The sequence below is a fragment of the Equus quagga genome, chromosome 20 (assembly GCF_021613505.1).
Source record: "Equus quagga isolate Etosha38 chromosome 20, UCLA_HA_Equagga_1.0, whole genome shotgun sequence".
NCBI lineage: Eukaryota > Metazoa > Chordata > Mammalia > Perissodactyla > Equidae > Equus > Equus quagga.
The window spans coordinates 17980964-18052459 of record NC_060286.1 but is presented as its reverse complement, the minus strand read 5'-3'; the positions used below and the strand labels follow the sequence as shown (position 1 = coordinate 18052459).

General features: G+C 43.1%; 3 protein-coding genes across 3 annotated transcripts; 1 reads left to right on the top strand and 2 right to left on the bottom strand.

Annotated features, from left to right (window-relative positions):
- Nucleotides 1-13186: 13186 nt before the first annotated feature.
- On the bottom strand, nt 13187-19198 carry LOC124230813 (acyl-coenzyme A thioesterase 1-like). The gene is made up of 3 exons (XM_046647194.1): nt 18613-19198; nt 16055-16257; nt 13187-14210 (listed from the first exon to the last, which is right to left on the bottom strand). The coding sequence occupies exons 1-3, from the start codon at nt 19196-19198 to the stop codon at nt 13620-13622; spliced, it is 1380 nt and encodes a 459-aa protein (XP_046503150.1). The 3' UTR covers nt 13187-13619.
- A 712-nt stretch (nt 19199-19910) lies between these two features.
- HEATR4 (HEAT repeat containing 4) lies at nt 19911-49578 on the top strand. The gene is made up of 15 exons (XM_046647758.1): nt 19911-20011; nt 28903-29856; nt 31026-31213; nt 32246-32386; nt 35927-36130; nt 37086-37229; nt 40307-40486; nt 41393-41553; nt 42194-42298; nt 44915-45033; nt 45736-45916; nt 46451-46520; nt 47372-47561; nt 48490-48568; nt 49360-49578. Exons 1-15 carry the CDS (start codon nt 19956-19958, stop codon nt 49576-49578), a joined length of 2991 nt encoding a protein of 996 aa, XP_046503714.1. The 5' UTR covers nt 19911-19955.
- Nucleotides 49579-50632: 1054 nt separating this feature from the next.
- RIOX1 (ribosomal oxygenase 1) lies at nt 50633-53098 on the bottom strand. Its single transcript, XM_046647193.1, has one exon. It carries the CDS (start codon nt 53051-53053, stop codon nt 51107-51109), a length of 1947 nt encoding a protein of 648 aa, XP_046503149.1. The 5' UTR covers nt 53054-53098; the 3' UTR covers nt 50633-51106.
- Between the last annotated feature and the right edge of the window lie 18398 nt (nt 53099-71496).

Sequence of the window (71496 nt, the reverse complement as noted above, 5' to 3'; positions counted from 1 at the left end):
TGCATCCAATACAGGAGCACCAAAGTTCATAAAGCAAATATTAACAAACCTAAAAGGAGATATCAAAAATAACACAATAATAGTAGAGGACCTCAACACCCCATTCACATCAATGGACAGATCATCCAGACAGAAAATCAACAAAGAAACAGTGGAGCTAAACGAAAAGCGAAAACAGTTGGACATAATAGACATATATAGAACACTCCATCCAAAAACAGCAGAATACACATTCTTCTCAAGTGTGCATGGAACCTTCTCAAGGATAAACCATATGTTGGGAAACAAGGCAAGCCTCTACAAATTTAAAAAAATTGAAATAATAACAAGCATCTTCTCTGATCATAATGCTATAAAGCTAGAAATTAATACAAGATCAAAGCGGAGAAAGGCACAAGGATGTGGAGAGTAAACAATATGCTATTGAACAAGCAATGAATCATTGAAGAAATTAAAGAAGAAATCAAAAAATACCTGGAGACAAGTGAAAATGATAACATGCCATGTCAACTCATATGGGATGCAGCAAAAGCTGTATTAAGAGGAAAATTCATCGCAATACAGGCACATCTTAACAAACAAGAAAAATCCCAAATCAGCAGTCTTAAACTACACCTAACTGAATTAGAGAAAGAAGAACAAACAAAGCCCAAAGTCAGCAGAAGGAGAGAAATAATAAAAATCAGAGCAGAAATAAATGCTATTGAAACAAAAAAAGCAGTAGAAAGGATCAATGAAACAAAGAGCTGATTCTTTGAGAAGATAAATAAAATTGACAAACCACCAGCCAGACTTACAAAGGAAAAAAGAAAGAAAGCTCAAATAAACAAAATCAGAAATGAAAGAGGAGAAACAACAACAGACTCCACAGAAATACAACGGATTATAAGAGAATACTAGGAAAAACTATATGCCAGCAAAATGGATATCCTAGAGGAAATGGATAAATTCTTGGACTCCTACAATCTCCCAAAGCTTAGTCAAGAAGAAGCAGACAATTTTAACAGACCACAAGGAAAGAGATTGAAACAGCCATCAAAAGCATCCCAAAGAATAAAACCCCAGGACCAGATGGATTTCCTGGGGAATTCTACCAAACTTTCAGAGAGGATTTAATACCTATCCTTTTCAAGCTATTCCAAAAAACTAGGGAGGATGGAACACTTCCTAACACATTCTACGAGGCCAACATCACGCTGATACCAAAGCCTGAAAATGACAGCATGAAAAAGGAGAACTACAGGCCAATATCGCTGATGAACATAGATGCAAAAATTCTCAACAAAATTTTGGCAACCTGAATTCAGCAATTCATTCAAAGGATCATACATCATCATCAAGTGGGATTCATACCAGGGACACAGGGATGGTTCAACATCCGCAAATCAATCAACATGATACACCACATCAACAAACTGAGGCATAAAAACCACATGATCATCTCAATAGATGCAGAGAAGGCATTTGACAAGATCCAACAGCCATTTATGATAAAAACTCTGAACAAAATGGGGATAGAAGGGAACTACTTCAATGTAATAAAGGGCATATATGACAAACCCATAGCCAACATCATACTCAATGGGCAAAAACTGAGCCCCATCTCCCTGAAAACAAGAATGAGACAAGGATGCCCTCTATCACCACTCTTATTTAACATAGTACTGGAGATTTCAGCCAGAGCAATTAGGCAAGAAAAAGGAATAAAAGGAATCCAAATAGGGAGGGAAGAAGTGAAACTCTCCCTGTTTGCAGATGACATGATCTTATATATAGAAAACCCCAAAGAATCCATTGGAAAACTTTTAGAGGTAATCAACAACTACAGCAAAGTTGCAGGGTATAAAATCAATTTACATAAATCAGTAGCATTTCTATACTCTAAGAATGAACTAACAGAAAAAGAACTAAAGAATACAATACCATTCACAATGGCAACAAAAAGAATAAAATACCTCAGGGTGAATTTAACTAAGGAAGTGAAAGACTTATACAATGAAAATTACAAGGCTTTTCTGAAAGAAATGGATGACGACACGAGAGATGGAAAGACATTCCATGTACATGGATTGGAAGAATAAACACAGTTAAAATGTCCATTCTACCTAAAGCAATCTACAGATTCAATGCCATCCCAATCAGAATCCCAATGACCTTCTTTACAGAAAAAGAACAAGGAATCCTAAAATTCATATGGGGCAACAAAAGACCCCAAATTGCTACAGCAATCCTGAGAAAAAAGAACACAGCTGGAGGCATCACAATCCCTGACTTCAAAACATACTACAAAGCTACTGTAATCAAAACAGCATGGTACTGGTACAAAAACAAGTGCACAGATCAACGGAACAGAATTGAAAGCCCAGAAATAAAACCACACATCTATGGACAGCTAATCTTTGACAAAGGAGCTGAGGGCATACAATGGAGGAAAGAAAGTCTCTTCAACAAATGGTGCTGGGAAAACTGGAAAGCCACATGTAAAAGAATGAAAATTGACTATTCTTTCTCACCATTCACCAAAATAAACTCAAAATGGATCAAAGACCTAAAGGTAAGACCTGAAACCATGAGGCTTCTGGAAGAAAACGTAGGCAGTACACTCTTTGACATCAGTATTAAAAGGATCTTTTCGCACACCATGTCTTCTCAGACAAGGGAAACAATAGAAAGAATAAACAAATGGGACTTCATCAGATTAAGGAGCTTCTTCAAGGCAAATGAAAACAGGATTTAAACAAAAAACAACCCACTAACTGGGAAAAATATTTGCAAGTAATACATCCAACAAAGGCTTAATATCCATAATATATAAAGTACTCACACAACTCAACAACAAAAAAATCAAACAACCCAATTAAAAAATGGGCAGGAGGCATGAACAGACATTTCTCCAAAGAAGATATACAGATGGCAAATAGGCACATGAAAAGATGTTCATCATCACTGTGCATCAGGGAAATGCAAATCAAAACTACACTAAGATACCACCTTACACCCATTAGAACGACAAAAATAACTAAGACAAATAGTAACAAATGTTGGAGAGGTTGTGGAGAAAAAGGAACCCTCATACACTGCTGGTGGGAATGCAAACTGGTGCAGCCACTATGGAAAACAGTATGGAGATTCCTCAAAAAACTAAAAATAGAACTACCATATGATCCAGCCATCCCACTACTGGGTATTTATCCAAAGAACTTGAAGTCAGCAATCCCAAAAGTCCTGTGCACCCCAATGTTTATTGCAGCACTGTTTACAATAGCCAAGACGTGGAAGCAACCTAAGTGTCCAGCAACAGACGAATGGATAAAGAAGATGTGGTACATATATACAATGGAATACTACTCAGCTGCAAAACAGAACAAAATCATTCCATTTGCAATAACATGGATGGACCTTGAGAGAATTATGTTAAGTGAAATAAGCCAGCGAGAGAAAGATAATCTGTGTATGACTCCACTCATATGAGGAATTTAAAATTATGGACCAAGAACAGTTTACTGGATACCAGGGGAAAGGTGGGGTGGGGGGTGGGCACAAAGGGTGAAGTGGTGCACCTACAACATGACTGACAAACATTAATGTACAAATGAAATTTCACAAGATTGTAACCTATCAATAACTCAATTAAAAAAAAAGAAAAAAATTAAAAATAGAACTGCCATATGATCAGCTATCCCACTACTGGGTATCTATCCAAAGAGCTTGAAGTCAGCAATTCCAAAAGTCCCATGCACCCCAATGTTCATTGCAGCATTATTTACAGTGGCCAAGATGTGGAAGCAACCTACATGCCCATCAACAGATGATTGGATAAAGAAGGTGTGGTATATATATATATACAATGGAATACTACTCAGCCATAAAAAAGAACAAAATCGTCCCACTTGCAGCAACATGGATGGATCTTGAGGGAATTATGTTAAGCAAAATAAGCCAGATAGAGAAGGACAATCTCTGTATGACTCCACTCATATGAAGAATTTAAACATGTGGACAAAGAGAACAGATTAGTGGCTACCAGGGGAAAGGTGGGGTGGGGGCTGGGCAGAAAGGGTGAAGGGGTGCACCTACAACACGACTGACAGACAATAATGTACAACAGAAATTTCACAAGATCGTAACCTATTGTTAACTGAATAAAAATTTTTTTAAAAAAGTATATTTAGTTTTGGAAGAAACTGCTAAACTGTATTCCAAAATGGCTGTAGCATTGTGCATTGCTAGCAGCAATAAATAGTGTTCTCGTTCCACATCTATGCCAGCATTTGGTGTTGTCAGTGTTCTGAATTTTGGCCATTCTAGTAGATGTGTATTGGTATCTCATTGTTGTTTTCATCTACATTCCCCTGAAGAGAGGATGCACAGCATCTTTTCATGTGCTTAATTGACATCAGTATATCTTCTTTGCTGAGGTGTCTGTTAAGGTCTTTGGCCCATTTTTTAGTCAAGTTGCTTTTTTTTTTTTTTTTTTAGTGTTTTAAGTGTTCTTTGTAATATATGGTTAACAGTCCTTTATCGGTTGCGTGTTCTGCAAACATTTTCTCTCATTCCGTGGCTTGTCTTCTCATTCTCTTGATAGTGTCTTATGCAGAGCAGAAGGTTTTCATTTGAAGGAAGTCCAGCTCCTCAATTATTTCGTGGATCATGCCTTTGCTGCTGTATGTAAAAAGTCACTGCTATACCCAAGATCGTCTAGGTTTTCTCCTATGTTATCTTCTAAGAGTTTTATAGTTTTGCATTTCAGATTTAGTTCTATGATCCCTTTAGAGTTATTTTTGTGAGGAGTGTAAGATCTGTGTCTAAGTTAACTTTTGGCAAATGGCTGTGCTGTTTGTTGAAAATTCTCTCATTTCTCCATTATATTGCCATTCTCCTTTGTCAAAGATCAGTTGACTATATTTATGGGGATCTATTTCTGGGCTCTCTATTCTGTTCCATTGATCTACTTGTCTATTCTTTTGCCAAACCACACTGTCTTGATTACTGTAGCTTCACAGTAAGTTGAAATCGGGTGGTGTCAGTCCTCCAACTCTGTTCTTCTCCTTCAATGCTGTATTGCCTACTCAAGGTCTTTTGCATCTCCATATAAACTTCAGAATCACTTTGTCAAGATCTACAAAAGAACTTGCTGGGATTTTTGTTGCGATTGTATTGAATCCACAGATCATATTGGGAAGAACTGACATTTTGCCAATGTTGAGTCTTCCTATCCATGAACATGGAATATCTCTCCATCTTTTTAGTTCTTTGATTTCATTCATCAGTTTTGTTGTTTTCCTCATATAGATATTGTATATATTTTGTTAGATTTATATCTAAGTATTTCACCTTTTGGATACTAATGTAAATGGTATTATGTTTTCAATTTCAAATTCCATTTGTTCATTGTTCCTTCCACTTATTACTTCTGGGAGTTTTTTGTCAATTCTTTTGGATTTTCTATGTAAATGATCACATCATCGGCAAACCGAGTTTGATTTACTCCTTCCCAATCTGTATATCTTGTCTTGTCTTATTGCATTAGGCAGGACTTTCAGTATGATGCTGAAAAGGAATAGTGAGAGGGGATATTCTTGCTTTGTTGGTGATCTTAGTTTGAAAGCTTCTAGTTTCACATCATGAAGTATGATGTTAGCTGTAGGGTTTTTCTAGATATTCTTTATCAATTTGAGTAAGTTTCCCTCTGTGTCTAGTTTGCTGAGAATTTTGATCATGAATGGGTGTTGGATTTTGTCCAATGCTTTTTCTGCACCTGTTGATCATGTGATTTTCTTTCTTCAGCCTGTTGATGTGATGGATTACATTAATTGATTTTTGAATTTTGAGTCAGCCTTGCATCGCTGGGCTAAATCCCACTTGGTTGTGGTGTATAATTCTTTATATATATTTTTGGAATCAGCTGCTTTTTGTTTCATTTTGGGTTTTAGAAGAAGTCAATGTAGTTTACATTCAGATATATATTTATCATCTCCTACATAGATTGTGTAATGACTATGGATTCTTTCTCTTTTAACTTTATAAAAGGTTCTCTATAAGAAGAGACTGCTTTAGGATTGAACTATAATTTTGTTTAGTCTTTATACAAATGTAGGTATTTATCAACTTTATATCATATTAATTTTCAGTCCCCAAAGCCACTTAAGAATATCAGAAGATATAAAAACATTTATATTTCAAGATCATTAGTATTATTATTAATAGTCATTAAATATTAATCACATCATTCAGCTTTACTCAGAAAGTTATAGGGTATCAATTTTTGTAGGTCTACCTAATTTCATCAATTTTTCTAAATCTTCATAAGAAGCAACCTTAGAAGGCTCTACTGATCTAAATTATGACACATCTTAACTGTAAACCAATTGTTCTGTTCTTTGAGTGATCTGCCACAGTAAACATTTTACCTTTGTTACGGAGAACTGTTAACTGGTGTAGTAAGTAGAAATTTATCTCCTGAGTGGAAGATGATGCTCAAAGGAAGAATTATTGACTTAAAAGTGTTTAATTTTATGTTTCTTGGGTTGAACTAGATAAATTACATTCTGAAATTGGTTGAGGTTATATCTTCTTTTTTAAAATTTTTTGTGATGAGGAAGATGGGAAATGAGCTAACATCTGTTGCCAATCTTCCTCTTTTTTTTCCTTTAGGAAGATTGTCCCTGAGCTAACATCTGTGCCAATCATCCTCTATTTTACATGTGGGACGCCATCACAGCATGGCTCGATGAGCAGTGTGTGGGTCTATGCCCAGGATCCAAACCTGCCAACCTCGGGGTGCTGATGTGGAATGCTGAACTTAACCACTGTACCACCAGGCTGGCCCCAAAGTTATATCTTCTTAACTTTTGTACTGACATAGTAATAAATTCATTCATGCCTTTATTCCTGTCTAGGAATACGCTTATCGTCAACAGCATCTTCTTTAATTAGAAAGAGAACAAGAATCATTCAAACATGTTAGAGTTGTAGAGTTTGAGCATTTTTAGCTCCACATTCACCTGGTAAGAGTGTTACTTAGGCACAATCTACAGTCTCAGTGAGTTTTGGGGTTGCTTTTTGAAGCAAAAAAAGAGTAAAAGAAAGGGAAAGCAGAGGGAAAACATAACCAGGATATTGCATTAAGATCAGGAGATTTTGTTTTCATGTTTGTACTCATCCGCAAACAATAAAATACGGAAACTTCTCCATTCAAACCAGTAGAGCTTTGAGATGAGATATTATAATTCATAGCGATGGCTATGTCTTCCGTATATCACTGAAGCGAGAGTCCTAATGGAAGAAGCCTCCCCTTGGAGCCATCTCTTCCCGTTTCTCAATTACTGTGAGGCTGACCCATCAAGGGAAGATGTTCATAGGAGTTTTTTATGTCAGAATAGTTTTGAAGCTGAAAGAATTTTCTATTTTGGGAGATTGTCTTCTTCACTTTATGCTTTTTCCCCTTAGTACTTCTCTTAGACAAGGGTTCCTGCCCTGGAGTGGGGTTTATTACGTGGAAGAACTTCTGAGAGCATAAGATTTTCTCATCTGTGGGGCCACAGAGAATCAAATCCTGGCTCAGGAACTGAAGTTTATTGGTGGAAAGCCTTCTTCCTAACCCAGACAACATATAAAACTTATGGTCGCTTTGTCTGGTCAGATGGTGGACTGGCTAGGGGATGGGGTGGCATTCTAGCATACGGAAATGTGACCACGTTTTGGCTCACATGGTATTTCTCCACCTGAAGATCTGACTCGTTGCCATTTTCTTTGGAGGAAAAGAAACATCCTTCAAATCAAAATTATGTGCATCCTTACAACTCTGGCCATCTTGCAACTCCTCAGTCCACTTTACCGTGGAGGACACTTCCTTGATTTGTGTGAAGTTGTAACTCCCTTAATACTTTCTAGTTAGATTTTAATGGAATTAATAACTCAATTCAGTTTTCAGCAAAGAAGCTGACTCATCAATCAGAGATTCTAGAAGCATTTATACTGTAGCAGGGAAAAAGAGCAGTCTCTCCCTGATTGCTCTGAGCTTTGGAGCCCATGCTAATTCATACTCAACTGACTGGCTGATTCTCTCTGATAAACCTGAATAAATTCCATCATTAATGCCTGCGTTCTCGATGTTTTACCTTATAATGGGCTCTGTCAGTCTTCATAAGCAAAAGATGACGTCATTTCTAAAACTAAGAGTTGGGTTAGTTCTCAGAGAGAAAAATCTCACTTTACAGTGACAAAAATTGTCTTACGGGGGATTGTAGGATTTGGCACTGAGACAGACTACTCCGTCAAAGCACGTCCAAGTCACAAGGCCCACTGATTGTCAAAGATATTAGTTAAAGAAGAAAGACACGCAGTGTGTTTAAGATTTAAGAAAACCATCAGCATACTTCTTTCCACAGTGGTAGTAGGAAGAGGAGTCTTTAATCATTCTTCTCAACACTATCAAGATACAGAGATTTCATGAAGTCAAATACAATGTTTTTTGTTAAGAAAGGCAGAAGAAGCTTTACTGGCTTACATAAATCACAGATATTACTGATTTACGCCATCAGCCGAACAATGTTTCAAACCATTTGAAACAACTGTAAGACAAAAGGTCTTTTATGTCTCTGAAAAGTAAAATACGTACTGTTATAGCAGCAGGAAAAAAATTTCTTGTCTTTGTAAAAGTACAGTGTTCGTTGGTTAGTGACCAATGGCTTCCTATACAGAGATGCTGGGAAATAAATTAACTTTGTGACTTGATTTTCTTTTAAAGTATAATCTAGCTGAACTATAATCCTCTTTTTCTTTATAATATTTACTTTCAGGGGTTTTGTTCTTTTTTCTTTCTTTCTGCTTTTTCTCCTCCAAATCCCCCCAGTAGATAGTTGTATATTTTTTAGTTGTGGGTCCTTCTAGTTGCGGCATGTGGGACGCTGCCTCACCGTGCCATGTCCGCGCCCTGGATCCGAAGTGGAGAAACCCTTAGCCGTGGAAGCAGAGAGCTCGAACTTAACCACTCCGCCACGGCGCCGGCCCCTATAATCTGCTTTTAAACTGTGTAGAAGTGACTCATCATGCTCAAAGAGGAACTTAGATTTCCAGCCTTAATGTTTCTTGAGTTAACAGGGAAACGGTCTGAGATCTACACAGAAATCAATTTGTAAAGATAATCAATTATGAGTACTATTGTCAGGTATTTTGCAGAATGTCCTTCAGTTTGTGCTTGTTTGATGTTTTTCTCATGATCAGACAGGGGTTGTTGAGAGGAAGACTACAGAGGCCAAGTGCCACTGTCCACACATCAGATCAAGGGTACAGCAGTGCCCCCTTACGTGCAGGGAATACATTCCAAAACCCCCCTGAATGGGGATGCCTGAAACCGTGAATACTACCAAACCCCACATATACTATGTCTTTTCCTGTACATACATCCCTATGATGAAGTGTAATTTATAAATTAGGCACAGTAAGAGATTAACAACTACTAACGAAACAGAACAATTATGACAACTGTCAACTTAGAAAAAAGAGACAACTGCAAAACAAAATGAGAGCATTTATTTGGGGTCTTAGAATTGCAATCGGGGGCCAGCCCAGTGGCGCAGTGGTTAAGTTCGCACATTCTGCTTCTCGGCAGCCCGGGGTTCACCAGTTCGGATCCTGGGTGCAGACATGGGATCGCTAGGCAAGCCATGCTGTGGTAGGCATCCCATGTATAAAGTAGAGGGAGGTGGGCATGGATGTTAGCTCAGGGCCAGTCTTCCTCAGCAAAAAGAGGAGGATTGGCAGTAGTTAGCTCAGGGCTAATCTTCCTCAAAAAAAAAAAAAAAGAAAAAGAAAAGAATTGCCACCAGGCAATACAGGTTCCAGCAGCCACAAAGTGTCCCCCTCAGGGGCCGGCTCTGTGGTCGAGTGGTTAAGTTCGCACACTCCACTGCGGTGGCCCAGGGTTCGGATCCTGGGCACAGACATGGCACCACTCGTCAGGCCACGTTGAGGCAGCATCCCACATCCCACAACTAGAAGGACATGCAACTAGGATATACAACTGTGTACAGGGTGGGGTTTGGGGAGATAAAGCAGAAAAAAAAGAAAAGATTGGCAACAGTTGTTAGCCCAGGTGACAATCTTTACAAAAAACAAAAAAGTGTCGCCCTCAGGAATAAAGGTCATGAGTTTTTATTAGCAAAAAAGCAGAGCCCAGATCAATTATCTCAGTTCTTTGTTAGGGAGGGTAAATTTATGTCACAGTTGATTGGCTTACTCAGGGATATCTTGTTGCTACCCAAAATAGTCTATTTTTTTGCACAGTCCTTCAGAAAATCCTTTCTCACCAAATAACTCTCTTTTGGCCACTGAGCAAGATCAGCACAGTTCCGTATCTTTTAAACAAGATGGAGTCCAGGGTACAAAATGGAGTCACTGTTGTCAACTTGTTTCACACCAAGATAGTGTAATAAAAGTTACGTGCATGTGGTCTCTCTCTCTCTTCAAAATATCTTCTTGGAGCGTCCTCACCCATCTTCTGTGATGATGTGAGATGGTACAATGCCTGCGTGATGAGATGAAGGGAGGGGAATGACGTAGGCATTGTGATGCAGCGTTAGGCTACTATTGACCTTCTGAGGACATGTCGGAGGAGGATCCTCCGATTCTGAATCGCAGTTGACTGTGGGACTGAAACTCTGGAAATCGAAACTGTGGCTAAGGGGGGACTACCGTACGTGGTGTCCACACGATTGATCACTGGTGATGTTAACCTAAGGTAGTGCTTGTCTTGTTTCCTCATTGTAAACATTCCTCCCTGCCCCACGTTCTGTCCTGTACAATTTGGTAGTGAGTAAGCACAGGTGCCCGACTTTTGACTGCTTTATAGGTTTCAGGATTTTCTAAATTTTCTACAATAAACATATATTACCTTAGAAAAAAGCCATAAACTCCCAATTTTAAATCCTACCTATTCTTCAAGTCTCATCTGAAATGTCACTTCTCTTAAGTCCGCCCCACCCCTCCACCAGACTGGATGTGGTTTCACCCACCCTCCTGCGATACTGTCCCTGTGGCACATTTTTTCCGCTGTTTCACCCTCACGCTGAAAGGCTGTTTAGCCCCACTCGTTTCTACCTCCACCTTCTATCAGAAGGGGTTACAGGAAGGGCTGCTCTCCTCCACCTCCTGCAGGGCCTCGTCTACAGAGGACATGGTCCTCTACACTCCTAACATCTGTCTCTTTCTGTTCTGCCCCAGAATCGTTGAGGATGCCCGGTATTGCAGCAGGACAAACAGTGAAGAAGTTACTTTGGAGAGTATTCCTTAGACCAGTCTGGAGCTTCCTGCTGACGTGTTGAGGAAGGCATGCAGAAAGCATAATCAGTAGTGCAGGGAGAGCACCACCTACCCACGATGGCATTCCTGGGCATGGGGGGAGGGGGCATCCTTGAGCCCACTGAGGTTTGTGGTGACCGAAAAGTATGTGTGTCACATTTACTTCACGTAAAAGAACAATCTTCTACTCTTTCATAGCCTTTTGTTTGTTTGGGTTATTTTTTTTCTTTTGCTGAGGAAGATTTGCCCTGAGATAATATCCACTGCCAATCTTCCCCTTTTTGTATTTGAGCCGCCACCACAGCATGACCACTGACAGAGAAGTCGTGTAGGTCTGCACTGGGAACTGTACCTGGGCTGCCAAAGGGAAGCATGCCAAACTTAACCACTAGGCCACGGGGGCTGGCTTGCCTTTTGTTTCTTTTAGCTCTCAAGTTTCTTCTGTCTCAGTCCTGACTAGGCAGAGCCAAAGACCACCAGCCTCTAGTTAGTACCCTTAGTAAAGAGCTTTCTTCCCAAGAAATGTTATTTATTTAGGTGCTATCTGAATCTGAGGCAGGATTCTCAGTAAAGTAGCAATTTAGAACATTCAATGATAAATCAGAAGGGGAATGGAGATATAAATAATATGAATCATAATCCATATAAAGGCAAAAAAGCTCTAGTTGCCATGTTTACATCTTAATAATTGTCCTGTTCTTTTTCTATACTCGTAAATATGTCTCGCAATGTTCTTTGTAAATACCTTCTTGAAGACTTCTAGAGTCCAGAAGTTTAATCTTATGGCCCCTGGAATGTGACCATCAGTTTTTAAGCCCCACTAACTAATTACATGAAACAACCTCCTAGGCTATAATGCGCCATATATGACTCTGAATTTTCATTGTTAGGAAGGAGGGTTTTAAGTGACTTTGCCACGATCTTCTCTCTTTGCTTGAACTACTGTCAACAGCTGTCAGTGACTCGAGCAGATTACTTTTGCCTTAAAGTGCTGTGGCCGAGAGCCTGTGCTTGCACACGTTCTTTCACTTGCCTCACAGAGATGTTAAGAGGATTAAATGATTGCCCTAAAACAGGTGCCCTGGGAGCCTCAGGTCCTTCCCCAACAGTTCTTTTCCTTCCTGGACTAGAAAGCTCTGTCAGTTCCACGTGTTGCTGTGGCAGAAGGTTTATGTTGGGTAGAAGGTGCCCCTTCCACCACTTATTTGTTTGTAAAACCAATATTCCTTTTTAAGTGATATTTATGCAACAAAACACCTTGTTTAATGGCATAGATGCAGGTTCAAGATAACATCTGAAAGGACACGTCAAGGTCATCACTAAGGTTACTGTGGGGAGGAGGATGATGGTAGTGACAGTAGTCAAAGCGTTGAAAGGAGACTGTTTATCTGCAGCGTTAATATCTGTAATGAATTGTACTGATCGGGAATGTTGCAATATTTAACCCTTAACAGAAGTTGTTTATACTTAGAGCTCTCTTTTCACTCCTGATATTGTTTATTGGTATGGAAACTATTTGTCATAGTAATGCTATTTAAAGGGAAAAGAATAAAAACCCAAAAGGGTTCTAATAAGACCCCAGAGGAACTATCTTCAACTGATATTCCTTAGCATATATTAGGGTCTCACCCTGAAAACCTTCAAATACAGGCGTGCCCCTTTTCTGAGGGGAACACATTCCAAGACCCCAGTAGATGCCTGAAACCGTGGCTGGTACTGACCCTATATGTATTATGTTTTTTCCTCTCCATAGATACTTATGATAAAGTTTAATTTATAAATTAGGCACAGTAAGAGATGAACAACAATAACTAATAATAAAATAGAACAATTATAACAACATACTGTAATAAAAAGAACCACAGATCTCAGCAACCTCAGCATACAATTTTTTCTCTTTTCCTATTAAGTTGAGAACTTCACCTTTTCACTTAAAGGAAGCACATTACAGCTTCTCTTTGGCATATCTGAATGTGCAGCATCATGACTCTTGCATATTGGGGCCGTTATTAGGTAAAAGCTCTGTGATACTGCAGCGGTCGGTGTGATAACCAAGATGGCGACTAAGTGACAGAAAGTTATTACAGTGTGGATACCCTGGACAAAGAGATGATTCATGTTCCAGGTGGGATGGAGCAGGATGGCACAAGATTTCATTACACAACTCAGAACAGCAGGCAATTTAAAACTTATCAATTCTTTATTTCTGGAGTTTTCTATTTAATATTTTCAGACCATGGTTGACTATAACTCAAACTGATGAAAGTGAAACCATGGATAAGGGTCGACTACTGTAACTGGTTATATTTTCAGGAGAGTCACCCTAACTCTTTGCCACCCAAGTGTTTGTGGAAGAAAGCCTGCAGCTGCTTCCAAGCATCCACCTGGGCCATGGCATGAGCCCTGGGCTCCCCTCCCCAGATGACAGGACGGCCCACCAAGGTGTGCATGGAAGCCGGGCACATGGGGAAGTAAGGAGGCTCTATGTAGTGCCCCGCCCCTGGGTAACAGATGATCTGGGGCCTCTCCTTACCATGCGCCTGTAAGCGTTTAGAGGCCTCACTGGCATAGAATTCACTCTTCCAGTTGTGGTCATCCTGACCTACAAGGAACAGGAAGGCACTCTCAGCCCTTTCCACAGGAATGAAGCTCTTCTGGTCGGGTCCTTCCAAAGGGCTGTTGAGGACATCCAAAATGTCTGCAAAGCCCTCACTGGTCACTTTGAGTCGCGTTGGGTCGACGCCTACAGGGGGCAGAGTCTCCCCCTTGTAGTGCAAGGCCCCTCCAACATTGGCCACAGAGCCATTGATTATGACGGTGGCAGTGATGCCCTTCAGGAATGAGGCCATGGAGAGGCAGAGATCACCCCCTTTGGAAATGCCAAGCAGCCCAACTCCTGGACCCTTTACCTGAGAAAAGGACAGAGGAAAAGGGAGAATGAGTCCATGATCAGGGCAGTGTGAGGAGTAGTGCCTGGAATTAGAGGTCACGTGGAACTGAGCCTGAATCTGGGCTCTGCCATTTACAAAGTTTGCAACCTTGGGATATTTACTCATCCTTCCTGTCTTCCTTTCCACAATTTCTCCATCACCGTTCCTGGTGACTTCCACAACCATGTGGAAGATCCACTAAATACTTTGGCCTCTCAGTTCCTTGACCCCTAATCATCTTTTTATCTAGCCCACCTCAGCCACCCACTCCCATTGTCATAACCTAAACCAAGTGATCATCTCCAGAATCTCAGCTTAAGCATTCTACTCTCTGATCACCATTTTAAGAAATTCCAGATTAGCCATGCTAGACTGCCTATCAACACCTCCTTGAAACCCTGACTACCACTATTTCCACTATCAATACCTCTGTCATGTTCTCACTTCCCACCTCATCCAGCTCAGATGTCAAGCCTCATTGTTATTAGCACTCCCTTGCAAAAACTCTAAACTCCTTGAATACCTCTCTTCCTTTGGTCATACGATAGCCTGGAAAAGTGCTAGCCCTGGTGAAATCCACGTGATCATTTCCTCTAGGCCTGCACTGGTGCAAATGAACATTGCTGGAGCAAAAAATACACATTTGTGCCGACAGGTCTTACTTTCATTTCATGATGACAAATTTCAAATCAGCATCCATATGGCCCATGGACCCAACCACACTTCACTGTTATGTTTGCTCTCCGTGTCTCCAAAAGACCATTCCACACCTTCTCCTACCTCCTGAAGCCCCTTCAGCTCTGTTCACCCTCACTTTCAGCTCTCCATCCTCCATGGAGAAGACAGAAGCTATCCCGGAGGAACTCCTCCTCCTTTCCCCTGCCAGCTCTACTGAGCTCCACATGAATCAAGTTCTCTGCCTTCCCTCCCGGTTCCAAAGGAGTCCCTCTGTTCTCATCAAAGGCCACTCCTCTGCTCGGCTTGGGATCCCATCCACTCTGATTCTCCAGGACCTTGCTCGTGCAAATGCTCCCTCTCTCTCTCTCCCTCTCTCCCCTTCATAACTTTCTTCTCTACCGGCTCATTCCCATCCGTGCACTTCCGGGTCTAGTACCTCTTCCATTTTCATAACAGTCCCTGGACCTCACATCCACTCTGCCCTAGTTTCTACTCTCTTCACAGTAAAGTTTGTGGGAGAAATTGTCTGCAGCTCTTCTCTTTCTTGTCTTCCATTCTCTACTTAATCCCCTCCAGGGTAATCTGGGTTTGCAACATGCAACAAGGACTGCTCTTGTCACATTTATCAAAATCTTGTATTCCAAATGGCCATTTAATTAACCTCTCAACAGCAGTCTTTCTTTTCTCGTGGCTTCTACAATAGCATGCTTGAGTGGATTCAAACACTTATTCCTCATAAAAGTACTAGGAATTAAGTGATATTATTATCCAAATTGTTCCCATTTCAAACAGGCCCCAAGGTCACAGAGCTAGTAATTGGTGAAATCAGAACTCAAATTTAACTTTTGTCTATCTACAGCTTATGCTGGCCCCACGACGCCCTGTCACCTTTTCTAAGAGCTCCAAAGCTTCCAGACACCGTCAGCTCTGACTGAACTGTAAAATAGGCAGGGCTTTTCTTCTGATCCTCTGCTACCCTGAGCCTAGAACCCTCAAGACATCTCCTAGTTCCCAGGTTCTGTGGCCACCAGGTGCTTTCTTTAAAACTTACTACTGTTCTCTCAGAGGGGGCACCAGGAAGAGAGGGTTGTTCACACATACACTTGAACTGGGTCCTCTAACACACTTCCTAGAGAAGTTCCAACCTGAGGGTGACTAAGCAGGCAGTTCACAGCTTCCTCAAAGTACTCCAGGTGGAGGCTCTCCATGCTCTTGGGGAGGTCGTCATAGTTGTAATAGGCCAGAGCCATCACAGCAAAACCCTTCCCAGCCAGCAGACTAGCTCGATATTCCAGAAGGCCACCTCCAGCTCCAAAAACGTCCACAATCCCAGGAAAAGGCCCAGGTTCTGTGGAAGAAACAAAACACCAAAACGACCTTTTTCTGAAACTCTTTGCAGTGGTATCAAAAGCCATCTGTTGCCTACTTGGTGATGTCAAAGTTTTCTGTTGACAATCAGAAATGCTGGAAGACCTCTGGTCTTCATAGGTCCAGACAGCGGCACAGGCTGAATCCACGTTCCCCTCTACACCCTGAGCCTCAGAGCCCCACACTTCTTTACAAGGAACATGTATTACTTTCTGATTAAAAGTAATTTACATACAGACAACGAAAACAGCTAATCATTGTCCCCCCTCCCAAAGTGAGAATGCCAAATGCCAGGAGGATGTGGAGCAACTGGAACCCTCATACACTGCTGGTGGAAATGCAAAATGATACAGCCACTTCGGGAAAGACTTGGCCATTTCTGATATAGTGAAACATATACTTACCATAGGCCCCAGCAGCCTCACTGCCAGGTCTCCACCCAAGAAATACGAAAACTTGTGTTCGCAAAATGGTGTATGCAAGTGTTTGTAGTGACTTTACTCATCATCTCCAAGGAATTGAAACCCAAATGTCCTTCAAATGGTGAATAAATCAACGAACTGTACATCCATATAAGGGGGTCCCACTAAGAAGCAAGAAGGAACTATTGATACTTGGAGCAACAGGAATGAATCTCAAAGGCATTAAGCTAGACTCAAAAGGCTACATATTCTGTATGACTCTATCTACTGGCTATTTTCACCATTTACATCAAAGTTTGTATTTAACAGGCCACACTTAAAGAATAACACTAAAGCAAACCCTTTCGACCCAACACTTTCAGAAGTCACCCAGTACTAACCCCTGAAGCCCCCTGAGTCCCTGGGCCCCTTCCCTCCCTGTCCCCTCTCCTGGATTTCATCATTCTCCTCATTTCCTTCACAGGATTACCACTTCTATGTGTACCTTAGTATTTTGCTTATTTTGCCTATGTTTTGAATTTTATGTAGCTGGAATGATGTTGAACGTGTTCTTGTGGGATTTGTTTCATTTCACACTGTTTTGAGAATCGTCCATGGTGACTTGCAGCTGCCGTTCAGTCACCTCTGCTGTCACTGTACCTCCGTGGAGTCGTCAGTTCTGCTGTTGATGGACATTCGGGCTGTTTCCAGTTGGTTTTGCTCTTACACACAATACCTCTTGGTGCACAAGTAGCAGGAGCAGAATGACCTAGTCAAGTTTCTAGACCAAAACAAATTGTTTCCAGGAGGAGATGAATGACTATATTCCCTTTAGCAGTGTATGCGAGTTCCTTTTGCTCCACATACTTGTCAGCAATTGGTAAGGTTAGACTTCTACATTTTGGCAAATTGTGAGGGTATGAAATGTATTTAGTAGTTTTATTTTGCATTTCCCTGATTCCTAATGAGGATAAGCATCTTTTTTATTCATTGGCCACTTGCTTTTTATGTAATGGTAAAATTATCCAGGAACTTCAGATTTCCAGTTGATAGGAAGAGGCCGTTCTCCCTCATGCTGATTTTCTTTTTCTGTTTCTCTTTTTTTTTTAAAGATTGGCACCAGAGCTAACAACTGTTGCCAATCTTCCTTTTTTTTTTTTTTCTCCTCCTTTATCTCCCCAAACGGCCCCTATACACAGTTGTATATCTTAGTTGCACGTCCTTCTAGTTATGGAATGTGGAATACCGCCTCAAGGTGGCCTGACGAGCGATGCCATGTCCGCGCCCAGGATCTGAACCCTGGGCCGCTGCAGCGCACCGCGCAAACTTAACCACTCGGCCACGGAGCCGGCCCCTCATGCTGATTTTCTTAAATCTAATATCTGTGGGAGTTAGAAGTAAAGTTGGAAAACACAGAAACTTAAAAAACAATAAAAAACTACCCAAAAAAAGTTTCTTTAAAAACTTAGAACTGTCTTTTCCCTGCCTTCCCATGTTTCCTTTTTTAAATTACAACGGTCTTTTCTCTTCCCTTAGGATGTTTTCTTTTTTTATGTGTGAGGCAGATTGTCCCTGAGATGACATCTGTGTGCCGATCTTTCTCTATTTTGTATTTGGGATGCCGCCACAGCATGGTTTGACGAGCGGTGTGTAGGTCCACCCTGGATCCAAACTCGCAACCCCGGGCCGCCCCGCAGAGTGGACCCACTTAACCACTAGGTCACCGATCTGATCCCCTAGGATGCTTTTTAACTGGCCTCTCTGTTTTGGATCAGCAGAACATCTCCCCAGCCGGCCTACATTTCACGCCTGTGTCCTTGACAGTGTAAGGCCCCAGGGACCTCCAGAATGTTGGAGCCACCTCCTTCCTCTCGGTAGAAGCCAAGGAGACAGGAGAAAAACTGGCTGATAGAATAGGGAAGCGGGGGGCTCACCTGGCGGAAGGAAGAGCGTGGCGCGCACCCGGCCCGCGCGCACGGGCTCCCGCCGCATCCCGGGCCCCAGGAAGGCGCGCTCGTGCACCGCCTGGCCCAGCAGCCGCCCGGCCTCGGGCTCGTGGCCGTCGAGCACCTCCAGCTGCACGGCGAACGGCGTCTGCACGTCCCGCTTCACCAGCCGCAGCAGGGGCTTCTCGGGCTCCAGGGCCCAGAGGAGCCCCATGGGCTCGAGCCCCGCGAAGCTGCCGCCCAGCGCGGGCGCGCGCTCCAGGTCCAGCTGGCCCGTGGCGTCGGCGCGGTAGCGCGCGTGGGCCCGGAAGAGCGCGCCCTTCTCGTCGCGCAGGGACGCGCGCAGCGTGACCGGCTGCCCCGGGGCCAGGCCGCGCACGGCGATGCGCACGGGCTCGTCCCAGAGGCAGCGGCCCGCGGGCTCCACGGTCACCGTCGCCGACTTCCGAGCAGGAACCCACGAGACCGGGTTGGCAGGCCTCAGCTTAGGACAGCCCGGCAGCCGCGCCCAGCTCTTTGGGCCCCATCGGCCGAGTGCAGCCGTTCGCAGGACAGCGGGAGATGAGGCCGACATTTTGCGCCTTGATTTCAGACCTCGGATCAACTGACCAGAGCTGTGGAGAAGGTTCGAAAGTGGTTAGAGATCCCCTGGTGGCAGGCTCCTTATCTGCAGGCTAAGCGACCAATGGAGACACGCAGCCTGCTGAAGAGTTTGGTGAACCAGAGACGTGCCAATCAGTGGCGTACTTTAAGAGCAAGCGCAGAGAGAGACACGGACGAACTTGCCCAAAGTCTCCTGTAATGAAAAGCTTCTACATTAAGTCGGGAAAGAACTTCCTAGTTCCGCCACTCGGAAGCTTTTTGGCACGTGCAAAGCGCGGTTTAGCAGAGCTGGCTCTGAGGTACCTGGCACCTAACAAAGTCTCCAGTCACCAAACTCTTAATGGCTAAGAGGAGTTCAGGACTGGAATTGAGTTTTAGCCCTTTGTTGAGTAATTGACACCCTTTAATAATCCTAGTTCCAAATGTTGTCATGTTCTGCTGGTCATCAGTCCTACAACTCCCTGTAGTTCTAATTTTGTACTGGTTCTGTGGGATGCTTCACACTATATTTTGTGCACAAGAGCCTCATAAACTAAAGAAGGTAAATAATAATAGCCAATTCTTACAAGAGACTTATGAAAAAATTAAGGCCCAGAGAGATGAACTGATTTGCCGAAGATCACACAGCTAGAAAGTGGCTATGCTGGGCTTTAAATCTTTGCAGTTGGATTCCAGAGCCTGTGCTCTGAACCATTATGCTTTAAGTGTCTCTCACATGATGATGTCCTATGCTGGAGAAGATTTGGAAAACAGACATTCATAGACTGTTGGTGGACACAAACTGGTATGACGTTTTCAGAGCAATTTGGTTAAAAATGTTTAAAAGATGCATTCTTTTTAACTCACAATTCCACTTTTAGGAATTTCTCCTAAGTGAATATTCGTGAATGTGTGTAAATGTTTGGCTACAAGCATGCTTATCATGTTGTTGTTTTAAAAGAGGAAAAATTAGAAACAAACTAGCAATATAGATTTGGTTTAATTGTGATGCAGTCATATAACAGAAGAGATGGAGCCATTAAAAATGATATAGCAGAATATGATGAGCAAATTTTCATGACATCTTTAAGCAGGTAGAAAACATATATAACTCTTTAAAAAATATATTAATACATTAAAGAGAAGAAAAAAAAAAGACTAGTCAAAAACTACCCCAAAATGGTATTTCTTTGGCTTTGGGGTATTATGGGTAGTTTTAATTTTCTTCTTTGTCCAGAATTTCTATCAGAAAAAAAGCATGGCTTTTATAATTAAACAGAGTTGTTTTTTAAAAAATTTGTGGTAATATACAAACATAAGATGTGTATAGTTAATTAAGTACATTCACATTGTTGTGCACTCATCACCATTGTCCATCTCTCCAGAACGTTTTAACCACCCAAACTGAAACTCTGGACCCCTCAAACAGTAATACCCCATTGCCCCCTCCTCCCACCCCTGCAGATCACTATTCCACTTTCTGTCTCTATGAATTTGACTATTCTAGGCACCTCGTAGAAGTGGAAGCATACACTATTTGTCCTTTTGTGTCTGGCTTATTTCACTTAGCATAATGTCTTCCAGGTTCATCCATATATGTAGCATATATCATAATTTCATTCCTTTTTAAAGCTAAATAATATTCTATTGTATGTATATACCACATTTTCTTTATCCATTCAGCCACTGATGGCCATTTGGGTTGTTTCCACCTTTTGACTATTGTGAATATACTGCTGTGAACATGGGTGTGCAAATATCTGTATGAGCCCCTGCTTTCAATTCTTTGGGGTATATACCCAGAAGTGGAAGTGCTGGATCACGTGGTGTTGACCTAAAACAAATAAGGAGCCAGTTATTTTACCAGCAGAATGGGTTTATTCAAGAATTGCAAACAACTGCAATTCAGGACATACAGCTATGGAGAACCATGTGCAAGTCCAGAGAAACAAGAGAGAAACATTCTTTTATGAAGTTGGGAGGGGCTGTTGTAAACAGAGTCCATTGGCAGTGTAGTGGCTTTTCATTGGCTGAGCTGTTGCTCAGGAATATCTTCCTTCCTTCTATGGGGTAGTAAGTAGTATTACTTCCTGTTGGAGATGCAAGGTATGGCTCTTCCTGTTGGGGTCTGTGCTGTGTTGAGTTGCCGTGCATGAGAGTTCTCTCTTCTGGCTTCCCCACTCCATTTTAAATGAGGTTTCTGTTATTTTCAAATTTTCCCCGTTTGATCAGGATCTTTCTCTGAAAGCATCACTGACCAAGAGTCAGGTTTTTCCAGATTCAGTGGCCTTTTGTCCTTGATGCCAGGAAGGACCTTCCGTAGGTGTCATGTCCCATGTCAGAGGGAAAGTGAACAGATGGAAACGTACTAAGATCACATTTGAGTAAGAAGGATGGGTAGGAGGGAGATCTCTCATTTCCTATCTAAGTTTGTATCCTTCTAATAGGCCTGGTCTGGACATCTTAGGAAAGTTGTCTCATCAGATGTCATCTGCTTCGATTCCAGGAAATCTTTACCTTCAGGTTACCAGATGGTGTGCAGGTCGTCAGGATTTGGTGCTTTCTTTAGATGTGTCACGTGAATCCAAGAGTCTACTCCCTGGAGTTTGGTGACACAAGGGTTAGTTAGCAGTACTTGATAGGGGCCTTTCCAGAGAGATTGAAGAAGTCTTTCTGGAGGTGTCTTTTCCAATAGATGAAATCTCCAGGTTGCAAGGTGTGATGCTTAAGGTTCTCGTCTCCCTGGAGCATGAAAAGATTGCTGTACTAGAATGTAGTTATTTTTGATAGAAGAAATTAGGCCTTTCCAATATTGAAGTGTATCTCCTTTTGCCAGCTCCAGATCAAAAGAGGCAGAAGCCAGATGCTTTGGGCATCCTGTGACTATCCCAAAGGGTGAGAGTTTATTAGTTCCAACGGGGGTGGATCTGAGATTTAGAAGACCAACGGCAATGCTTTTGAGCCAAGGTATTTCGGGGGTCTCTACAAATTTTGCCAATTAAGTCTTAACAATGCCGTTAGTGCATTTTACTAAACCAGAGGATTGAAAGTGGTAAGCTCAGTGAAAGTGTTGTGAAACCAGTCAAACAGCAGACTTGTCAGAGCACCTGACTGGGAAAATGGGTTCCTCGATTGCTGTGAAGTTTGAAAGAGGTTCCCCAGGTAGGGATAATCTTTTCTAAAAGGACTTTAGCCACAGAAGAGGCAGTAGCCTATCTAAAAAGGAAGTCTTCAGTCCAGTGAGAAAACATACAGACCACGACTAAAACATATTTATATCCATGAGACGGGAGCAACTGTATGCAATCCATTTGCCAAACCTCAAATGGCCTGGTAGGCAATTTAAAATGTCCAGAAGCAGTGCGAACAGGGTTCCTTGGATTGTATTTTGGACAGGTGGGACAAGTGAGGTAGGTGCTTTTTGCAGCCTTATTTATATTTCCCCAATATTGATTCATGAATGCTTATCATTTTGTCGGTGGGCAATGGTTTAATGCATGTACAGTGGTCAGGAGTGGGAATTTTAGACTTTGGTAGGACTGGGTTATTTAGTCCAAACCAGAACTTTCTCTTTTTATGAAACCAGTCATTATTGAATTTCTAACACTACTTTTCCTTTTCTGAGGCTAATTGTTGGGCTTACCTAACCAGTTTTTCTAAAGTATCATTTGGGGAAATATCTTTTTGGATCATGACAGAGGTTTGGCTGCTGTTGGTTCCTTTAAGAGCAGCATTCCTTGCAGAAGTGTCAGCAAGGTGATACCCTTTAGCTTCCAGAGAGTCAAGTTTAGAATGCTCCAGTATCTTAATAATAGCTAAAGTAGCAGGTAAATATATAGCCTCCAATCATTCCTGAACATAAGGGCTGTTTTTAATTTTCTCTCTGCTGGAAGTAAGGAAGCCACATTGCTTCCAGAGCATTCCAAAATCATGAGCCACTCCAAGAATGTATTACTATAAATGTTCACAGTTTTGCCTTTGACTGGGGCGCAGGCCTGTGTGAGTATGCATAATTCCAGCTTGCTGGGCTATTTTAGCCAAAGGCAAAGGTGCTGCTTCAGTTACATCAAAGAGTGTTGATATTGCATATCCAGCACAATATTCACTATTGTCACCTTTTAAATAAGAACTATCAGTGAACCATGAAAAGTTGGCATTATTCAAATAAGTTTCCGCAGATCATCATGAGGCGTCAGGAGGTGACCTGTCAGTGTTAAGCAGTCATAAGAGATTTCATCCATAATGGAGAGGAGAAGAGTAGCTGGCTTATTAGAATATGAAGGAGTCATGTGAGGAGCAGTTAGCAATAGGATTTCATAGGAGCTGAAGTGGCTGACTGGAAAATGTTGAGTGTCATGAGAATTCAGGAGAGCTTCCACTACATGAGCTATGAAGATGGTTCAAGAGGATCTCACAATTATTTCCCTGGTGTCCTTAACCAAAAGGGCAGTTGTGGTAACAGCTTTAAGGCAAAGTGGCTATCGCTGTGTCACAGGGTCCAGTTGGCTATAATACCCTACGGGGTGGATGGTGGTCCTCGCATTTTGGGGTGAGTATCCCAAGGGTATTCCTTTTCTTTTCATATACAAAAAGGAAAAAGGGAAGCTGATAATTGGGATGCCCAAGGGCAGGGCGGTTCATTAAACCCTCCTTTAAGGCTTTAAAGGCTATGTCATTTTGTTCTTCCCATAAAATTCGGTCAGGGTTGTTCTTCAGTAAAACACACAGAGGTGTGGCCAAAAGAGAGAGATTTGGAATCCAATTTCAACAATAACCAGCTAGCCCGAGAAAACCTTGCAGGTGATGCTTAGTTTTGGGTTTTGGGAAATTTAGCATACCATGAAGCCTATTTGCATCTAAATGTAGCCCTTGTTCTGATACCAGATGCCCTAAAAATTGAACCTGGGTTTGGGCAAACTGCAGTTTCTCCTTGGCGACCTTTGTGTCCTTTTAAGGCTAAAAGCTTTAGCAAGTGGATGCTCTCTTCCTGTGAGGTTTGGGAGGGAGAGCAAAGAAGCAGACTGTCCACATACTGCAACAAAGTAGAGCCCCTAGGAAACCGTGTATCAGCCGGGTCAACCTTCAGGATTTGTGAAAGATAAGGACTCTCAGTAAAACCCTGAGGGATTACTGTTCAGGTGAATTGTTTTCCTTCCCAAATGAAGGCAAAAGGTATTGGCTAGCTTCATCAACTGGAATACCAAAGGACACACTGCATCAAACAATTACAGTAAAGAAGTTGCTTTCAGTTGGGACAGATGTTCAATTAAGTAGGGGTGGAGATGACAGGGGAATGGGAACCAAAGAACAAATGAGTTGCTCTATCAGCCTGGCCATCTGAAGCACACCAAAGCTGGGCATTCTTGTGTTCCCCGCTTTGCCTGTTTTTCAGCAGGACGCAGGAACCCCTGTGGGGGAAAACTTATCGAACTGCATATATCTAGAGGTTTATTTTTCAAAGGCTGACCAAGAAATCCATTTTGCCACCAATCAATAAATACAATGCAATTTCCCAAAGCTCAGTTTACAAAGAAGGAAATTTAATAAGTAGCTGAAGATACTCCTGATTGAACCCATAGTTCTGTGAGTAGACTCATGGAATTCTGAAGAGGTGGTACCTGGTAACCAATGTAAACAGCTTTGGAACCTAGGAAACTAAGGAAAGTTAAGATGCAGAACCTTGCTTCCTCTTGAAGACCTTGTTGTGAGAGGTCATTTCGAAGGTAATTTCAAAACTGCTGCTTTTCCAGTATCTGAAGTGAGCTTACTAGCATCAGCTGAGTGATGAGAGGCAGCCTGAAGTAGTTGAAAACATTTGGGATTAGGTGTCAAAGAGTCAATACTGCTTCTGGTTCTAACCAGTACTATGACCTTAGTCATGTCTCTCTTCTCTGGGCCTCGGTTTTGAAATCTGTAAGACAAAAGAGTTGGAAAGATCTTCTTTATGTCAGTTTCCAAAGTAATCTCAGAAGAGAGCAGTATATCTGTGTGAGTGCAAGGCAAAGGATGGGAATTAGAAAGTGGAGGGAAAAAAGTGAAGGGAAGTTTCTGATGAGAAAGAGGCAGCAAGAGAGGGATTTGAAACAAGCCAGGTGAAGAGGCTAGGTTCCCTCCTCTCGCTCTGCCCACTAACCAAGTTTCCTTCACACATCACACAGATACCTCTTGGGGCTGCGCTTTCTCTAAATGTAATGTGCACAAAAACCTCTGAGAGCTTGTTAAAATGAGGATTTGCAGCCTACGGAACGAACATTCTGGGGCGCAGGATACAGGAATCTGCATTTTAACATGCTCCATAGGTGATCTTGATGCAGAAGGTCCTTTTAACCATATCTAACAAACACCATCCCAGAAGCTGACTGTCCCCTCTTGGGCCCTACCTCAGAACTTCAGAATCTGTGGGTAGAGGTGAGACTGTATTACTTTTTAAAAGCTCGCAGAAGATACTGTGCTAAGGTTTATTGCTTTTTAGCCTTTTCTTCTGTGGCAGTTTCTACTGGTTTAATAACAGAAGGGAAACAGCAAGATATTACTCCTTTTAGCATGCATTATTCAGCCCACTTCAACTATTTTTGCAGAATAAAGGTACCAGGCCGGGGGTGAGGATAGGGGACTGGAAAGGTGAGTAGAAGAGTGGAACTCAATTTGGAACCTCTGGGATATTGCCCATTTTGAGTCTGGATTCTTCTGTCAGGTTTTAACTGGAGGCCTGTGGCCTAACCACAACTTCACTCTTGCCTGTCTAGGCAAGTTCCCAGCAGTGCAGAGATCATGCTGGTGGTTGTTGCTTACCAGACTGCAGGGCCTGGGCTATAGTTACGCCAGGTTTGAATAACTGTAGGATGCCATTTATTCAATTTTTTATGCTGTCAGTGCACAAAAGCACCTGGGACCCACCAATCTGCTTTTGGTTCTTAAGGGCTGTTTGCTGGGAGAGGACCCCTGCCTCCGTGCTGGTCCAGGTAATATTTAAGTTTGGATAATATGGAGGCTCCAAACTGCATTCGTAAGTCTCTTGTTCCCTCTCTATACACCTTCTCTTTTCATTGCCTAGGGCCCCAGTATTCCTAAACTGTTCCCTAAGTGCCCACTGCATCTAACTGTGGGACCCCAGAGACTTGCCTTCTAAGGACAATAGTCCATGCTCTAAGTCAACAATAACAATTCCTCGTAGTAATACTTTGCAGCTTGCAAAGCACTTTCACACATGTTCCCTGATTTTGAGCTTCATATCAATAGTAAATTAGAACAGGTATCCGACTCTATTTTCACATTGGCAAACTGAGGCAAACTAGGGGTATTAAATCATTTGCCGAAGGTAACATGGCTGGGAAGTACAGAACCGGGCCTTATACTTTCTTCTGACTCTAAGTCTATGCAGGACAAGCCTCTTTTGATTAAACCTTACAATATTTTGTCCTGTCCCCATTCCTTTTCAAAACATATCTAGTGGGGCCGGCCCGGTTGCTCAGTGGTTAGGTTCGCGCGCTCTGCTTTGGCAGCCCAGGGTTTTGCTGGTTTGGATTCTGGGCGAGGACATGGCACGCTCATCAGGCCATGCTGAGGCAGCGTCCCACATAGCACAACTAGAAGGACCCACAACTAGAATATACAACTATGTACTGGGGGCTTTGGGGAGAAGAAAAACAAAACAAATCTATCGTGCGAAGTTTCCTCCCTTTTCAACAAGCCATCATATTAGATGATAATAATTAGTCCTTGAGAATTTATAATAACTGATAATGATAATATGGTATTCTTTCTGGGACACGGGAATTGTAACCAAAGATTCTGTATGTCACAAGCTAAAGGACATATGTCTGGGGACACCCAAAATCATTCTACATAGGCAGTCATCTTGTGGAGAAACCAGTCTTCAATCCATTTTTCAAGTGTTTAGGATCAAAATGCCCTCTGCCTTGGGAGCAAGATACTGCCACTCTGGTATGGTAAGAATAAAGTGTTCTATTAGGCAACACACAAGACAGGAGAACACAAACATAGTTTTCATCTAACAGTTCATTTTCGACCAGTGAGAGCAGGCACTGTTCCAGGAAAATTATCACCTTGTGACCAGCCTCTACCCTTGCCCTAATTTTTTTAGTCTAACTTTTTAAATACACAGTGACCTTGTGGCCATACTGGCTTCATGGTTGTGAAGAGATGGAACAACCAAATTTAGTCTTATGTGCAAAAAATCCTGGAGGGATATCATATTAATCATGTGTCACTTAATGAGGTTATTAATTCTGGCCTAGTGACATCTAGATAAAAGCTGACCTTTAACAAAAAGAAACACACCAAGAGGTCAGATTTATTACACGGAAGACAGTGGAATAAATCAAGCCCTAAGGAGAGAAGGGACTGTGCTGGGTGTTATGCAGGAAAGAAATGAGTCACACCTGGACTAAGGGGCACATTGTGTTCAGGGCAGAGAAGGCAGGAGTTGGCACTAAGAGCAAGAGGACACAGAATAATGGTTTCACCTTCATCCTTGCACATAAGGAGGCCCACGTGCACCTGGGAATGGCAAGGCCAACACAGTGAGTGGTGGGAGTGGAGCCTGCGCCAAGGCCAGAGTGGCACAGAGGCTAAGTGCTCCGGAGCTGGAATCTGGCAGCTGGGTTTGAAGCCTCACTCTTCTACTGATGGCCTACATGATCTACCTACCACTCTGAGCCTCAGCTTCTTCTCATAGGAAATAAAGACCATAATATCGTCCCATGCAAAGCCCTTAGCAAAGTAGTCCATAATTGTCAATTATCATTATTAGGCTAAGGAAGTGCTTCAGAAGGAAAATTTTTTAAAAAGCACTAAATCTAGGCATTTGTACTCTACAGTGTTTTCCATGCTAGCTAAAACCTGGAAACAGCTTGCCCAATAATTAAGGAAGAGCTAAGGTGATTTACCTACTTGATAAAATATTCTGCAGCTGTTAAACATTCTAACAATGAAGACTTATGTAGCAATATGGAAAAATACTGTGTGATTCTTGAGGAGAGCAGAGACAGGAGACAGGGTCCTTGGGTGGTGCCGTTAGAGAACCAAATATTTAACAATGTGAGGTGTCATAGGATTAAAAGTTAAAATAACTGGTATAGTACAAGCGATTTATAAATTCGTGCATGACACGAAGGCCTGGATAGGTCAGGAAAGAGGGAGCAGGCAGGAATTGAGCTGGGCCTGGAAGAATGGATAGAATTTGTGTCAAGTATGGAAGAAAGGCTATTTCATGTTGAGGACACACAAGGAAGCTCCACTCTGTGGAGGGAGGAATACTCAGAAAAGAGCTAGGAGACTCGAGAGTTTATATGTCAGGACAAGGTCATAACTGGGGTCACACCAATGGAGAACCCTGAAGGCCAGGCTGAGTTGTCTGAACTTTATGCTATAAGCCTTTTGAACAGAGAGAAAGCAACGTTTGAGGAAAAATAGGAAGATGGGATACTGTTGAAAAGCAGTAGCCCCTCAAAAGGAGATGAGGGGGTGAGCTTTGGAGACAAGTGTGAGAACTGGAAGCAAGGGTCTGATATAAAGAATACTTAGAACGTTGCGCCATTTCTCTCCTTTATCCTTCTAATTCACAGGGCTTCCCCCACCCCATCTTCTTCCAAGTTCTTTTCTTTCTGTACTACTTTGGGCCGCCAATTTCTGCTGACCTAAAACTCTCACCAGTTCCTCCCATTCCCTTAACAGGTACCTGGCCACCCCTCCAGGCCTTGCCTCTGGACCAGGCAGTGTGGAAGGAAGCATTTGCTGGGAAACAATGACCAAGACCCAAAAGGGAAAGACTTTTCTCTCCCACCGTTTCCAGCAGTCACTCCCCCCACGGCTGGGATGGGGCTTGATTTTCTCTTACTTAAAACCAAGAAACAAGGAGGAGTGCACCTCCGTCTCCGGTGTGCCTCCAGTCTTCCACTTCAGCCCTCAGTACTGTGCACACCTCAAGAGCCAATATTTGAAAAAGGCCGCAACGAACCTTACCTTCTCTCAGGAGGTGGTGTGGCAGCAAGGGCTGCCCAGCATTTCTTATAGCCAGTACAGCTTTGACCATCTCTACAATGTACACGACATCATCCAGCCTCCTCAGATCAGGAGGGCCCGACCTCAGAAATCCATCAGCTTCAAGTTCTTGGATTCTTCAGGTCCCTCAGCAAGGGTCACCTTCCAGGCTGTGAGGACAGAAAGCTCTGCCAATCTTAAGAAGAAGCTGAAGGAAGCAGAGCCAGCAAGCTTAGTCCAGGAAACATCTTGCCCTCTCATTCTTCAATCCTGTAGGGATCCAGACACACTACGTCTGTCACTTTCTCCAGATGTGAACCTGGAGGACAGGGAAGCCTGGCTTCCGCCGGCTGAGAAGGAGGCCAGAGCCTGGGAGGCCGTTGTGCTGGAAAAGCTGAACAAGCGCACTGCCCGATGGATCCAGAACAAGCGTCCTCTAAGGTCTGGTGTATCCCCCAACAAGTGGCAGAGCTTCTTGCGCCAGCAGTATGACTGGAGTCACATCCGGGATGAGCTCACTTCTGACAGCGACCTGGAGCTCTTGAAACAGCTAGAGGAAGAAGAGACAGCAGAATTTGAGGGTCAAACTGTCATCCTGCCCACCCAGGAAAATAAGAAGCCAGAACTGCTGCTTCCTGTTTATTACAGGTAGACTTGCTGGGGCCTCAGGTATGCCTTTGAGAATCAAGGACTCCCAGGTGGGCTCACACTCCTTACTTCAGAATGCACTTTCCCATCACCCTCTAGTGTTTTTCACTGCCAGTCTGCTCTCTAAAATCTCTGTAAAATAGGTGTCTCAACCTTAGCACTACTGACATCCTGGGCTGGATAATTGTTTGTTGTGGGGGGCCGCTCTGTGCATTGTAGGATGGCATCCCACTGGACGCCAGTGCACTCTCCAGTTGTGACAACCAAAGATGTCTCCAGACATTGACACATGTGCCCTTGAGGGACAAAATCGCTCCCAGTTGAGAACCACTGCCTTTAAAGGGATTGGTTCTCAGCCTTTCCCAGCAGACTGAGCTATTCTGCTGATCCAGTTACTATCCAGGTGCTCCCAGACATGTATCCATGGTCAGAGTAAGGAAGGCATACCTCATGGCTCTGAGGTTTGGTCCTGTCTCACTTTAAATAAGGAGCCAGTGTGTCACTGACTAGCAGCAAGACAGAGAACTAAACAACCTGAGAGGAGAGGACTACTGTGCATTTCTCAGATTGCTTCCTTCTCATTTTTAGCTAGAGGGAAGACTGGAGCTATTATAATATCCCTGATTCCCAAAAGTAGACTAAAAATAAGTGGAAACCCATTTATTTATTCCTTTATTAGACAAATATAAATTGCATTCCCACTACTTTCCAGGTACTCTGTGAAGTGCTAGGAATACAATGTAAATGAGACAGACATGGACCTATCCTTTAAGAAGCTTACAGGAATGTAAATAACCACACACATAAAAGATACAGTGAGTTAACGTAGGAAGCGGCTTCCCTTCCCCAAGTCCATGCAACCTCTAAAGGCACCAATGTTAAAAAAAAAAAAGGTCATGCCAGGAGCATGGCCACTCTTTCCTGCCATCCAGTGACTGCAGGAGTGGCTCCACTAGGAGAGGGAGAAGGTGGCTACAGACAGACCCTCCTGGAAGCTCCACATTCACCGTGGGGGCAAGGCCAACAGTTAAACACAGGTGCTCTTTAGATGCTTATGTGTGTATGAGCTGAGCTTAGAGAGGAAAGAGAGTGAGCTATGGATCTGATGGAAAAGGGGAGGTCCATCTCCTACATTTCCCCCCTTTTCTCCCTCTCTCACTCCTGCCAAGATTGCCCAATTACTTGCCACAAGTGCAGACTATTGAAACCATGCCTGACAATAATATCGCTGAGGATATCAGTGGAAAGAGGAGCATCTGCCAGCCCCGAAACCAGAGCTACTTCCGACAAGTAAATTCCCGAGCTGGAAAGTTTGCTTACTCCACAGACAACACCTTTGAACAGGAGATTTACTTTGGTAATAGAGCGGGGGCCCTGTGGTGGGGGCTGAGGTGGACACGGAGCAGGGAGTGGAAGGTAGCTGGGGGATGACACATTTGTGGGTGTGGATGAGAGGCCCTGGATGACCCTGGTGTTCATGGTACCATCCCCTGGTCACCAGCACGGGAGTTTGTGGGTTTTGTTTGGGGGGTGGGGGGGAGGTATCTGTTGGGGAAGAAACTATTCTCCTTCTTCCCCCTTTCTCTATCCCTCTGGATTACTAAGGAGGCCGTGGAGGATGGGACTGTCAAGGAAGCAAGACTTGGCTTTGGGAATAACCTCCCTCTTCTTTGTATACCCTCCCCTTTTGCTCACTTTGACGTATTCCCCCATTGAGGTACTATGCTGGAAAAAATCACAGGCTTTGCAGTCAGGCTGATCTGAGTTTAAATCCTGGCTTAGCCCCTTCGTACTGACTTTCAGCAAATTATATAATCCCTCTGAGCCTTATGTACCTTATTTGTAAAACAACATTAACAAAAATATACTTCAAGAGTAGATGAGAAAGCATCTATAACTCTTCTTGCCCAATGCCCAGTATGTCCACTACTTTCCCCTCCCATCTTACTATCCTTTAGTTGCCTGGGCTTCCAGGATACCCAATCTAGGTCTGCATGTTCCAAGTTGTTTATTATTCCCGACTCCCATCCTGTTCCTAAACTGCTGTCAACTCAAAGTCTTCTTCAGATGTTTCACAAAATTATTCAGATGAAGGAATTTATGACTGATAAGAGACGAATTAGGTACCCCTTCATTAGTATCTAGCTTTCCAGAGGGGCAGTGCCTGTAAGTTAGACAGGTGCTGCCTTGGCTTCCAGGCCTCAGGCCACCAGCTCATTATTTCCTAGCAACAGTCACCTTCAAGGGATGTTCCCATAGCATGGGAGTTATGAGTCCAAGGAGCTTAGAGTAGAGCAAAATGTAATTGAGTCTGATCCTGGTGACTGAAAACCCAGGAAGAAAGGAAGGAGGGAGGTGCTGGGGACTCATTTCTTTATCTTTATCGCAGATAAAGTCCAGGTCATCCACAAGATTGGTGCAAAGAGAGACCAAATTTTCCTGGAAAACCTCAATCGGTATGACAAGCAGCTATGTACGGTCTTCCCTCAAAGCCCAGAAAGGTGGACTTCCCAGCCAGTTCCTGAAGCACGTAAGCAGGAAGCTGAGAATGGGGGTAAAGATGGAAGTGTGGCTATTTCTCTCAGGCCCGTTTCATAGGCTGAGGCACCACCAGCATCTAGGGGAGTCCCTTCCTACCGACTACAAATCATGTCATAAAATTATAAAATACTAACTGTAACTAGGAAAAGCCTTTGGGGAGCATCCATTCAGTTGAAATCAGATAAAACTTAGGTGTAACTCAGTGGTTTAGGACCAGTAATTACCAATAAGGCAGAGCCCATCTTAATGCTTCCAGAGAAGTACATCAAACCCCTGATTCAACACTCTGCCCTATTCCTTTGGGTTGGCTCTACCCCACCAGCTCCATTCTCAGGCCCATACCTGCCTCAGGCCCTAGGGTGATCCTGTGTTGTAAGTTTCCATTTCACAAGTACATCATTTTTCATTCTGTAAGACAGATAAGGAAGATAATCAAGAAACGAGCTTGTGAAACAAAAAGTGCCCATCCCTCCAAGAGGCTATGTCTCCATTTCCCATGACTCTTTCTTTGCAGTGTCACTGTGTAGATGGGCCCCCTGGTATGCAGAAACAAGCAGCAGTAATGACCCATTCTTTTTCCTACCAGCCCCAAACCTCTGTATCTAGTGCTGCCTGGCTAGGCAATTGCCATTAGAGTAGAAGAGGTGCTAATGATGGCAGCTTCCCCAAAACTCACACCCGCTCATTCTTTGCTGAGGACCACCTTTATAAAGCAGTGGAGAAGGCACCCCAGCAAAGCCTTGGGTTGGGTCTTGGCAAGTCACCTTCTGGGGTTTCCATTGCTTCATTAAAACTGAGACTAATCATTCCTACAGCGAGGCACTTTTGGGATATTTACTGACACTTAGGTGATTTTGTGAATATGTTTTATAAACCATTAAGTGCCATACAAACTCAAGGCATTTTTAGTAACATACTACTTTCCCCACAAGCCAACTCAACTCTGCATGTCCTCTCCTCTGACAATAGGCAAATCCACAGAGACAGAATGTCGATCAGTGGTTTCCGGGGGGAGAGAGGAATAGGTATGTGGTTTCTTTTGGAGGTGATGAAAATATTCTAAAATTAGATAGTGGTGATAGTTGCACAACTCTGTGAATATACTAAAAACCACTGAACTGCATATACTTTAGAAGGATGAGTTTTATAATATGTGATTTCTACCCCAATAAAGCTTTTATTAAAAAAAACTACTCTGAGGATCCTACTGCATTCACGGAAGCTTCCCCACCCATCTCACCTGCTTCACAGGCACTTCCCCCCCGTGGTGCCGGATACCTGCCCTCTTTTTCTCCAGAACACAGAACATTTAATGAACTGATGCTGCAGGGTTTTTCAAACTCTTTTTGAAAATAGTATTTGAAATTAATCTGGGGAAGTAAAGTCAAAATAGTAATATACACATACCTTCTTATAACCATTTTATTCATCATCTCATCTTAAGAAATATTAGTATGTAAGAACCTGGAAAAAACAGGAAAATTCCTGGGGTTAGATGTGGGTAGATTTTTTTCCTCTCCATTTTGATTAAATTGAAACACTTAGATGGTGATTTAAAATGATGAAACTTCTCAAGATACAAAGTGTACTTATTACTAAATAGCCTTTAATTTCCCCCAAATCATGACATTAAACTCTCTAGTGTGCCCAGAACATGATTACAGTTCCTGTATGCCAAGCATGGGGTTTTATGGTACAAGTCACAAAGGCACCGTTTGTTTCTGCCAACAAAGTGTACTGACCTTTTGTCCCACAGAAAATCAAAGAATTGTTCCTTTTTTTTTAAAAGATTTTATTTTTCGTTTTTCTCCCCAAAGCCCCCCGGTACACAATTGTATATTTTTAGTTGTGGGTCCTTCTAGTTGTGGCATGTGGGATGCCACCTCAGCACAGCTTGATGAGCGGCGCCATGTCCACACCCAGGATTTGAACCTGCAAAACCCTGGGCCGCCGAAGCACAGCACACGAACTTAACCACTCAGCCACGGGGCCGGCCCCAAGAGTTGTTTCTTTGTGTGCTCCCTTTAGATAAATCTGGACATGGAAGGGGGTTAGTGGATGTGTTCCTACCTCCCTAGAACTCAAAATACTGGAAGTAAAATAAATGTTGCCACTTCCACAGAGGTTAAATATCAGGGATTCAGGACTTCCTCACCACATCCATTTTAACACTCTGAGCAGGGGGATATAGGAAGAGAGGGGTTAACTCGGCTACTTCTCACTTCCTTCAGAGGGATTTCAAGCAGGCTGAAAGGAGGGAAGTGAGGGAGTGTCTGTGTCCACTCACTGGTAGCTGACCTGTCTGGAGGTGGTTCCACGGCTTGTGGCTGCACACATCCTCCCCTGCAAAGAAAGAGGCCCTCAGCAGGGTGACTGGGTTCTCCCAGTACCACCAAGCCAGGTGAAGACCATTTCGGGGCTACACTCTGTATGGGCATCTGGGCTAAACTGCCCTGGAGTCTCACGGGACTCTTTCTACACAGGAAGAAAGAAATGGTATTGCCCTCCTTGCTCAAAGGAAAGAACTAAGAACAAATCTAAACGTGTTGGAGTTAGAATGAAATCTTTGAAGAAAAAGAAATGGTTGATAGTGACAGATTAGAATGTGAGACTGATAAGCAATGTGGCAAATAATGAATTTAGTAATCTGGAAATATTTTTATATTTTGCCTTCTCCACACAACTACTCTTCTGAGAAAGAGGCTTTCTGGATCTGACACTAGGGAGAACATTAAGTCTAGAAAACATAAACTATTTTTCTATAACAACCATATAAATCTCTATTTATATATTTTCTTCTGTTCTCAAATTTCCAACTGTTATTTGTCATAATTAAAAAAAAACCTCAGGAGCCGGCCCGGTGGTGTAGTGATTGGGTTCATGCACTCTGTTTCAGTGACCCAGGGTTCATGGGTTCAGATCCTGCAAGCAGAGCTACACACCAAACATCAAGCCAGGCTGTGGTGGCATCCCACAAAGTAGAGGAAGACTGGCACAGATGTTAGCTCAGGGGTAATCTTTCTCAAACACAAAGAGGAAGATTGGCAACAGATGTTAGCTCAGGGCCAATCTTCCTCACCAAAATAAAAGAAAAACTCAGAGATGCTAAAATCTTTAAAATTTAGCAGCTGGTAGCACCATTCCTTCTCTCAAATTAAAAACTTAAAAAATTAGGAATTAATGGCCAATTATACTCTACTTTAAATTGCAATATATCAAATAATTGAATTTTATGAGCAAACCTTGTTATATATAAACATATTCATGTTCCTAAAGATTTATTAAACTTATAAAAACGTTTGTATCTATCTCAGTTTTTCTCCCCATTATCATGGCTTTATCATGTCTGTAGTCAGGACTTTTCCTAACTCCCTATGGAACTTGTACTCAGTTCCCTATATAATCACGGGAAAGTTCTCTTGAGATTTGTTTTGTCTTGGTGTTTGTCAGGAACAGGAATGTGGTGCTAGCTGGGAACACTAGGCCTAGAGCAGTGGGGAGAAATATCTCATACTGCCATACTGCACAGCTTGTAGGCCTGTGAAAGGGACCCTGCGCTGGACTGCTTTGCCCACCCCAGCCAAGGATCTGCTGCTGCAGGCGGGTGAAGAGGACGCGCCCATTAAGACCAGGAGACCCAAGAAGCTGTCAAAATCACTGAAGGAGGATGTGACTTGGGAACTGGTGGTCCTGCAGAGGATGCTGCAGGAATGGAAGACTGCCTGGGCCCGAAGTGAGTGAAGGGGGCGGGTTCCCGATGTATCAGTGTGTATTTGTGAGGGAGGAGTCCTCACCTTGGAGCAGCTTTTCTCAATCTTTGAAAATCATCCCTATCTTATGAAACATAACAATCTGGGGCAGAGTAAGGGCCTAGCAAGGACTGTTGAAAGCCACAAGATTTGAGGGTTCAAGGGCTGCTGGCTTTCTGAAAATGAGAGACTAGTTTAGTTAGTGCAGGAAAAACAGAAGCAACCCATCACATAAACTGGATCAGATACACAAAAATGGGTTGAAAAAGAGATTCTGAGTAAAAGCTACTAGTAGGGAGCAACTACAGATGATGGGAGCACTCAAAGGCTTGATACCGGCAAAGAGAGCAGTTAGCAATAAAATGAGGGAGACCTTGAAAGCCAGATGGCAAGAGCCTTCAAAGGAAAGGAAACCTATTGATAACCACAATCATTAACATTTGAGCCCTTATCTTGTCAGGCATTTTGCTAAACACTTCGTCTAGTTAATTCATTTAATACTCAAAGCAACTCTGTATGGTAGATTCTAGTATTGTTCTCATTTTACAAATGACAAACCTCAAGCTCAGAGAGCTTACGTAACTTATCCAAGGTCACACAGCTAATAACTGTGATTCCAAACCAGGTATATCTGACAACACAGTATCCTTAACCACTATGATTTATTGCCCGTTTTTATTTTCCAGATGGTAACAATGAAGAGTTATTTAAGCAAAGAGAGATAGGATATAGGATGGGACTGGGGAGGGTTTTGTTTGGGAACTGCCCAAGAGGGTACCTGGATCATCAGAGAAATAACTTCCATGGGGTCCTTTATTCTTCTGAGCTAATGTTTTGCTTGAATTGTCCTGAAGGGAAGGGAACTTCTTGTCACCTACCTGCAGCACAACATACCCCTAACCAGGTGGTTCTCTTCTCATTTCCCTCCCTGCGGCACAGTCATTGAGTGGCACCATGAGACAGTAGAGGGCCTGCTGCGGAGCTTGGGGGACATGCATGATGACACCCGGATCCAAGCCATCCTCACATGTGCCACAGCGGCTTTAGAACGGCCCCGGATTGTCACCAGCCAGGGGGACTCAGGTGAGAGCCAGAATGAACTGCTTGAGCATAGCAACAACTCACAGAGCCGTAGAAAATGTGAACTGGTGGGGACCCTGGAGCTTATCTGAGATCCTTTTACAAATGTGAAAACCAAGATCCAGAGACTGGCCTGAATATATACAGTTTATTAGCAATAGAGATGAGATTAAAATTCCTGACTTCTGGTCCAGTGCCTTTTACACTACACTCCATTACCTTTCAGACCCAATCGTAATAGCCAAAAATTATATATATGTAAATATATATATATTTGAAATATATATTTGAACGCTGTATATACACACTTTCCTCCCAACTCCATTTTAGCCTTAACTTCTTTTGACATCACACCTCAACGTGAACATGTCCCATCCTGAAGTCACTGCCCTCTCCGTAGACCCCTCTCCACATTCCACGTCTCAATCCGCAGCCCCAAAATCCATCCCATTTCCAGTCAGGACCCTGCGTCATCCTGGACAAGTCCTTCCTTTCCCCACAACCAACTGACCAATAAATCCTACTGATTCTACCTCCTAAATATCCTTTCTTAATTACAAGAGAAATATAAAGCGTCATTATCAGTCAACACGGAGGAATATAAAAAGAAGTAATTACCTTCCCACCCCCACGCCACTCCCCAGGGTAAGCTATGTTTAGCTGGGCATTCCACAACTCTCTCTCTGCTTTTACAAACATATGCCAACATGTATGTTGGCTTTTCTATTAATTACAAAAATGACTGTTGAATTTTTATCAGCCATTTTCTAGCTTTTTCTCCCTTAATTTGTGGTTATGATGAATTCTGCTGTTAAATTCTTAAAATAAATCCCAATGATGATGATATAGTATTCTTTTTTTACTCCAATGGGTTTGACTTAATATTTTAGAATGTTTAACTACATTTGTAAATGAAATTGGTAGTTTTGTTTTTATTTACACTATTTTTTAGTTTTTGCTACCTTTGTAAAATGAATTAAGGACTTGGCCATTTTTTCCAATGGTCTGTAATCTTTTGAAAAAGAAATGTCAATAGCTTTTTTCTTTACTAGCAATAAGCAGTTAAAAAGGAAAATTTCCCATCTACAAAGGCCAGAACTATAACCTACTGAGGAGATGGTTGTTAAGACATAGGACCCAGAAGATGGAAACTATAAACTGCTCTTGAAAGAACATAAAACCGACGGTCTCTTAGCCCTCAAGTGCCCTCTCAGATTGACCTTTTATATGAAGCCCAGGCTGATACTTTTTCCTTCTCTGTTGCTGGTAGCATCCTAATATTAATCACTCTCTCATAACTGTCTGTTTACTTTCCCGCCATCCCTACCAGGCAAGGAACTCCTTAAGGGCGGGGAGTCATTCTACCTCTACAAAGTTGTCAGGTTTTTAAAGTTTCATTTGACTTATTTCTTGTCTATGGAGCTCCAGATTTGGGCATTTTTCCTCCAGGTCTTCAAATTTGTTGCTTCTCTGCTGGAAAATCCCTCTTCTCTCTCTTCACCTGATTAACTTCTATGCTTGCCATTCACTTTTCAGCTCAAGTGTCACCTCCTCTGAGGAGTCTTCCTTGCTCTCCCCCCCAGACTCGGTTCGGTGTCCCTGCTGTATGCTCCCACACATACATTTATTATAACTGCTTGTTTCCTTGGCTACTAAATGAGATGATGTATTTTCAGTGCCAGGATATAGAGAAAACCTTCAATAGGCAGCAACAGGTATTATTATAATCTTATCCCCAAATCTTCCACACACATACAAAGAACGCCTTTGTCTTCCCCTAGAATTGTGCCTTTCACGTGATCCCTTTCACATGTCCTGGTTGATTCAATTTTGATTTGTCTTATTTCCTCCCTACACCTCACCCCAAAAAGTCCTTATTATTTCTTGAAATACTGAACTGACTTCTATCTATTGCCCAGAAATACACATATTTCCATCTAACCTGTTCTTAATAGATGCCATAGCAGCCCCCATTGTTAGTAAAAAGGACAGATTAAAAATCCTAAAATCACAGTCACAGGTCCAATCTGCTGACTCCTTGGTAAGTCAGCTAGCCTCTCTGAGCTTCAAATTCTTTATCCACAAAATGAGAATAGTTATGGACAAAAGGTTAGGAAAACCTTTGCCCTTTCTACTTGAGAATTTGAGCTTTAAATGCCTACCCGTGGCCCTGATAACCTGATAAGGACAGGAACTATCTTTAAAGGCAGCATCACTTATGATAAAAATGAACCCTGAATGATACATTTGGACTGGGAAGAACTGTAAGTGAAATATGAATACTTGAAGGCAGCACCATCCTTTGGGTTTCCATGAATGCTGTGAATGATAACAGGCATGCTCTTTGTGGACTCTGGAAATATATTTATGGCGTTGTTAAAAAAGAGATACCAACTCCGTGAAACATAAGACTTGTTCCCAGAGTGGATTCTATGTTCCTGAGCTGTCCCCAGCAGGCTCTGTGGAATGCTATTCAAAATGCCTCAAGAACTGGCCGAAAGGAATGCCTGAGGCTGCCCTGTTGGCAAACTGTGCTCCCACCCTGCATCCTTCTGAAGACTGTGCCATGTGTGGTCTATGATGGTCTTGTGAGTCTGTTTAGTTAAAACTAAGACTCCTGAAATACACATATTTCAGGTGAGCTCTGCAGTAACACCTGGCTTGCCTACTTCAATGAGGGCTGGAAGACTGAATGCGATAATATGAAAACACTATATAGATGGCAAAGCACTATGTAAATATAATTGCTATTATTAAAAATACAAAAATATATAGGGTAAAGAGGTTGATTTTCATCACTAAAACTAATGGTGAAGGTTGCGATAGCCTAGCTGGAAACATTCTTTTTTGGCTTGAATACAGCTCTTTAGAAGCCAGAAGATAAAGGATTGGGAAGTGGGATACCCAGCACAGAAGTGAACCATAAAATCCTGCCCATTGCAGGGGCTCAGCTAAACTCTAATTACATTAAGTAGCAGGAATCACCTGCAACTGAGACTGAGGTTGGCCACGGGAAGGATGCTGTGTTTCAGAGAAAAGCCAAGGGGCTACACCCTCTTACCTGGCTCTCTTGATCACAGACAAGGAGCCCGTGAAAGCCCCACCTATCCAGGACTTGCCAGAGGTTCTACAGCCCGCCCTGGAGGCTGCTCTTTGTGACAAGAATGAGCATGTGCGGATGGCAGCAGCGGTATGCCAATACGCCATACAGTCACATAATCCCGTTGCCCGGGACATCATGCAGACTGCCCTTTTGAAGGGTGAGTAAGGCCCTGTTATTTCTGACCCGGGAATATGGGGTAGAGCAAGGAAATCTCACCATCAGCCTTTCCTAATCCTTTCCTCTCCACAATCATGCTCTGTGATGTCTACTTTAGGTTTATGTTGAACAGAGCTTAGTTCTTCCTAGGCACTTTGACAAAATAGGTATATTGCTACCAAGTGGGACCTGGGCTAAGTGTTTCAGGTGCATTTGACTAGAAAACATGCCCCCTTGAATTCACACAACCAGATTTTCTTTTCAGTGAAAAGATGATGTAACAATATTAAAGAATACTTTCTGAAAATTAAAAAAATCACCACTTGAATACATCATGCTTCCATTTTTGCACAGTAACTTACAGGCATTGACCACATGCATTGTTGGAGTAATACAAGCAAAAGGGTCCTGTCAGGTGCCTGTCAGTTAGGCCCAAGAGGCCTGACTGTTCTCTCTGAAAGATGTGCCCGTTCCTTCCCTAGAGGCAGGGTGGTGGGTAGTGGGGTGGAGACAAAGACAGCGGGCTGACTGGTTTGGCCGTCTGAATATAGACATTCAACCACTTAATTCATCTGTTTTAAAAAAGCCTTCACTCCAGACTTCCCAACCTCTAGGGGGAGGAACAACTGTATCTCTCACCGAGGCCAGAAGCGCCTTACTGCTCTATTCCTAACAAGAGCCTTTTAGGATGAGACTTTTCAGTTAAGATTTTCAGTCTATATTTAAAACCTTGACATGATCCACTTAAATATGCTTTAAATATAGCATTGCATTTCTAGACTGAGAGGGGCACAAGGAAGTGAGTTATCAGGCAGGTAGCAGCCTTGGGTACCAACCTAAAGGCTGTTCTCTCTGTGGGGAGAAGAGATTGCCATTCTGGACTCCTTTTTTCATCCCACTGTGGCAGGTAATAGCGTGGACAGCTGGGCTGCAGCTCAGTGCTTGGCTCTGGAAGGTGCTGCCACTTACCCCGTGATTAAGAGGATCCTCCATCAGCTGTTTACCAAGAGGAATGAGGAAACTGAGCACCAGTCTTGTATGCTCCTGAGCCATCTCAGTGGGAAGACAGTATGTGCCTGTTTTAGAGTCAGAGAAAGAAACCAGATTTGGGGGAACAATTGGGTCTTTGAGGTCAGTGAATGTAAGGAATCAAAAAAGCAGGTGGCAGGGTAGGATGATCTCAAGCATAGGTGGAACTGGACTAAGTGTGGGTGAACTGGGGTGTATACAGGGAAGTGACAATAGTGAGCTAAGAGAAAGGTGAGAAAAGCAGGTTGCCGGTGGTTTCTAACTATATGCAAGAAGAGTTGTGATATGTAGAATTTGCTTCTGCCGGAAGTTTACCATTGAAAACTGCACAGACCTACCATTCTGTTTACTTTCAGCAGAAATGTGAAACCCAAAAAGATTGAGGCATATACAAATCATTTTAGGGGTAAAGACAGTCAAGAAGAGAAGACCCCAGGAGTTTTCTGTTCAGATTACTAAATCTGTCTTGTTCCCTGATTTCTGATCCCAGAAGTCAGTTGGCTCAGATGGAAGAGTGCCTCATATCTTGTAAACCCACTCTTTCCTTTGCTAGAGATGGGCATCTCATGTACTTGTGACACTAATTATGCTGAACGCCACGTTAGGATGTCACTTCTTCAAGGTTCTAGCATCTCTAAAAGCAATTATGAATATTCACACAAGTCTTCCATTTCCTCAGACCCTGATACACACCCTGCTTGCCGTGGAGCTGAACAGCCGTCAATGGAAGGATCGGATTGTGGCCTGCCGGGCTGTCTCCCAGATCAGTGGAAGTGTCAGTTTGGTAAGCCTTCTCTTTCTGTGTTCCCAGGACAGAAAGTCTAAGCGAAGCCTGGGCTAGGGGGCCCTTCCACTTTTTGCTGCTATCTAGTATCCCATTCTTACCAAACAGACCTCTGTTCTTACATTGCTACTCTTACTCCTAAGTCAGAATTATCTCCAAATGCCATGTCTTTCTGCGACTTAAGCCACTGCTTCTCAGCATGGCAGCAGTCCACAAACACTTTTAACTCACCCACGAGGAAACAAGCAAAAAAACAAGAGAACGAGTTTAGAAACTTTTATAGTAATTTGATGTTGTTTCAGCATCAACGTATAAGTATCAGTCAATGACGTTTCCCACCCCAAAAAACTGGTCTTGCATCACAGATAGTTTGAGCAGCACTGACTTAAACTACCCAACAACCCAACTATCCTAGTGTCTATACTGGCTCTCCTTGAGTGCTCAGCACACGCACAGAGAAAGTATAAAACACAGTCCCTACTTTCAAAAAACTGACATTATAGTTGGAGTACCAAGACTAACAAACAAGTGAGTCAAGAACAAGCGATAAATGTAAGGTACTTTCTTAACACTTTTCGGAGAGAGACTGATGAGGCTGAACTCATCAGTTAAAGTTCTGTGAAGGAACCTGGGACAGCTGAGCAAGACTGGGACAGGACTGAAGAGGGACTTCCAGGCAAAGGGAACCGTGACCATCATTTAGGCCTTCACCTGACCTCCTTTTGCAATTATTTTTAAATCACCTTGAGCTGTCCACATGGGATTTTTGCCCTTCTTCCCATGTGCCACTATGTCTTTTCCTTATAACACTGAGTACCTGCAAAATGGCCCAGAACACTGCCACTCCCATGAGAAGTGAACACCCTCCACTCTTTGACCCTCACATTTTGGTGTGGAAAGCACAAAATCTGGCCATTTGGTATAATCACCTGAAGATGTTTTGGTCGTTAATTCTTCCTCAACTGCTATCGTACCCTGCTGCTAAAGTGCTGGACCAGCAACACAGGCATCACCTGGAAGCTTGTTAGAAGTGCAAAATCTCACCTCAGGTGAACTCAGTCAGAATCTGCTTTTTAACAACAGCCAATTCATGTGCACATTCACTGCCTTAGCACTTGTCACTCAGGATTGCCAACTGAAAGTAAAAATTACGATACGCAGAGCAAGCCGGGGACGGGTTAAGATGAGAACTCCACGTCAGACCGCTGGAATTAAGAAAGGCAGTATGTCCATCCGTTCTTTCATCATTCAGTAAGCAAGCACTTCCTGACCATATCCTACACGCTAGGTACTATACTAGCATTGGGGATGTCAAGATAATATGGCCTCTCTCAGTAAATGTTATAAATAGCTGTAACAGAAGCCACTATGAGGTATTATAGGGATTTCCTGTGCTTACAGAGGGGACAGGAGAGTTTACGGAGGAGATGCTTTTTGATCTAAATCCTAAAAGAAGAGTAGGAAAACAGCAGTTACCAGGTAAGGGTGGAAAAGGGAGATGTTTCAGGCCAGGAAAACAGGGCACATTTACACAATCATCAGCTATAACTGTAGTAATCTTTGTCCTTCCCCTCTGAAAGAAGTACTGATATATAGGGTGGCCACTGTCCCGGTTTGTCCAGGACACAGGACTTTTAATACTAAAACCAAGAAAGTCCCAGGTAAACTGAAATGAGTTGGTCACCCTATTAACGTATCACCTTCAAATTTTAAGTCTCTCAAACACAGATTGCACTGGTCCTCCAACATAGGGTAGCAGTTTAAAGAATGAGCTTGGAGGACAGACCTGGGTCTGAGTCCTGGCTCCAGCACTCGACATATTAACCCTGGGCAAGTAAATCTAAGCCACCATTTTGTCATCTGTAAATGGGAATAATATCTGCCTCATTGGACTACTGGGGAGGATTAGGTGATGGGTAAAAACACTTAGCACATAGTACTCAGCCATAAAAACAGACAAAATTGTCCCATTTGCAACAACATTGATGGACCTTGAAGGCATGATGTTAAGCGAAATAAGCCAGCCAGAGAAAGACAAACACCGTATGATTTCACTCCTATGTGGAAAATAAACAAACACGTGGACAAAGAGAACAGATTAGTGGTACCAGAGGGGAACGGGGTGCAGGGGTTGGCGGAAGGGTTAAAGGGAACATGTGTGGTGACAGATAAAAATTAGACTATTGGTGGGGTCAGCCCAGTGATGCAGCAGTTAAGTTTGCATGCTCTGCTTCAGTGGCCCGGATTTCGCTGGTTTGGATCCCGGGTGTAGACCTACGCATCGCTAATCAAGCCATGCTGTGGCAGGCGTCCCACATATAAAGTAGAGGAATATGGGCACAGATGTTAGCTCAGGGCCAATCTTCCTCAGCAAAGAGAGGAGTGGCGGCAGATGTTAGCTCAGGGCTAATCTTGCTAAAAAAAAAAATTAGACTATTGGTGGTGAGCACAATGCAGTCTATAAGAAACTGACAAATAATAACGTACACCTGAAATTACACAGTTATAAACCATTATGACCTCAATAAAATAACTGGGAAAAAAAACATTTAGCGCAGTGCCAAGTACAAAACTGACGTTCAATAAATGGTAGCTCATTATTACACCTATTTATAGGATATGAAACATAAGTTGATCCAGCTGATGTTGAATGACTGGCATAAGGAAGTGAGACAAGCAGCTGCCCAAGCTCTGGGGCACAAGAGCCTTGGGAAGGAGGTGCATGACACAATCAGGTAAGACGTAGTCAACATGGAGAGAGAAACTTCTCTATTCTTACAAGTGTTCAGGCGGCCTGGGATCCAGCCTGCCAGCGTTTGGGTGAGCTGCCCTGTATTGTATGCTTATCATCGTACTAGGTCCCATTGCAGAATTATTTTAAAAAAATAAAATAGAAAGTTAACAGTCCCTACAGATGCTAACACTGTGGCTAAGGAAAGAATCACTGAGTGCCCACTAGGTGTTAGGCACTGTTTTGGATGTTTAAGAGTTCAAAACTAGGACATGATTCTGATGATACAGGCATGATACACAAATGTCTAGTAAGGTCATGTTTGTGGAAGATGGCTAAGACTTCAGGCAGAGAGGAGAAGGGAAGACATTCCAGGCTGGGAGCCAAATGCAGAAATGAGCATGGCACATCTAAAGGCAGTGAAGAGAACTCGACTGTGTAAGAGGTGCATGTTGAATGTTTCCTTTATTCAGTCAAGATAGCTTAGTGCCTAGCATATGCTGGGTCATAGGGATTCAAGTAAACAAGAGAGTTGAGGTCTTTGCGCAGTGAAACTTAACCTAATGGGCATAAGGCTGACTAGGAAAGGGTGGGAATGAACAATAGAGAGCCTACAGAGGTTGGATTTTATCCTGAGGGCATTAGTGGGGTGGAGGGGGGCACCAAAAGTTTAAGGAGGGAAAATAAAAGCACCTGTGCCTTACAGAGTCAAACTGAGTCAAGGAAATCCCCAGGAGCGTGTGGAAGCCCTCTCCCTGATTGGTAGGCTCAAGCTCATGACCGCCAAGCTTCTCCCAAGCTTCCTGAACTGCTTCTCTGATGACTTCATGGCAGTTCGACGGGCAGCCTGTTTGGCAGCAGGTGCCCTGCAGATCCGTGATGAGATGGTGAGTCAAGGAAACATGTTCCCATCTTACCTGATTAACCTGAAGAGGGCACTACCCTGAGCTTCCCTTGTTGTGCATAGAACACTCACCACTCTGTGGGGACACAGAATGAGAGATAAGAACCAGGAAGGTGAGGGGGTATAGAGGCCACATCAATCAGTGAGGACCACATTTAGCTCCCAGCCAGCCCAGACTTCACTCTAGAGCACATCCCTGAATCCTGTTCTCACCTTAGTTATGGGCTTTAGGATCAACTCGTGAATGGAGTTGTAATCCCTAGTTATTAGGGGAAAACCTGATGGAAGTGTTCAAAAGAAGCCTGTTGGCCATAGATCTGTGAGCTGACAAAATCAGTCTACAGATGAGATACTTCAGCTAATACGCTGTGTGTGCAGGCTCCAGATCATTTGTCACTAGAACCAATAAAAAGTCATTTTTCGGTTCTAGTACATTTTAGAGACAAGAAGGGTCCCTGTCTCTGGTTCATTCTTGCTCTGGTCCTCTCCACTCAACAGTGCCTTTTATCCATCCCAGGTCCTTGAATGCCTTCTGAATCTGACACAGAGAGATCCTTACTGGAAAATCAAGGCCTTTGCCATTCGAGGTATTACAGAAAGATTGGCCCCAGCTCCTCAACCTCAAATACCTTCCTATATGCTAGTAGAGATGATCCCCAGAACCTCTCTAGGAAGTGGGTAGTGTGTAGGGGAGGATGATCACACCTTCTCAGAAGTTCCTTGTCTGAGAAATTAAAGATTATTATCTTCCTCTTTTTAATTTTTAGTGAAAGATCCCAAGTCTAGGTCTATGTCAAACTTACTAAGGCAAAGGGCTGACAAGACAGTCCCTGCCAACAGAATTAGGGAGAAGTTCCAAGGAGGTATCCACTGCTGGCTATGCCTGCTTTCTCTGGAGGTTTCCACGAGAGGACTCTGTAAAAGACCAGATTCAAGACTGCTACAGACCTAAAACCCTGCCCTCAGATTTTCCTAGAGTTTCTTTTTAAAGCATCCTTGGCATTGCTTCTCTCTCTGACAGTCTCTGGCAGGTCCCCAGCAGAACTGGCCCTAGATAAACCTGTGAAGTAATTGTGCCTCCTTTCTCCATCACCCTGCCTTGATTAGGCTGGTCTTCTGAGTTATCCATCCCATATCTCATCCCTAGATACATAGGTAAATCAGTGTATGCTCACATCCCAAGGATGGGATGGATCACCCCCTCCTAGGAATCTCCTTGGAGATAACATAACCCATCCCTAAAATTCTAATGGTGATTTGCATCCAAAAGGGAAGATACAGACAAAATACTTAGTTTAGCATTTGCAATACTTAATTTCGCAGGTGGCTGCCTACACCTTATTACTTTATTAATAAGGCTATCTCTGGATCCTAGGATATAGCCGACTCAGTCTTAAGTGACAAAATTAAAAATTGTGCTGCCCTCTAATCTCTGCAGCTTTGGGACAGATTGGCCAAGTGAGTCCGCAAGTGACAGACCTTCTGCTCTGGGCCATCCACTATGAAGAGTCACCAGGTGTACGACTAGAAGCTTGCCGTAGCATCCTAGCCCTGAAACTTCAAGGAGACCGGGTCAGGGACACCTTCCTAGACGTGCTGCTCCTAGAGAACCACAATGCTGTTCTAAAGTAAGCACTAAACCTTTGGTTCTTGCCACAGCCTCTTGTACTGCCAACTCTCCCACCCGAGTTAGAATATATCCCTGCCTTTCCAGGCTGCCTAATGGCTGGAAAAGCACAGGCTCACTTGTGCCGTTCACATGCTTACCCAAGTGGGTAACAGAAAAACTGGCCTAAATTAGATGCAAAGTCAAGCTCATGTAGTTCACGCGCCTGTTCTCCATCCCAGTTGGTTTTATCAGATGCCTACTGTGAGGACAGGCTTTAGAGTTAAAGACCACGGTTTGAATCCCAGCTCAGGCATGCACTAGCTTTGTGAGCCTGGGTTAAGTTACTTAAACTCTCTGAGCCCATTTTTTCATGTATCAAATGCAGATGATAGTCTACCATATGGGTTTGTGGTGATGATTAATGAGAAGACATGTTCAGTAACTGTCATAAAGGTGTTCAATAAATGGTATCTATTAGTATCTTCAAATACATCACCTCAAAAACTACACAACAGGGGCCGGCCCAGTGGCATAGTGGTTGGGTTCATGCAATCCACTTCAGTGGCCCAGGGTTTGCGGGTTCAGATCCCAGGCACAGACCTACACACTGCTCATCAAGCCATGCTGTGGCGGCATCCCACATACAAAATAGAGGAAGACTGGCACAGATGTTAGCTTAGTGACAATCTTCCTCAAGCAAAAAAAAAGGAAGATTGACAACAGATGTTATCTCAGGGCCAATCTTCCTCACCAAAAACAAAAACAAAACTACACAACATCCCTATAAGCTAAGCATCACACCCTTTTTGCAGCTAAGGCTTAGCAAAACCGCACAGTTAGGATTGGAAATTTAGGATTCTTGTCTGACTCCGAGTTCTGTATTTGCCAACCCTGTGCCTTTTTTAAGGATAGGAAAAACCACCTAAGAAGTCCTTCTTATCTTTCAGAGAAATTCATCAGGCAATGAAGATACTTAACTTAGAAAATGAAGGAAACCAAGAAATGCTTCAGGAGATCAAGAACAGGGTAGATAAGTACAAGCTGTGTTTTCAGAGAAAATGCAGGGCTCTCCAGAGTTCCTCAGACCTTTCTTTTCCTCATCACAGACACAGCCTCATCTACATCCACATCCACATCGCATCTAAACCTCAGACACAGATATCTCATTTGAAGATACAAAACATCCATCCAAGACAGGATTATAAATCCTATTAGTAAAAAGCCAAAACAAAAATCCTCTTAGCCCTATCAAGTAGCCCTCAAAATCAGGGTTTGCTGTTGTCAATTGTTGTTTCTGAAATACTGTTCCATTCCTTTCCATTTTCTCCCCACCATCCCCTAAACCCAGGTTCTTCTTTCTTTTCTGCAGGTAGGCACAAAGAAGGCATGAGGGACGGGAGCTGGCCCCTAGATTTTCTTTTTCCTTCTCAACTTTCCCTAATTCCTAATTAAGGCTCTTTCACCAAAGGCACACTCATAGCTGAACAGGTGGTTCTCATCTTTCAAAGCTGTTAGATGAAATGAAGGAATAGAGAGAAAAAGGAATTTAAAAAGGAAAAAATTCTTTCTTCATATAATTCACGACCAGCTTCACACCAAACAAACATTTCTTAGCAGGTTCCTTTCATGTCCAAAAAGCTAAAGTGAATTTTTCATTAACAGGTGTAAAACATGTCCAACCAATATCACAAGAGAACAATGCTCTTAGGCATTTATATACCGTCTAACACCATTAAGCATGCTGCAATGTTACTTTAATGCTTTTTGATGATTTGCAGCCTCGTATAGTTTTTTCAACATCATTTGTTCTGATCTAGATTCAAACACTAAGCCAAAAGGACTTGCTGACGCAGAAAGTATTCAAGATTGAGATGGTCATAGGAAAAGTGAAGGAGGAAGCAAAACGTGTTTACTTGCAACCCAAAGAGGGGCAAAAGCCACTCAAATTCAATAGTTTTCTCCAAGAAACTTTTAAAGGTAGGTCTCCTGGAGGTGAGTCCCGTGTCTTCACTCCTTTTAACAAGACTTTTCCATGATCTGGAGGTTTTGGGACTTCCCTGCAAGCCCTGTAGGATGAAAGTCAGGAAAGGCTACTTCGTTTCCTTCTTGGCACCATCCTCTCAGTCCTCTTATTTTTCTCCTGCCCCTCAGGCTTTTATTTGCTATTTTGTCCCTTAAAAAAATTTTGAACTGATTTGAAAGTTAGTTCAAAAAAGCCCATTTTAGGAAAACGTGAATATTAAAAAAGCCAAAAAACTACTGTATTGATGTTTGATTAAGCACCCCAAAAAAGCCTTGTAAGCTTAAGGTTCAGCTCTCTAAGGAAAGTCGCATTGGAGGGAGAGCTTTCATTTTTACTTTACGTACATCTATGCTTTTGCAACTTAAAAAAAAAAAAAAAAACTATTTATAAACTTCTCAACCTTATACAATTGAACCTGTCAGTTACGGTGATGGGATTTTAAAAGTTCCAGATACAACCTAAATGATGAGGTGCAGACATCAAGCTGTACCAAAATATACTTACAAAATCTGTGTGCCCAGGCGTAGCAGCAGCCTCAGGTCATTCAGCCAGCTGCCTACCAGCCACCACCCCAAACCCAGGTCTTCTGGTTCCAAGTCCAGTGCTCTCTGGTACACCAGGCTCTTTTCCACCAACCATGAGAATATTCACTTGCCAGATTTGGGTAAGTTTCTTCCAACTGCCAGAAAAAAATGAAAGTGGAAAGTGACTTGAATACCAGCCTTCCCTCATGGCCAGCTTGCTACAAGTTGGTTGACTGAGACCTATGATAGCACAACTAGGTGACATGCTGCCCCTTTGGGAGCAGTGCCAGCCACTGATGAAAGCAAGCACTGAGCAAAAACAATATACTCATAACTTTTCTAATAGGATTGTGCTGTTTGGGGTCCAAGTAAGCATGATTAAAATGAGTAAATTACCCCCAAAGTTACAGAATTGGTCCCCAATCCTACAACCACCTCAAGTAACCTTTCACCTCAGCCATGAAAGATTTTCCCTATCTTCCTCCCCACTCCCACATTCTTTCAAATCATGCCACATAATAATCTAGCCTTAGAAAAGGGAAACATTCTTTGGCACTTTAATAACTTTTCTAATATTCATACAAACTCACAATGACAAACACGATACTGACCCCAACCCTCCCCCCAAATTGATGAAAGAGAACTCAAATGAAGGATGCAAATTCCAAATAAAAACTTCTAATGTCTCAAGCAGAATGACCCAGCTAGTGCTACACAGTACACTGAAGCCTGAGGGTGATGATGAAGTTGGTGCTCTGAAATTATCAGGGACCAAGGTCACTTCTGCATAAGTAGCTCCTTATTTCCACCTCCAACTTCTGCTTTTATTTTGTGCCTAGATGAGGTGGTGGTTCCTAGAAGATCATTTGAGATTTGTGACATTGAAGAAGTCATAAAGGTAAATGTGAGCACATTGATGGTTATCAAGGTAAGAACATGAGTTTTTCCCCCAAAAAGGTGGTAACGGTAGGAGAGAATCACTACTGTCTTGTTTTCAGCAATCAACAAGAAACTAGTTCAGGTGAGAGGCATCTTGGTGAGCAGCAGCCCCTTGTCATATAACATGGTTGCCAAAGAAAGCTGGTCCTCCACACTGTCACAGGGCAGGTCCCCTACTCTTACAAACTCTGGGTAGGAGCGGAGCAAGAGTTCCATGGCATCAGCTTGCTGGGGGTATATCTCCAAGCACTTAGGTTCCTCCAGATGATAAACACGGGAGTTTTCCACTGTATAATAGAGAAACAAATGGCCTCCCTCTCCCACCAGCCGAGCTATCCCATCCTGAAGCATGTGCACTTCTGTTTCTGTTGTCAACTGGGCCCCCACGTTTACAGGTTCTCCAGCCTCCCAACGAATTGGGAGCCCATAAACACTTAGTGCCCTTTCCCTATCAGTCAACACAGGGGGCAGAGAATCGTGGATGAAGTCTTTGGCTCGCTGGTCAGCCACCGCATCGACAGGGGCAAAGTGTCCCAAGCGGGCAACCAAAACCCGCACCTTCTCCATGAAAGCAGTTCTTCGCGGATCCTTAGAATCCGAATGCTGGGCCCCCATGTAATCCATGAAGTCTCGGGGCAGACCCCTACGAAACTCCACATTTTCTTCCATTGCAGCCTGCACTGCCAGAGGCAGTACGGCCTCCAGGAAGTCGCCCCAGGTATTGCGCTGGTACGTGGACAAAGTGAGGTGCAGAGAGTGCACTCCATCCTGGCATTCGGCTTGGTGGATGAAGCCCCGAGGAAAATAGAGCAAATCTCCAGGTTCCAGCACAGTCTGCAGTACTGGCTCACCGAGGTCATCCTGGCTGAAGTTGGGGCTGGATGTCAGGGCCAGTTCCTCAGTGGGGATCCGGGGTCGGTAGACACGCCAGAGTTTCCTACCTTCCAGCTGCAGCACAAAAGCCTCGATGTCGTCGTAGTGGGGGGCAAAACCTTGCGAGTTGGGGGGCGTGAGGTAAATGTTGGAGCCTGCCATGCTGCCAAACTGCTCCTGGAGCACAGCCAAAAACTGCCACACGGTGGTCGAGAAAGCCTGCGGACAGAGGAGGCGCAGGGAGCAGCCGGCCTGGTACAGGGACCACGCGGCGGCGGGCAGGGCGCGGCCCGGCGGGTTCAGGGTCTCTCGCCGCCCGTTGATGTAGCGCGCGGCGTCCAGGTGCTGCCCGAAGTGCACCTCCTCGTTGCGCAGCATGGAGTCCAGGTCGGCGGTAGAGAAAAGACCCTGGTAGTAGGTGTGGTCCTGCCGCCGCACCAGCACCGCCTCCCGCTCCCACAGGCGCCGATAGAAATGATCCGGCGGCATGGGTGAGATGAGCCACTCAAACAGGCGCGCCGCCCGCCGCCGGCTGCTGGGGATGCGGTTCAGCTCGGCCAAGACGCGCAGCAGCGGGGAGTCCCAGGACAGCTCCCCGCCCGTGCTGTCCACCTGCGGCCCCGAGAGCGTCGCAGGGACCACGGCCGGTGGGGCGGCCGCCAAGTGCTGGGCAGAGCACAGCAGGGCCGAGGTCTCCACCGCGCGCGCTGGCGCGCCGGGCACCTCCACCAGGCGCGCAGGCGGCGCGGAAGCCGGCACCAGGCGCGCGGGCAGGGCGGGCGCCTCCACCAGGCGCGCCGGCGGGGTCTGCAGGGAGCGGGCCGCGGGCGAGGCCTCCAGCAGCTCTGCAGGCCCCAGGTGGCCGTACGGCTCCCGCCGGGCCGCATCCGGGATGGCCGCCGCCCCAGCAGGCAGCGGGTCCCCGGGATCGTCCACCGTCGACTCCACCCTCGAGTCCTCCGAGTCCTCGCTCGGGAGCGTCTGGGCCCTCAGCGCGGCCATGCGGGACGCAACACTTCTCCTCAGCTGCCTTCGGATCTTCCTGGGCCTCAAGGGCAGGGCCAGGACCGACCCGCTGTGTGGCTGTGGCTGGCGCCGGCGCCTCAACCGCCCGCGTCTCAAGAGCCCGGAGCTAGCCCGCAGCCCGTCCATGGTCTGCCCTCTCCGGAGCCGCCGAGAAGAGGAACCACGCAGCCCGAGGCCGCGGTGCACTCTGGGAAGGCGGGCGCGGCATCCCGCAGCCTCGGGGTTGGCCACGCCCACCACTCTCCCACCGAGCGCCTCCGGCTCGCCGGGTTAGCGAATGTCAAGTTACTTTAAACGCATGGCTTCATATTAGAGCGGCGGAGTCCTTGCCAAATTAACAAGGATTCCATCTTTAGTGGGCAATTTAAAAATCAAGTTGCTAGGATTCCAGGAGAAAGAAAGTTGGCCAACTAATTCTTCTTTCTTTCTAGTCTCTCTTTTTAAATAACACGCTCCCCAGCAGCTTCTTACGAGAAAGTGCCCGATTCCTGTTTTCAAGGAATGCTCTCAGGCAAAGTTCGAGATTTAGATCAAATCTCAGGTCTACTCGGTGTTTACTCTGCCGATGACGTTATTGATTGAAGCCCTATCTAAACTCCCTCCGTCCTTTTTCTCCGTTACAAATTCTCAGTCCTTGCCCTCTCTCTTAAGATATTATGAACTTTTCTCCTTGCGTTCTTGATATCTGCTCTTACCATCTCCTCTGGGGTTTTGTTTCATTAGCTACAACTTCTCTCTCCAGAATCTTCAATCTCACCTCCTCTGAATCCTAAATTGACTTCTTAAATCTGGGCCTCTCATCTAACAGATCCTGTGGTAAGCATCAGGGTGCAATTGTTGAGAACAACATGGTCACTGTCTCCATTGTAACTACTACGTTGTTTTGTACATAAATATTACTTGTCTTCGTTAGACTCATTTAAGATAAATTCCCAGGAATTGAATTGCTGACTCAAAGGGCAAGATAATTTTTGTGATTATTAATAGGTTTTACCAAACTCCCTCCAAAAGGGTCTACAATGTCGCAAACAATTATAACCATTTTAGAGTACATGGTGTCTAGGACCTTTTCTGTGGTTCTGTTTGATCTTTCAGTCTTCTCCTCAGTCACACTTTTATCCAAACACTTGCCAAAACTTTAAAATTTTACCCCTACGCATATATCACATCCACCCTTTTTTATTTTTCGTATGCTCTATTACTATGGTCCTCAACTGGGGGAGATTTTGCCTCCCCAAGAAACACTTTGGTTGGGGAGCAGGGTCGGGGTAGGGGGAGATGTTATAATATCTAGTGGGTAGAGGCCAGAGATGTTGCCAAACATTCACAGTGCAAAAGACAACCCCCCACAACAAATAATTATCTAACCCAGAATGTCAATAGTGCTGAGGCTGAGAAACCCTGGTCTATTATGTGTAGCCTTCCAGCTAGTCTCTATAACTTTAATCTCTCCCTGTGCCTATTTATAACATAGTTAGACTGTTTGCTGTTCCTTTTCATATATTCTCCTCCATACCTTTACTAATGCTGTTCCTTCTAAATGCTGTCTCCAAATCATCTTTTGACAAAACCCTTATTAAAACCCGTTTCACATTCCGTCTCCTCCCAAAGGCTCTCCCATCTCCCTCACCACAAGAGAACTTTGATCCTTTAGTTACTGCACAAAATTGGGGTTCTCTGCCTGATGCGCATAAATAAGTCAATTAATTATGGCATCAGCCTTTGGGGCAGAAATCAGCTTTTGTTGCGTAAGATCAATCTGCAGGGAGCCAGGGGGCGTGTGCCCTCAGATCTGTTTCCCCAATTCAGGATTTGGGGTGAAATTTAAGAGGTTAGGGAGAATAGGCTGGCACGTGGAAACACTGTTGGGACAGGTTTATGATTTGTGGGCTTCGAGCACTTATGATAAGGTTTTAAACATTTATGACAGGGTTCTAAACATTGATGGTGGGGTTCTAAATATCTTTGATGAGGTGGGGAAGGAATTTTAACACCAGCTCTTCCTGAATGAGAGACCCCTCGCTTCTGATAAGAGTCTAACTTTCACGTTCCAGTCGTGTCTCAGTCCTTGGTTTCCACAGGAAGGAGGATCTTTGGTTCCACAGTTGTTTCAGGTCACGAGTTCTTCTTTTGAGCATGCCCAGGCTACATGACCGCAGTTTTACTGAAAGACAATTCTTTCTTTCCTTTTCTTTTCTTTTCTTTTCTTTCTTTCTTTCTTTCTTTCTTTTTTTTTTGAGGAAGATTGGCCCTGAGCTAACATCTGTTGCCAATCTTCCTCTTTTTGCTTGAGGAAGATTGTCACTGAGCTAGCATCTGTGCTAATCCTCCTCCATTTTGTATATGCACGCCGCCACAGAATGGCTTGACCAGTGGTATGTAGATCTGCACCCAGCTTCCAAACCTGCAAACCTCAGGTCACCAAAGCAGAATGCGTGAACTTAACCACTATGCTAACAGGCCAGCCCCTGAAAGAGGATTCTTAATCACTCTGTTAATAAGAGATGGGGTCAGTTGAACTGGTCCTGAAGGGCCTATGGTTACACTTTCACGTGTATTTACCACCTTGTGTCTTGTATGGTATATTATGTATTTGTCATATTCTTTCCTAAACTTCCTAAATTGTAAACTTCTTCAAAGAAAGGACTTCCTTGTGCCTTTTTCTCTTTCTTTTAGAACACTGCTTGTCACACAGAAAGTGCACAGGAAATGTTGTGGGAAGCAGACCAACCAGAATGGAGTCCCTCCCAATCATTATCTATGGCGTTAGCTTAGTCAGATTACTCTCTCAGGTCTCAGTAGTCTCATCTGTGAAATGGGAATAATGATTGAACCTACTTCTTCATAGTATTGTTGTGAGGATAAATAATGCACGTAAGGCATTTAGGACAGGGTCTGGTACAGAGCTAAACACTTAAAAATGGTAGCTATCATAATAATTTATTATTATGGAGCAAAGCCCTATATGATGGTTTGTGTGCCACTGGCCTAGTTCAGAGGAACTAGGAGCAGGGTGAGGCAAAGAAGTTCTTGAATTGGGCAGGGTGACAGCATGGGCTGGGGAGAGTAAGATGAGTTTTGCATATGCCCTATGGAAGTGTGAGTAAATCAGCGGGGACCAGATCAGACAAAGCCATTGGGTGTTGCTCTGCACAGTTACCTGGCCAAGGGCCAGAGCAGGGACTGCAACCAATGGATATTCTCCTCCCACGTCCTGTACCCTAGTCTAGGCTGCCGTGTCTGGAAGAAAGGAATAGGAGGGGGAGCCCTCTTCCTGATACATAGACCGTGTGTGCTGGTAAGACCCTGATATCAGGTCCCCTGGGGAAATGTTGAAGAAGGCCGGTTAAGTTTGTCACTGGGAGCTTTTTGCCTTTTCAAAGCCAGTGGTTTTCACTAGACAATGGACACATCCTACAGTGAAGTGGGGAGATGAGCTGTGTTTCCCTGCTCGCAAAGCTGGGGGACACTGTGCTCAGCTAGAGGGCTGTAAATTTGTCATTTCCACATCCTATACAATATCTCCTCCTCCCAGTCTTTCCTGTGACCTCATCTTTTTCTTTTTTCAACATTTTGTGATTTCCTTAAATAAACAATGTGGTTGCTGTCTTCTAGTTTCCCCTGAGACTGGGAGGCTCCTTTTGGAGCCTGACTTATCTTTAATTTCATCTCTTTTCCTGTGGCTCTACTTCTCACTACAAAAGCAGATATTAATAACCATTTTCAGAAATGTGATTTAATGACATGGGATAATGTTCTTAATATATCATTGAGTGGGAAAAAAAGGAAACAAAATAAGTATTACAGTAGGATCCCATTTGGGGGATATGTGTGTATGTGTATATCTATCCATATATACGTTCATACATACTACTAAAAAAGTTGGGGAGTCTTTATGCCACAATATTTAACAGTGATTATTTTGGGAGGGTGGGATTCCAGGGGATTATTATTTTCCTTTTCTTTGCTAATTTGTATGTTCTGGGTTTACTACACTGAACGTATATCACTTATGCAGTTAAAAAAATAGTGTTTTTTAGACAACAAACGTCACTTTCCCTAACTCATCTCATTTTTCCTGATTTCTAATCATTGCCTGCCTTGCTCTTCTGTTTTTTTGAACCAATATAATTCCCTTTAAAAAAAAAATCAAAGGAACAGATAAAAAATTAGACTATTGGCAGTGAGCACAATGCAGTCTATACAGAAACTGATAAATAATAATGTACACCTGAAATTCCACAATGTTATAAACCATTATGACCTCAAGAAAATAATTTTAAAAAATCAAAGGAACTTGACATTAAGATTATAGAAGTTAATAATTGTTCATCGGAGAAGCTGCCATGGAAAAGAGGTTGAATAGAACCAACTCCATGTTCAAGTCTACATAGAATGGTTTGAAGCCTTTCAGGAAAGTGCCTCAAATTATTTCCCCCACCAAAATCCACTGTTCGATACTTATTCCTTTGGATAGCCATTGCCTTTTACACTCATTCTTCATTTAAAATTCAAATATAGGAGCTACCCGATGGCACAGTGGTTAAGTTTGCACGCTCCTCTTCGGCAGCCCGGAGTTCACTGATTCGGATCCCAGGCGTGGACCTACGCACTGCTTATCAAGCCATGCTGTGGCAGTCATCCCACATATAAAATAGAGGAAGATGGACACAGATGTTAGGTCAGGGCCAGTCTTCCTCAGCAAACAGGAGGATTGGTGGTGAATGTTTCTCAGGGCTAATCTTCCTCAAAAAAAAATAAATAAATAAAAATTAAAATACATTAGGAGCATGTGTTAGTTTGCTAAGGCTGTCAGAATAAAGTACCACAGACTAGGTGGCTTAAACAAATTTATTTTCTCACAGTTCTGGAAACTGGAAGTCTGACATCAAGGTGTTGGCAGGGCTGGTTTCTGTCTCGCTCCTTGGCTTGTGGATGGCCATTTTCTCCCCGTTTCTTGTGGTCTTTCCTCTTACAAGTGTGTTTCTAAATTTCCTCTTCTTATAAGGACACCAGGCAGATTGGACTAGGGGCCACTCTAATGACCTCAGTTTACCTTAATTACCTTTTTAAAGACCACATTTCCAAATAAGGCCACATTCTGAGGTACTGGGTGTTGGGACTTCAACCTCGCAATTTTGAGAGAACACAGTTCAGACCATAACAGAGAGGTGATGTATTAGAAAAACCTCAGGGGGCCAGCCCGGTGGCACAGTGGTAAAGTGCGCACATTCTGATTTGGCGGCCCAGGGTCTGCCAGTTCAGATCCCGGGTGCGGACATGGCACCCCTTGGCACGCCATGCTGTGGTAGGCGTCCCACATAGAAAGTAGAGGAAGATGGGCATGGATGTTAGCTCAGGGCCAGGCTTCCTCAGCAAAAAGAGGAGGACTGGCAGTAGTTAGCTCAGGGCTAATCTTCCTCGGAAAAAAAAAAAAGAAAAACCTCAGTTTTTCTCTCCTGTATAGGGGAAAACCCAGTTCTTTCCTTCTCCTATGTCTTTCTTTCTTAGTTGTCTCTTTTACTTTTCACATACAGAACATTCACAACACTTCATTTCTGACACTTCCAGTCACCAAATGTGTGGAGGTTTTTCCCCACAACAAGCAGTTCACAACACCAGCTGGGTGTCCTACTGTTTAACTCAATTCTGACACTATTTACCTGGAGATAGCATCGGATCCCACAGGTTAAGGGCTCAGCCCCACAAGACTGCTCCCATTCTCCTTCATGCCAATTGCAAGTAGTAGGTCCCCAGGTTACCTACAACTTTGTCAGATTTTCCTACTAATCAGAGTCCCATGACCCCTTCCTCAGGGCAGCCCACAGAACTCGAGGAAACACTTCTGCTTACCAGTTTACTAAAGGATATGATAAAGGAGGCAGATGAACAGCTAGATGAAGAGATACATAGGGCTAGGGCTCGGAGAGTCCTGACCGCGGGAGCTTCTGTCCCAGTGCAGGTGAATGTGTTCGCCAGCCTGGAAGCTCTCAGAACCCCGTACTATTGAGATTTTATGGAGGCTTCCTCAAGCAGGCGTGATCAATTCTTAACCCCATTTCCAGTCCCTCTTCCCTCTCTGGAGAATGGAGGGGAGGGCTGAAAATTCCAAGTTTCTAATCATGGTTTGAACTTTCTGGTGACCAGCCTCCAACCAGGAACCATCCAGGAGCCCACTCAGAGTCACCTCATTAGAACAAAAGATGCTCCTAGTGCTCTTATCACTTATGAATTTACAAGGGTTTCAGGAGCCCTGTGTCAGGGATGGACTCAAAGACAAACATCAGGACAAGAGATGGTTCTAGAGCTCTTATCACTTGGGAAATTACAAGGATTTCAGGAGATCTGTGCCAGAAATTGGGGGCACAGACTAATGTATATATTTTTTATTATCTCACAGGTGATATATACTAAATCACAAGTTCCTTTAAGTACTTTTCCTTTGTGAGGGAAGGATAACGTGAGAAGTCTTTGAAAGGGGGATAGGGAGAAAAAGAAATAAGAGGAAAATTTTAAAAAAGACAATGTCCAGGGCAGTGGTTCTCAATCTGAAGTGATTTTGCCCCTAGGGGACATTTGGCAATGTCTAGAGACATTTTTGATTGCCACAACAGGAAAGATGCTACTGGCATCTAATCGGTAGAGGCCAGAGATGCTATAATGTACATTCTATAATGTACAGTACAGCCCCACAGCAAAGAATTATCCAACCTCAAATGTCAATAGTATCAAGATTGAGAAACAGTAGCGTTAAACTTTTGGATGACTTCATCAATATAAAAATTTGCATATCTTTGACCCAGTAATTCTACTTCTAGGAATCTGTCCTGTAAGAATATTCACCCATGTTACAAAGATATATATATATACACTGATGCTCATTGCTTATAATTTCAAAATTGGAAATGACTCAAATTCCTATTAAGAGGCACTTGTTAAAAATAATTATAAGGAAAGATGTTTAAAATGTATTGTAAATTGAAAAATCATTGCATAACAATATATATGTTGTTCCTTTTTTTGTAAAAAGCACACAACCCATATACATTTTCTTATATGGTTTCTTTTAAAACCATATATGTTGTGTGTGTATGTGTATGTCTGCACAGTTGAGTGTCTGGAAAGATATATACCAAACTGAAGATGGAAGTTGCATCTGGGAAATGGAATTATTGGCAATAGAAGACCTTCCATGTTTTACTTTATACATTTCTGAAGTATTTTGCCTAAGGCCTCAAGGATATAGGCCTTTGCTTTGGCAAATGTGAGAGAGATTACAGTCCAACTTTGACAATACTGACTCCTAGCAATTTGTAAGACTATTTTGCCAAATTACTATAAACCAAGGGTCAATAAATTACAGCCTTCAGGCCAAATCCAGCCTGCCTCCTGTTTTTTATACTCCTGTAGACTAAAGGTAATTTTTATATTTTTAAATGGTTTAAAAAAGTAAAAAGAAGAAGAATATTTTGACATAAAATTTACACAAAACTCAAATTTCAGTGCACACAAATAAACTTTCATTGGAACACAGACACACTCTTTCATTACAAAGAGTCTATGGCTACTTTCATGCTACAACAGCCCAGTTGATCAGTTTTGAAACAGACTGTCTGGCCCTCAAAGCCTAAAATATTTACTGTCTGATCCTTTATGGAAAAAGTTGGCCAAGTCCTCCAATACATCGTGAAAGATGCTATCTAGGATGTTGAACTTCCAACTCTTTTGCTTATGTACCCGCTAAAAAAGCTATGTCACCTCTTCATGCACGTCTTTATCTTTGAAAAGCTATGCCACCTTTTCATCTTTTAAATTGACATCTAAAGTCTTTTCATTTTAAGTTTAAATAGATGCAAAGGGTCTAATGTCTAAAATCTACATATTCTAGCATTTACATATTGATATTTTAAATTAAAAGTGTTACACCACTCTTAAATGCATACAATTGAATCTAAATACTGTAATAGTTTGATATCCACCATTATCCATTAAAAAAATAAAATAAACAAGCTCTTCTTCTTTAAAGTTGAAAATTTAATATCTCTTTTTCTTTTTTTTTTCAAGGAAGATTAGCCCTGAGCTAACTACTGCCAGTCCTCCTCTTTTTGCTGAGGAAGCCTGGCCCTGAGCTAACATCCATGCCCATCTTCCTCTACTTTCTATGTGGGACGCCTCCCGCAGCATGGCATGCCAAGGGGTGCCATGTCCGCACCCGGGATCCGAACCAGTGAACCCCGGGCCGCCGAGAAGCGGAACGTGCGAACTTAACCGCTGCACCACCGGGCTGGCCCCTTTAATATCTTTTTCAAATTTACATTTCCCTTTTGAAATAACTTCCACACAGAATTTTACTTTAATATACCATATGTTTATGCTTGAAAATATTTTTTATCATCATCACACTATCTGTAACAAAAATACGTATTTAAATTGAGGTTATAGTTATATTCTCATCTGCATTCCTTCTTGGGATCCCCTGACTTCTGAAATGGTTTTTTAAAATTTGCGTACGTTCAGGTTCATTCTTTATGCTGTGTAGTTCAATGGGTTTTGACAAATACACAATGCCATGTGTCTACCATTTCTGTACCCTTTTTTTAACAGCCCTAAAAATCTCCTGTGCCTCACTTGTTCCGTCCTCCCCTTTTCCCCCTAAACACCTGAGAATCACTGATCTTTTCATTATCTCTTTAGTTTTGCCATTTCCAGACTGTCGTATAATTGAAACCATACATTATGCAGCCTTTTCAGGCTGGTTTCTTTCACTTAGCAATATGCATTTAAGAAGGTTCACCCATGTCTTTTTGTGGCTTTTTGGCTCATTTCTTTTTGTCTCTGAATAATAACCCATTGGATGGGTGTACCACAGTTTGTTTTTCCATTCACCTACTGAAGCACATCTTGGTTGCTTCTAGTTGTTGGTGATTATGAGTAAAGCTGCTACAAACATTTATGTGTAGGTCAGACTTACTTTTCATCATGACTTAATTTTTCATTTCAAGTATAAAATTCAAAGAATACAATAAAAATAATTGATAAATAGAGGAGTACATCTTGAAAGTCAGAATTAAAATATGGTCTACTATAGTTGATTTATCCATTTTTTAAGTAATGTAAAACAAGATAATAAATAATTTGTTGGTTCTTATTACTGAAATAGCAATAATGCAATATAATTGTAGCTGAAATTCAAAGTTATTTGTGAAATAAGAAATATAAGAGGCATGGTATTCTTTCTGCAAATGTGTGAGAAGGCATATATCAAATGCTGGCATTAGGCTTTTGAGATTAATTAAAGAATAATTAAGAATAAAAATCAGAAATAATCCCATTAAATTCATTAGAAAGCATAATAAAAATTATCCTATTTATTTAACGAAAAAAGAAGATATATTTACACAAAGACAAACTCACTGTTTGTGGTACCACTACAAGTTTTTTCCCTACAAATACCCAATTCTGATATATTCTATTTTGCTTGATTCCTATCAAAAAAGAAAAAGCATGGTGCTTTTATAATGCTGCATTATCAGGAGAGAACTTTTTTGACTAAGCATTAGTAAGAACTAAATCCTTCTTTTATAATTGTATACATGTGATGATTAGTGGAATTTCCATAAACTAGCTTCTAGCCCTGTACATTTCGAACGTTGTTTTTCCTCCATTACCAACATGCTTCAGTGTTGGGCACCATAGGACATTTTCTTATCAACCTATGGCCCTGCACAACCTATGGTCACATCACTGGTTAGGTGGGCACTGTGGGGAGTGGGAGATTTTCTGCAAAGTAATTTTATGTCTAGCAATAACCTAACCAGTGACACACTGAAGCAGGCAGGACCCCTGTCCTGGGACCGCAGCCTTGGAGGGCTCAGCTCTGACCTCTGGCCACATGCCTCCCCATATGGCAAGGAGTATGGCCAAATGGGTATGCCCTGCTGGAGCCCACACCCAGCTTTATAGACCACACACTCTGTGTCCCCAGGACTCTGGAATTTCCTGCCCATTTTTAGGGCTTTAGTGGACTGGTCTGCCTTCCTAAGGGTGGCCATCATTGCAAGTATGTGTACCATTAGACTCAAGGGGTGGCCAACAGGTGGTTGTTTGCAGGGGTAAGTGAACAGAGCTTGGACATGCCGTCTGAAGTTCCCACACATGTGTGTGTGAGGTCCTCACAGTGTGGCACAGAGCTGGGAAGAGAAAGAGATGGGTGGACCGCAGGTCAGCTTTCCTGAGCCACCATGTTATGGTAAGGAACTCCAGGGAATCTAAAACTCTAAATTCAAGCCTGGTCTCCTTGTCAAGGTAGGAGATAGAATCTATTTTACTTAACCATTTGTTATCTTGATTTATAACATTTATTATTTACACATATGGTAAATTGGCTTCCATTTGTACTTTTTTTTTGGTGAGAAAGATTGGCCCTGAATAACATCTGTTGCCAATCTTCCTCTTTTTGCTTGAGGAAGATTGTTGCTGAGCTAATACCCATGACAATCTTCCTCTATTTTGTATGTGGGATGTCACCACAGCATGGCTTGATGAGTGGTATGTAGGTCCATGCCTGGGATCCGAACCGGTGAACCCCAGGCCGCTGAAACAGAGCACGTGAACCCAACCACTACACTACCAGGCTGGCCCCTCCATTTGTACTTTTACCCTAAGCTGGGAATTCACTTGGGGATGAAGATATCCCTCTTACTATTCCCTGGAGCCATACAGAAATCTGGATTGATATGAGAACTACCTAGACTCCTGGGAATGCTTTAGCCTAGGTACAAGCTCAACCCTGGTCATCACTACATTGGTTTACAGGGTTGAAATAGAGCAATGCTGTATCCCTGGGGGCTGTTCACTCCGAGTGAATCCACCTCCTCAGCACATCCCAGGAAAAAGTCTCTTTAATCATAGCTATAAGAGTGTCCTATAGTTGCTGCTACTTCTGCATAACAACAAAGACAGAGAAAACACAGGCTAACCCCAAAGATCACCATGCAGATCTCAAGCCTTCTTGGATGGACAATTCAGCCATATTCTCCACATTAGGCTTCTCACTGGGGTCAAGGGAGGCAGGTCTTGAACTTAGAGAATCTATTTTCCAATTTAGTATGATAGTTCACAGAGCTATTCTGACAAACCATGGCTGAACAGGTTTTCTTCTTGGGTCTGCCTTTCACGTGAGAACACGTTTGACATATGCACTCATGTATTTCTATTTCTTTGCAGCCAGTGAGGCCCCGCACACCAAATCCCTGGTCACAGAGTCCAGTCCTAGACCTAAACACAAGAAGAAGAGGTCACTCGTCACTTGTCAAAGATCTACGCACCACCTGGGAAAAACGGATTGCAATGGGACCTTTCGGATCTGACAACCCAGATCTCTAGCTGGGTAAATACTCAGAGAGAAATTTTTTCCAGTGTCGTGTCCTCTTCCCCTGGAAGGAAAGGTGATCATTTCTAGAATGAGCCCTTCTCTGCTCCAGGACACAGGCATCAGCAGACCCAGTCACATTCTGTCTCTTTATTTGATGTCGTATAGTCTCTTTGTCATTATAAAAAAGAATCTATTTAACAGTATACCTAGTTTTTTGTGTGGTTTTTGTTTTTGAGGAAGATCAACCCTGAGCTAACATTTGCTGCCAATCCTCCTCTTTTTTGCTGAGGAAGACTGGCCCTGAGCTAACCTCCATGCCCATCTTCCTCTACTTTATACGTGGGACACCTACCACAGCATGGCTTGACAAGCGGTGCCATGTCCGCACCCAGGATCCAAACCGGCGAACCCCGGGCCACCGAAGCGGAATGTGTGCACTTAACCGCTGTGCCACCAGGCTGGCCCCTACCTAGTTTTTTAATGTGCACCATTTACACAAAGGGTTAAAGAAAACTGACATCACATTAGATGATAGAGCATATTTTTCCATATCCTGGAACGGTCATTTACTAAATGTAGGTCAGAGCTCCAAATTTTGCTACAGTATAAATTTGAAAGACCCAGAATCTTTCGCAAGCGATATAAAGAGCCCTCTGAAACCCAAACTAGAATCCCATTGGTCTAGGAAAGAAACAGCTTAGATGATTTTTTTTAACCCACAACCTGTTCTAGAACCTGCTCTAGAACCTGTTCTAGAGCAGGTTCTTTAACTGCAGCCGACAGGGCAATGAAGGAGCCTTGTCACTAGACTGTTACAAGAAAACCAAACCAGCACAATCATTTCCCCCACCCCATTCTGCGTGGGTGAATGTGAACACTTGGGAATCATCTCAGCAGTGTCACAAGGACTATTAGCAATTCTCACGAGGCTCCATGTACTTAATGCCGAAAAGATTTAGGCATCATGAAAAAGTTGCAAACTGTATCTGTGTCATAAGATGGGATTCTGTAAGAGCACATGATACCCAAAAAATTGCCATAGAAGAGGAGAAACTCAGAATCAAAGTAGTGTGATTCCAGATTTTTTTCCTAAATATTGATTGCACTTTATACCCTATATTAAAAAGCTTTGGGACATTCAATGATGAAAATAAAGGCAATGTGAATTTCTCTCTCCCTTTTTCTTTCGTTAATCACATCCTCTCTTCTGATGGCATTGTTACCATCAGAAATATAAAAAGCAATAATTCCCACTATGAACACCTAGCAGCTATGGAACATGGGGGAAGAAAGAACTTTAGAGGATATCAGTTAACTGCGTAACAGAAAATCTCTTTTCTTGACTCATATAACCCGTGTTTTTATTTATTAGTTTACACATTCCATCCACGTGAAACACAAACTCGAAAAGCACTACTACATATATCAAAGTTATTTCCACATCTATCAAACCTGAGAATTCTGGGATCTGACTACCATGAGGCATTCGAGACAATAAATAATTCTGTACAAATACTTTCTTGGCCCCTCTAGCTTCGACTTTGTCATCTCATAGTGAAAGGACTTTATTGTGCACTGTGCGTTGCTGGCAAGAACAAGGAAGCTGAACGGAACTCCTCAATCAGTTAGCAAGGTCAAACAGAGGTCTATTGAGCCCTGGGCACTGTGGGAAATGCAACAGCAGAAGAAATGGCTCTTATCTTCGAGGAGTTTACAAGGGGACTTATAAGACACGCATAGAAGAACCTTCCAAAGACAATGTGCTTAACCTAGTAGGAGTTGTGTGGCACACAGAAAATGTGCTGTAGGCATCCAGCGGAAGGGGGCACTGGAGTGGTCATGAAGACACGGAACTTGCTTGGATCTCAGAGACTGTACAAGACTTAGAGAGGAGGGAGGACCTTCCATGTGAGGGGAAGGACAGGAAAAAAGGCTGGAAGAAGGAATGGGCTTGGCAGGGGTCTATGACAGCTCCTTTTTCCTCTCCTGTTCCCTAATTGATTCACTTGCTGGCCTCCATTCTCCTTACCCTCATGCTTTTGCTTATGTATTCATATTAACAAGATGTTATAATGACAAAATACTCTAAGAGTTCCACACATCCTTTATAAAGGGCCTTGCCTGTCCTTCCTGACTGAAGCATCTGTAGGAGATTCTCTTCTCACAAAGAATGCCTCAGTTGTCTCCTTTCTGTTGCTCCTCTTTTCATCTTTCCTCTCCTTTTCTTTTGCCACAGACATTCATTAACTCCACCGCTTTGTTAGACAAATCATTGCTCCCTATCCTGCCGTAAAAGGAAGCTTCAGTTTGGCCCAGCATGTGGGAGAAACACCGGGCTGACCTCCTCTTGGTCAAGATCTGGAGAAAATTTCCATTCTTCAACCAAGATGCATGTCTTTATCAGTGGATGCGTTCCATCTAAGTTAGCATCCATTAGCGAACTACGTCAACAGAAATCTCCCCGACAAGTCCAACAGCAATGTGGGGGTTTCAGGTCAGAATTTGGAAAGCATCTGTGTTGGAATTTACTCTCTTTCTTCCCACAACCTCCTCTTGGTTATCACTTAATCCTCCCACCCCACCCCATCATTTCTTGATGATCTATATTGTCAGCAAATATTTACCAAATACATGTATTATTTAGTCATCACGGATATACCGGGAAGCATAACAGTTTTCCTGACTTGGAGGAGTTTGTTGTCTAGTTGGATAAAATGGGCGTATTTGTCAGAGGCGACATCAGAGCCTCTCAGAGGACAGGAGTGAGCTGGATACTCTGACTCCTTGGAGACTTCAGCTATATTTTTAAAAACTGAAGTGTCAAAACTGAATTGTTTTAAATGATGGTAATTTTTTTTTAAAGATTTTATTTTTCCGGTTTCTCCCCAAAGCCCCCCAGTACGTAGTTGTATATTCTTCGTTGTGGATCCCTCTAGTTGTGGCATGTGGGACACTGCCTCAGTGTGGTTTGATGAGCAGTGCCATGTCCGCACCCAGGGTTTGAACCAACAAAACACTGGGCCGCTTGCAATGGAGTGCGCAAACTTAACCACTCAGCCACGGGGCCAGCCCCAATAGTCATGTATTTTTAGTTGCAGGTCCTTCTAGTCGTGGCATGTGGGACGCTGCCTCAGCACGGCTTGACGAGCGGTGCCATGTCCGCGCCCAGGATCCAAACTGGCGAAACCCTGGGCCGCCAAAGCAGAGCGTGAGAACTCAACCACTCAGCCAAGGGGCTGGCCCTGATGATGGTAAATTTTTAAGGTATACACTTAAATTGTTGCTTTTAACACAAAAGTTACAATGACTAACTTTTGAAATAATGTCAGAAATCTAAATTGACATGAGTGTTCATAGCAGCATTATTCATAATAGCCAAGAAGTGGAAACAACCCAAATGTCCATCAACTGATGGATAAATAAATAAAATTTGGTGTATCCATACAATGAAATATTATTTGTCAATAAAAAGAAATGAAGTACTGATACATGCTACAACATGACTGAACCTTGAAAACATTATGCTAAGTGAAGGAAGCCAGTTACAAAAGACCACATATTGTATGATTTCATTTATATGAAATTTCTGGAATAGACAAATTTTTAGAGACAGAAAGTAAACTAGTAGTTGCTTAGGGCTGAGAGAGATGGGAACGGTGAGGAGGGGTGGGAGAGGGGCATAGGAATTGACTACTAATGGGGTTTCCTTTTGCGGGGACAGATATGTTCTAAAATTAGATTGTGGTGATGGTTGCACAACCCTGTGAATATACAAAAAAATTTGCATTGTACACTTTAATTGGGTGAATTATATGGTGTGTTAATTATATCTCAATCAAGCTTTTTTAAAAGAGTCTAAATTGAAAGCCTTTCATGGCTATAAAAGGTCCACCAGTATAGGCTGCTGAGCAGTGGGCATAGTGGACGGAACACTGGTTTGGACGTCGAGCACACCTGAGTCCAAATATTTTGCTACTTATCAATTGTGTGACCTTAGCTGAATTACTTAAGTTCTCTGAGATTTCTTTCATTCACTGTAAAATGACGACAATAGTTCCTACTTCATAGGACTATTTTTTGAAAAACATTAATTCGAAAAGTACTTATTGGACAGTTATTATGTTCCAGGTACTGTTTTAGGCTCTGGGGATACAGCAGTGACCAGGACAGTCAAGGCTCTCTACATTACATCTCATGGAAAAAAAATCCAAGATTTTTTATATCAAATTTTAAACATGAAGTCTTAAATATTAGCAATTAAGATAAAAATATTAAAAACATTGTAAGCTAACACTCCACCAAACATCTGTGAGCCAAATTCTGCCCTTGGGCTGACAGTTTGTGACCCTTGATGTAGGCTTTCAGAGGGTGAATTTCTAGAATATTGCCCACTTAGCTGAACCTCGGACCCGTCAGCGTGCTCTCATGTGCTGCCCAGCACCAACTGAAGAAACATTCTTCATAAAATTAAGGGAAATCATCCTAGCAAGTCATTGAGCCAGGCAGTGGCCTGGATCCCATCCATCTCTAAAATGCTGTCACCTTCCTCACTGACCCAGTGAAGCCCCATTCATTTTCCATGTCTGGACTGTGCTGGCACTCTCTACAGGATGGGTTTGAAAGAGACCTCTGTTGGGCCGGCCTGATGGGGCCGTGGTTAAGTTCGCACGTTCTGCTTAGGCAGCCCGGGGTTCGCCAGTTCGGATCCCGGGTGTGGACATCACACCGCTTGGCAAGCCATGCTGAGGCAGGCATCCCACATATAAAGTAGAGGAAGATGGGAACCAATGATAGCTCAGGGCCAGTCTTCCTCAGCAACAAGAGGATTGGTGGCAGATGTTAGCTCAGGGCTGATCTTCCTCAAAAAATAAATAAATAAAATACACTGGGTATCTATAAAAAAAGAGAGACCTCTGCTTCTCATGCCTTTCAAGATCATCTGTCCTCGCAGGACCGCTGTGGGAGGCCAATTGAGGACGCAGTCTCAGATGTTAGGATTTAGACACTTTCATTTTCTTCACCTGCTGATGCCTTTCGCCTCTGCTGTTTCTGGCCAAACAGGTAAGGGCAGAAGCAGCATAGGCAGCTCTTTTCCTGAACTCAATTATGGATGATTAATCAATTCTAATTCTCCAACATGTCTTTGATCTCAGAAAAGAAACAAAAGTTTTAAATTTGTCTTATAGCTATCCAATTCAGAGTCAGACAACCATACGTTGCTCATTTATCCATCAACCGAGCAGTGGAATTTAAAGCTCTGGAAAGAGGGAGTCTAGAGAGAGGATTCAGGAAGTCAGTGCCTTCATTGGACCATGCTACCCCATCAACACCAAACTGTTGTTTGGAATGCTTCACCCCATAGAGTCATGGAATTCCCTATTGCCTGAGTCTGAGACTCACACGGACAGAAGCTAAGTGGAGCATATCAGACTTCCAAAAGCCTCTGCAAAGATAACGTGATGTAGCAGAAAAAGGGTAGACTCAAGTTCAAATTTCCTTCTGCTACTAACTACGTGACTCTGTGTGAATTACTTGATCATTCTGGGCTTTACTTTCATCATTTGTAAAATGGGAAGAAGAATAATTATCTCCTGGGTCTATTGCAGTGGTTCTCAACCTGGTTGTGTATTAAAATCGCCTTTTTAAAATGTTGCAGCCTGTGCCACACCTCCTGCAAATTAAGTCAGACTCTCTGAAGGTGAGATCCAGACATCAGTCTGATTTTAAAAGCTTCACAGGTTGTTCTAACATGCAGTCAGGATTGAAAGTCACTAGTCAGGATTAAATCATGTTACTTGTGCAAAGCAGGTACTCTTTTTGGGGGAGGTTGGGCTTGAGGAAGAGTGGCCTTGAGCTCACATCTGTTGCCAATCTTCCTCTTTTTGCTTGAGGAAGATTGTTGCTGAGCTAACATCTGTGCCAATCCTCCTCCATTTTTTCATATGTGGGACGCCACAACAGCATCTCCTGATGAGCAGTGTGTAGGTCCATACCTGGGGTTTGAACCTGTAAACCCTGGAGCACAAAAGTGGAGTGCACAGAACTTAACCACTATGCCATCGGGCTGGCCCCAAAGCAGGTACTCTTAGTAGTTTCTAGTTATGCCCCAATATGTTTCAAACCAGCAATTGACTACACTTTTGGTGTGTGTTCTAAGATTGCACCACTAGGTGTCAGTTTGACCATACAAGTTAGTTCTGGAAGCCTCTGGTTACCCATTGTCAGAGTAACAATCATGTACCATCACCACAACCATTTGTTGAGTACCTGCCTTATGACACTACAGTGCTAATGGCTCCTAAAACATGATTTCTAATTGTATAACAAGTAGGCAAGGTAGTTTTTGTTCCAATCATGAGGAAGCAGAAGGTCAGAAAGATTCTGTGACTTGTACAGTATACAAATGTGGCAGAACTGAGATTTAAGCTTTATTCATTCATTCTCTCATTCAAAAACACTGAATACTTACTGTGCACAAAGAACTGTATCTGATATTGGGAATCCAAAGGTAATAAATAAGATATAGTTCTCATCCTCTGGAAGTTCTTTTCTTTCTTTCTTTCTTTTTTTTTTTTTGAGGAAGACTGGCCCTGAGCTAACCTCTATGCCCATCTTCCTCTACTTTATACGTGGGACTGGGATGCCTACCACAGCATGGATTGCCAAGCAGTGCCATGTCCGCACCCAGAATCCCAACTGGCGAACCCTGGACAACCTAAGCAGAACATGAGAACTTAACCGCTGCGCCACCAGGCTGGCCCCTGGAAGTTCATTTTTATCCTTCACTTGTAGGTACATTTAAGAAGGAAAGATGAACATCTCCTTTTACAGTTGTCCTTGGCTTCAGGTTGGCTCTACCTTCTGAAGAACTCAAATGCTGTGTTCCTAACAGAGGAGAATGACCCTTAGGTGGAGTTTCCCGGGATGGCTGTTTCACTGTACCCAGCCACTATAACAAAATTAAAAAATCTTGAGAGACTGTTAGGTATCTAAGAAGCTAGGGACCACATCTGGCCTGTTTTACCACGATGTTATTATTTATATCCTCAACAACAAACTATTAGCATAATGTATGTATCTAATTTTCAGTCAATGAATATTTACTGAATGAATTAATGCTAGTCCTCTGTTTAATCCTATGCAAAAAGAGCCACAAAGGAAATGTTTAAAGAAGTCTGCACCTTATTTTGGTAGG

What these genes read in the sequence shown, in the direction of transcription:
- LOC124230813 (XM_046647194.1), bottom strand. Translation starts at nt 19,198, where the DNA reads ATGTCGGCCTCATCTCCCGCTGTCCTGCGAACGGCTGCACTCGGCCGA. An exon ending in CACGCTCTTCCTTCCGCCAG is followed by an intron (nt 16,258 to 18,612) that starts GTGAGCCCCCCG and finishes TTTCTTCCACAG; the next exon opens with AACCTGGGCCTTTTCCTGGG. An exon ending in GCCTGCTTAGTCACCCTCAG is followed by an intron (nt 14,211 to 16,054) that starts GTTGGAACTTCT and finishes TCCTTTTCTCAG; the next exon opens with GTAAAGGGTCCAGGAGTTGG.
- HEATR4 (XM_046647758.1), top strand. Translation starts at nt 19,956, where the DNA reads ATGCTGGAGAAGATTTGGAAAACAGACATTCATAGACTGTTGGTGGAC. An exon ending in GCAGACTGCCCTTTTGAAGG is followed by an intron (nt 40,487 to 41,392) that starts GTGAGTAAGGCC and finishes CCACTGTGGCAG; the next exon opens with GTAATAGCGTGGACAGCTGG. An exon ending in TTCAGGAGATCAAGAACAGG is followed by an intron (nt 48,569 to 49,359) that starts GTAGATAAGTAC and finishes GTTCTGATCTAG; the next exon opens with ATTCAAACACTAAGCCAAAA.
- RIOX1 (XM_046647193.1), bottom strand. Translation starts at nt 53,053, where the DNA reads ATGGACGGGCTGCGGGCTAGCTCCGGGCTCTTGAGACGCGGGCGGTTG.